Raw genomic sequence first — 68,076 nt, 5'->3', positions numbered from 1 at the left:
AATTATTTATTTTGTAATATCTATTATTGACATATAATGTAATAAAGATTATTTTCTTAGATAATATATATTTAGTATAATATATATATGTGTGTGTGTGTGTGAGATTTTTGTAATCGTTGCCATAATATAAAATGGTTAATATAATTTATGTCTTATATTGAATAAATAATATTTATTTTTAAATAAAATAGAGATAATCTTATTTCATATTTCATATGGGATTTAATGGTTTAATCTTTGAAACTTTCAACTTTTTATAATTTAAAATATTTACAAAAATAGAGAAATAATAATGATATTTCATAATAACATGAAAATATCATACATCCATGTGCTATTTAGGTGACACGCACCCATCAGTTTTTTTTTTCTTTCTTAATTTTGATAAGAGATAATAAAAGGTTAAAAAAGAATATTTGTATTTAATTCAATAAATAATAATAAAAGAAGCGAACGGTGGTGGGTTGGGAAAAACGTCAGAATTTAAGAGCGGATAGCGGACCCTACGTACGGGTAATAGAGAGAGGAGTCAGAAGAAAGAAGAGGCGAAGAGGGAATCCCGCTCTTTTGTATTTATCGTCAATCATGACCCCCACGCCACACGTTCAACCCACGCATCCATCCTTCCATCCATCACTATTACCTTTTTTTTACTCTCTTTTACAATTATGAATGCGTAAGTTCACCATAATTCTTTTTAAAAATTAAGTAAATACGAGCATATAAAAGAAATTAATTATTTAATAATAAATTTTATTTTTTTTTTAAAAAATTTGTATAATATTTATAGATTTCGTGACTCTATATGACATTACTCTATATAATTACATGTTGCTTTCTCTAAAATTAAGAAAATGATATTTTGTTCTTTGGGTTTGATAGTTAGTACATTTGTTTTAAAAAATTATTATTAATGAATTTGTGTTTTTCTTTTTCTAAAATACTTTAAAAAAATTGAGATTGCACTAGCGGGAATGCACAACGGTAAGACGGTTAGAATTGAGCCGCACAGTAGCTAAAATTATTGCTTATTATTATCAAAGAAATGATATTTACATTCTTAGAGAGTATAAATTTTCTGTACTTTATTTAAAAAAATAGATAGTTATGAGATTCATATAAAAAATTAATTTTTTAATAATAGATCATATTTTTTATTAAAAATAGTGCACAAAACTTGCACACATTACTCTTTTTTTTTTAATAATTTATCTCCTTTCAAAGTTTAATCCCTTTTTTTTTTTTTATCTATTTTCATGAACTGATAAAACTTCCACTTTTTTTTTTCTAAATAAGAAGGGAAAAATGAAGCGTCTAGAAGGAATTGAACATCCATTGAGTAAAAATAAAAACGCAAACCTTCTTAAATTATACTCAATTTACAATCACATCTCAAACTATTACTTTCATTAATCACCTTTCAAAGTATCAAAAAATTGCAATGCATCCCTTTTTTCTTTGAGTATACAAAGTTATCCCTCAAGGTTTTAAAAAGAGGAAATATCATATTAAATGAAAAAAATATATATATGTTGAGATTAATTATTTAAAATACTCTTTTGATACATATAAAAAATTTAAAAAAAGTACTATTATTTTAAATTTTAAAAAAATCTATAAAAAAATGTTTATTTTTATCTCTTCTTTTTTTAGTTTTCATAAAATAATTTAATTTAATGAAATTTCAATATTTATTATTCTTATATAATAAATAGTTTTATTTTTGAACTTTTTAGTTTTTGTATCAAGGATATTTATTTTAGGTTTTTTTTTTATTTTATTTTTAATGAAATGCGTATATTATATTCTTCTTTACAATTTGAATGAAGATTGCAAAAATTGAGAATTTGAGAGGTAAAAATAGAAAAATTCTTCTTATCAGTTATTATTCACAATCCATACATCATATCTTATAAAAAATATCCTTATACCTTACAAAAAATATCTCTACATTTTACAAAAAAATTATAAATATAAAATATGAGAATAAATAATAAATAATATATAACATTACTCGTAAAAATATTGGATGGTGATTGAGAAAAGTTTGTGTCTTATTTCTTTTTATAAAAAAAAAAAAGAAAAAAGATATTGTCCAATCCACAAAGGAAGATGAAATCCAATTGAAACGTCAAAGTAAGCTGCGAGCACGACACTGAAAATCATCAAGAACATCAAACTGGACTTTGAATAAATTGATGCTAACTTGGAATTACCGCTTACATTCTGTTTTTTTTTCATTACAGTAAGAATGTCCTAAAATTTATGTTCCTAACAGCAATCTGAAAACTACGTCGTAAACACGTGTTCATGACATAAGGCTTAGGTAGTAGATTGCTCGCAAAAGAGAGGGGTACGATCGTCATCACGGCATCTCAATTTTTAATTTTCTTTATTTAATAGAAATCTTTTTAATATTTTTAATTTATTATTTTGTCCTTAAAAAACGCGAGTCATATGAGAAGTTTGTCGATGTGGTCGGTACGATGCCCATTCATGGACAATAGAATTTTCAATGTAAAACCCGGAAAAGAGGTTACGCGGTTGGCTTGCCTGCCTCACTCTCTCCCCTGGACCCACTCACCCCTCTTGTTGTTGATGGCGGGTAAAGCAAACGACGAGCCGTGTAAGGTCCCATAATTCACGGGTTTGGAATCTGGATGGATGTACATATATATATATAAATATACTCACGCTACAAATTTCGTTATTTATTTTAAATTTTATTACTTTTAATTAAATAATAAATTGGCATTATTTAAGACAAAATAAAAATGATTGAAAATAATAAAATTTAAAATAAAAATAACTTTCGAGAAAATTTATTTATAAATCTTATTTTTTACACACCCAACACATTATTGATGTGAGTTTTGCTACAAATTAACAACCGTTTACATCATTCATAATGCAAAAATGTTTAGGTGTGAAGGCGTTTTTCATTGGGTGTTGGGCTGTTTTTCATAGGACGTGGAGTGTGGGGTGATGAATAGTGACTAATGAGAAAATTTTTTTTATTAATGTAGAAGTTTTCCACAGCCATGCTAAAAGATGATTGATGTTTTAATTTTTTTAAATTTATAATAGGTCTTGTTATAAGTGATGTATTAACATACTGATTTATCTATAGCAAAATCTTGCTCCGTATACATAATACCCACGAAAACACAAACTCATGCATCCCCTTATAATTAAAATCAAAACGAGGACTTCAACAAAAAATAATGACATATCTGATCAAAGTAAGATCCAAATAAGGAAGCACCAAAGCATGTCGGGCTGTCCAATCAATGGAGAAATATAAATGCAGAAATGGAGGGGTGAGATGAAGTTTCCCAAGTTTCTTTCCCTAGCTATCATCATTGCGTCAATTTCCGAATGAAAAGGGGGGGCATATGCTAATGCCTCTGCCTAACTCCTATGATCACTGATGAGAACCTTCCGTGAACGTGATTGGTTATTGATCACATGGTTAATAGATCAACTTGTACCCTTGTAAGTTATAAACGCCTTCCCATTGTCTTCCCCTTTGTTTGTCTTGAAGCTTCGCCACCATGGCCACAATTACATGGACTTACCTATAACTTTCTTTCTTCTTTGAAAAACGATAAGACACAGCTTTCACCATGTTAAATATGAAAACGAGAAATGATAGATACAGTCGTAAGTATATAAACAGCGTGTAATCATTTTAAAAAAATGTGAATGAATATGGAATCTACATAAAAAAATTAATTTTTTAATAATAGATTCTATTATTTTTTTAAACGATTGCACGACACTTATATACTTTACGATTATATGTAACATTACACTAAGCCGGAGGATTTGGTCAAAACCGTGCAAACCAATAATTAGTAACCATAGACAATTATGTTTACAACCCATCTCTTGGCGTGCGCTTCAAGATTTTTTCTAAGTGAAAGAGACATGTAAAATAGGTTTTACCACATTTAATACTTGGTTTTTTTAATAATATTAAAATGTTTGCCAAATGTTGTAAGATCAATTTCATGTATACGTTTCCTTTTCACTTAAAAGTCCTAAATTTGAATAAGAATCTGAAATTTTTTTTATTTTTCGAATGTTAGGTGAAACGGGTCAACGTAAAGAAAAGTATAATCGATGTTCAAATTACATGTTAGATTCATTAAGAGCCACACATTTTTTTTAAATCATTTTTGTAAGCAAATGATTTCATTATAATAATCCAAAGTGCACCATAGGTGGAAGTTGGGGACTCTACAGCACTCACACTAAAATTTTTAAACTTGGGTGCTAAACAATCAAAGAAGTGTATAAAAAATATAAGAAGGAAAATTGGGACTAACATAGTAGCTAGGTTGAATGCTATCTTAGCCAATAACTAGCCTACAATATGGTTTAAGAGAGAACTAACATGAAGTGTGTTTTTGCAGGGAGTTCTCCAATAGGTGAGAATCCAAGATTTCTACTACAACCATGAGAAGTTATGGTAGATAGGATTACATCAGCTCTAAATTAATTGTTTTTTTTTCACTAATCAACTTTCATTGATGAAAACCTCTATAAAAGAGATTGAATACACTATGGAGTTTCCTCCATATCAACAATGAAATCAAGAATGTCTAAAGCATTCTTTCCCAAAGTGTGAGCAGCTACATTTGATTCCCTACTCATATGTCTAATCGACCATTGAGCATAACTTTGAAGCTTATAATTGATATCATATATGAGCATTCTTGTGCAATTCATATTTGCCACTAATACTTGAATAGCCCTTACCACTTTAATTGCATCTCCCTCTAGTACTATTCTCTTCAATCCCAAATTAATGCCAAAGATTGTTGCTTACAGAGCTGCATAAGTCTCTGCTAACAGGGGTTTTGGAACAAATATTTCATCTTTCTCATTGTTGCCATAACATTGCCCTCCCGATCATGAACTATGATCTCAATTCCAACCCTGCAATGCATCCTATAATTCACTTAATTTTAATTTAGTAATTTAAATAATTTTTTTTTATTAATTTATTTGAAAAAATAAAAAATAATTGAGCCGGACAGAACAAAGTTACAAACCGACCGGACCAGACCGATAGCTACTGGTCCCGTTTGGTCCCTATGGATGTTCGGTCTGGTCTAAGGAAAATGATGGACCCCCCTGGGCAGACCCGACTGACCGATCGATTTACACCCATAACTAGTACCCTTACATTGAAGTCTCTAAAGTCTTGCAGCAAATAGTGTGCTCGTTGCACCAGAGAATTTGCGTGGGTGAGAACTTCCTTAAAGACTAAAGCATTTCTTCTCCTCTAGTGCTTCCAAAGCACTACTGTCATTTCTTTCATTTCCTCCTTGTTTAGCTTCTCAAACATTTCTTCCATAGTTTCCTTAAAACTGTTGTTGAAAACTCTGCTCTTTTAAATCTTCTTTGAACATTGCCCTTACACATCTCTAGCAGCAACACAATCCCATAATTCATGCTCAAAAGATTCCAGTTCCTGTAAACAGAAAGGGCAGTATGGATTTTCCACTATTTTCTTTTTGAACAAGCTTAGCTTAGTAGGCAACACATTTAGGCAAGCCCTCCATAACAAAAATCTTCTTGTATTTGGGATTGCTAGCTTCCAAATCTTAGTCAATCTTTCAGTTTTTGTGTTTCTTTGAGAAGTTTGGCCACGTGATTTGCTTTGTACTTCACCTTGAAGATGATATGCACTCTTGACTGTGAAGAGTCTAGTATCTATACACCTCCACATTATTTGGTCTAGCATGTTGCTTAAACTTAATTAAATTTGACAAATGATCTCTGCTTCAACATATGAGAAAACTTCTTTGATCAAATTGAGGTTCCAACTCTTTTTGTTTGCATCAATAAGTCCAGCCACTTTAGCCTTTACATTTAGAGCTTTCACTACACTTTGAAGTCTGAAAGAACTAAGTTGAGGAAACCATTTGTCTGACCAAATTCTTATAGATTCTCCATTACCAACTCTTCAAAGGATTCCTTCCTTGAGCAAGGATCTTGCTGATGGTATGCTCCTACAAATAAAAGATGGATTGCTGCCCATCTTTGTTTGAAGAAAATCAACATTAGGGAAATATTTATGTTTGAGAACTCAAGTAGCAAGTGAGTCTGGGGTGTGTAACAACCTCCAATCTTGCTTTGCCAGCATTGCAAAGTTAAAATCTTCAAAATCTCGAAATCTCAACCCACCTATTGACTTTATCTTTCCTATTTGGTCCTATTTAGTCCAATGAATTCTTCTTTCCTGACCTATTTGACCCTACTAGTAACCTTGCACAAGTTTGTTAAATCTCTTGCAATAGGCCTTTGGGAAGTTTAAAAACTCTTATACTATAGGTAGGGATGGCCTGTACTACTGACTTTATCAATATCTCTTTTCAAGCTTGAGAGAGAAACTCTAGCTTCTAATTGCTTAATTTACTTCTCACCCTATCCAAAATGCCTTTGAAAGATTTGGATCAAGATCTTCCTACTAGAGTTGGCAAACCAAGATACTTGTCATAAGATCCAGTGGATCGAATGCCTATAATGTTAGTGTTGCCAAATTAAGATATATGTTTTATCTTTATTCAATCTTTGGTCAGATACTTGTTTATAAATTTCCAGTAGACTGAGTAGCCTACTCCATTCTAAAGAACTTGCCTGACAAAACAATAAACTGTAATCTACAAAAACCAAGTGGTTAATATAGAACTGACCTCTTGCCATGGGAATGCCATTAATTAGACCAGTTTCTTTAGCTCTATTTAGTAGTGTGCTAAAAGCTTTTGAACATAAAATAAACAGGTAGGGATCACCCTACCTAATGCTCCTTGAAGGTTTGAAGGCTCTTTGAGGGACTCCATTTAGTAATAGTGAATAAGAAACGATGGAGACACACTGCATAATGAGCTCAATCCATTTTTTTTGGCAAAATCCATCCTTTCCATAACAGATTTAAAATTCCACTTGATCAATACATTTATTAGTAAAAAATTACACTCGATCCTATCATATGATTTACTCATGTCCAATTTCAAGACCATGTATCCAACTTTCCCTTTCATTCTACTTTGCATTGTGTACATAGATTCATAGGCAACAATCACATTATCATATATTAATCTCACAGGGACAAAGACACTTTGGGTGGGGGAAATGATCACTCGTAGTATAGTTTTCAATCTATTGGCCAGCACTTTTGCAATGATATTGTAAACTACATTATAGAGACTTATTGACTTGAACTCTGACACTTTTGTGGAATTTTTTGTCTTTGGAATCAAAAATATAAAGGTCTTATTAATGTCATCTGTTCTTTTTTTAGAGTTTAGGGCTGCTAGTACTGCATCACAAATATCTTGACCAACTATGTTATAATGTTCTTGGAAAAACCCTGCTAGAAAGCCATCTGGCCAAGAGAACTTAAAGGATTCATTTTGAAAATAACTTCTTCAACCTATGTGGTAGACAATTCTTGAAGCAATATATCATTCATCTCTTCAGTAACTAATGAAAGCGTAGGCTGTAAGCATTCTGCAATTCCTTCAGACTTGGATGTAGTGAAGAACTCTTGGTAAAAAACTTGGAAGAGTTGACTTATCTATTGTAGAGAGGTAGTTTTATTGCCATCCTTATCTTCTTGTATTTATGTCCCCCTCCTTTAGCCATATTTGTTTAGTTTTTTGTTTCTATTTCAAATCATCTTCTTCAAGCAGAAGAGCCACTTTTTTCTATAATTGTTTTATTTCCACATGTGGTAGCCAAGGTTAGATTCTTGGAGAGATTTAATCCGTGCTAATTTGGCCTCGATAGCTCCCTTATGATTTCCTTGTACCTCCTTGCTCCATTTAACCAACATAGTTTTGCACCTATGTATTCAGCCCTTCTATAGCTGTTTTCAAAGAATTGTTTGACCTTGGAGAGCATCCCAAACTGCTTTGATTAAATCACTACATTTCCCTCTCCTACCCCACCTTGCTTTATATCTGAAGATTCTTCTATTCCTTACATATTCCATCCCATTATTCATTGAGATAAGAATTAGACTATGTAATGAGCTATAGGCTGCTAGGGGTTAAAGAAGATCTTCATCTCCTATATTACTGACTTTGATTATAAAGCACGCAATTCTAAATATATGGTTTCAGTCTATGTTCATTGATCAAACCAAAGAAACTATTGTGATTGAGTTTTGATTGAGGTCTTTGGTCTAGTAGATTGAGCGTTAGTTTGGGTAGTAGAGTTTTTATTATTATTTATTATTTATTATTATTCATTACTATTTAATATTCTATCATTATTTTTTCATTACTATTTACAAAATATTTGAGATCACCTTACTACCCAAATACAACCTGAGATGTTATAATTCCTACCAATTGAGATGCATTTTAATTTACTATTTTGAAATGTTGAGACTCACTTTCTTTTTTCCTAAGAAAATTAACGGGTTTCTAAATACCAATTATATATCGTAGTATTATTTTGAGTGGATATGCACTATATATTTACTAATTATAGTAATAAATATTATTTCTTTCATGAATCTAGATGTGAACATACATAATTCATAGCTATAACTTGTAAAAATGTGCTAATCAGGCGTAACTTATCATAGTTATAATATTAAATTGGTTTAAATGGATCGAAACATGTTATGTTTGAGTCACAACATAACGAGTTTATAACAAAGTTGCATGAACGTGACAACACTGAGTTATTTAATTAACTTTGTGTTAGGTTGAAAGTAGTTTTAACTAATTTAAATAATAAATTGAGTTAAGATTGAATAATTATATAGTCATGATAGTCAAATCTAACCATACACACGGCACGAAAAATGATAGTTACACTAATGAGTGTGAAATTATCGTATAATTATTTAAAAAAATAAATAAATATAAGATTTACATGAAAAAAAATTAATTATTAAATAATAAATTCTATTCTTTTTAAAAACAACTGCACGACTTGCGCGTTCCACAATTTTACTTAACTCACGGCACTTAATAAATAATTTAACAGTTCTTCTACAGGCAACCGCGAGGGAATCAGCTGACCACGTCAGCAAAAAAAAAAAAAAAAAAGACAGACAAAATGAAAAGGAGGGAATAAAGATTTCAGAAGCTCAGATTGAAGAAAACAAACTCCAAATTACAAAGTATTGACTCTAAGGCAAAAATACTCAGATCATCATCAAGACTGAAATCATTTCCAGAACCTGCATAAAAACTTGTTCATCCACTCCTCCCGATCTCAAGACCTACACACTCTCTCTTCTTGACCAACTCTCTCCCACCATCCAAGGCATACTTTGAGTTCCATACATTTCTTGGAGTTAATGGTGATAGATCCAGAAAGAACACACACAAAGAGGTTTGATAGGACCTTGTCAAATGAGAGAATCCCACGAGATTGAAACCCAGAGAAGGGAAAGTGATTAAAACCTTTACATTGGTCATAGATCATCCATGAAAGTCCCTTTTGTGCCGCTAAAAAATACCCATTTTAATATGTTTTGCAAATCGGCTTTAGAATATGCAAAAACAACAATAGAAACTCAGAGAAGGGAAAGTAAATAAAACGGCGAGAAAACGGGAAGAAACAAGAACGAAAACAATACCGAATAATTAATCTTACAAAATTACATAGAAAATTTACGCCGACATTGTTGGGTTTCTCACGCTCTTAAAGAGCTGGACCACGGCTTGTCGTGGCTCGACCAAACCGTAATGTCGGATTTTATCGGAGCTTCAATCTTGCCACCCAGAGAGATTTCAGGCATGTTGACATCGCTGAAAATTGCCAGCGAGAAGTTCATAGCTAGGAGGTTTGTGCTCAGTGCTCCTAAGATCGCGAAGCTGAAAGAAAAAGTTATAAGCATGATTGGGCGAGAAAAACACTATCCATCACAGGTGGAGGTGGTACTAGCACTTCTTTGGAAATTTGTAGTATCCATCGTCAAATAAAAAATTGGGGCATTCAAACCCACAGTGTTGTTCCAAGCGGTGAACCTCCGATCCTTGACCAAATCATTTCCTATTCTTGAAGATCTATCTAGTATAGTTGAAGCTTTGGTTACCTTGGATAAGGAAGAGATGAGCCTGCTTGGGGAAGGGGGAATTTCAGGGAAAGCACGAAACGTTTAACATTTTTTTAAACGACACCGTTTATTCTATGCCACATGGACGACGATTCCCGGGGGTTCCCCCAGCCGGTTGTAAGAAACTCTTTCCATAATTTAAACATGAAATATTATATGTAGAAGCCACTGTTTATAGCAACCAGTTTTGCACACATGATGTGTCCAAATCTACACCACATGTTTGTTAAATTTAAAATTAGAGATGGATGGGAGAGATGATGAGAGAGAGGGGAAACGAGAAAGAGAGAGAGAGAGCAAGACGAGAGCGGAGATGAGAGAGAGAGCGAGAGCTGAGACGAGAGAGAGAGAGAGAGAGAGAGAGAGAGAGCGAGACGAGAGAGAGAGCGGAGACGAGAGCGAGAGCAGAGATGAGAGAGAGCGCGAGAGCAGAGATGAGAGAGAGAGAGCGGAGATGAGAGAGAGCGAAAGCAGAGATGAGAGAGAGAGCGAGAGTCGAGACGAGAGAGAGCCAGAGTGCAGATGAGAGAGAGAGCGAAAGCAGAGATGAGAGAGAGAGAGAGAGAGAGAGAGAGAGATGAGAGAGAGCGGAGATGATGAGAGAGAGAGACGCTGGTGAGAGAGATGAGAGAGAGAAGCCGCTGCATCTGAAGGAAGGAAGGAAAAAAAAAAGTGGATGAGAGCCATCCACATAGTGTGTGCATTGTGTACACCACTACAGTGGATGCTCTCTAGCACTTCTCTTTAAACATTCACCTTAGAAAGGCCGGGTAAACATAATGGGCCGGGCAGTCGAAAATCTAACCGCCCCGAGTCGAAGCCCCACCCGTGTTAAAAGACCTCCTCAGAAACTTCCACGGTGAGAGAAAAAAGTACACACGAAGAGAGAACAGTGACTGCGTAGCAACCCTAGGCAATCGAAGATGATCATCCCAGTTCGTTGCTTTACCTGCGGAAAGGTACGCCTATGGTCCTCAATCACTTCAATTTAATTTGTAAAACCTATGTTTATGGCTAAGAAAAATACCGGAGCTTGCAGAATCTTTAACAATAGCTCGTCAACGTAAAATTTGGTCTGTGTTTTGTAGGTGATTGGTAACAAATGGGACACATATCTTGACCTTCTCCAGTCGGATTACTCCGAAGGGTGAGAAGCATCTTTACTTTATCTGTTCATGAATTTTTAGTATCTATTTTGTACATTGGATGTATAATGTGGTCCTGTAATGGTAACCATAATCGAACTCATTCGTATGCGTCGACTATACGTTGAATGCTAAAAACATCTGTCTAGAATGTAGTGTGCTTACTGGAAATTTATTTTTCTGTACTTGCTCAATTTTTGTCAATGTATGCTTCTGGTGGTCGGGAAAACACTCTTATTTTCCGATGATGCTGCTTTTTCACAATGCATTATCTCATTCTTCTTTTCACAGAAAAGTTGTCAAATGTGTTTTGTTCTCAAAAGTATGGGTGTAAAGTTTCTGCTTGAATCATGTTTGATCCTATTTGGGCAATGTGTATCTGTGAGTTCATAGGGTGGTTATTGTAAAAGTTTTTTTATGACATTGTAAATTACAATTTTGTTTTTAAAATTTTAAGCTCGAGATAATTAGGATACGTTTTTAGGGGAGAAGGGCCTAAGAGTTTATAAGAATCACATTATAAAAGCGGATTCGAAAAGTATATTGTGCATTGCCTGATAGGTTGGTATTCTGTTTTGGTCTTGGGCATTACGATAAATCTTGGCAAAATTTGATACTTGGACCTGCACAACATTATTAGGTGGCTGGTGCTCCAAGGAATGCTTTGTTCAATCAGGCTGGTTAGGCTTGGGTTGTTTTGCCCAGAAGCATAGTGGAGTTTTTTACCTCATGGAGAGGATTAGGCAGTAGTCCACAAGTCTCAGCAGTGTGGAAAATAATTCCAATATGTCTCATTTGGTGTATCTGGAGGGAAGGAAATTAAATAAATTTTGAGGATCGGGAACAGAGGATAGAATAGCTCAAGTCTTTATTTTTCAAAAATCTTCTTCACTGGACAGCATCCATAGGCTTTAATGGGCTCCTTATCCATGACTATCTTGTATCTCGTTCTCTTTCTAGCTAGATGTCTTGCTTATACGCATCTTATTGTACGCAGGATGCATCATTTAGCATTTTTTAATGAAAACCATTAGCACGCATGGTCAAATTCAGAGTCTAATCTACAGCAACAGCTCTTGGTTTTACCAGCACTCTCCATCTTAATTGTGTGTTGACTTAAGAAAGGCCTTTATGGGCGCAACCACCTCATGCTTGGTTTTTTCTGTTAGTTTCTATCAAATTTGAGAACAGGACACTATAAAAAGGCTATAAAACATCCCCAATTATACACCAAACAGAGACTGTCCCAAACTATTGTTAAACAATGTTCTGTCTGACATGCAGCACATGGTGCTTCATGCGGCATTATGGATAATCGAATTTGTAAAGTGTTTATTAAATTACATATGGATGATCTTCATCCTAATTCATAGATTAGATCCCACCAATTCCTCCCACTGCATACAATACATTGCACTGGCCGCTGGAGTCCATTTGAAATGTGGTAAACATAATTGGCCGAGAGACATGCTTGATTAGAGTATTCAATTTTTGGAGCATGATCTTGATGGATTAGGGAGCCTTCTCTCACCTTTGTTCTGAATATAAGCATAACTCGAAGTAATTGTTATTACACGATTATATTGATTTCTGATAACGTTTTTTTTTTTTTTGGCAGAGATGCTCTCGATGCCTTGGGGTTGGTCCGTTATTGCTGTAGGCGAATGCTTATGACTCATGTTGACCTCATTGAGAAGCTTCTGAATTACAATAGTATCTCTCTTTACTTCTTAACAGTTCAGTTTAGGCAAATACTTATAGCTTTATGGTTGCTCACGTTTGCACTTTTTTGCAGCTTTGGAGAAGAACGAAAACAGTTGATGAATGGTTTATAACTTACAAAGTGAGGAGTTGGTTCTACACAATGTCCTGTAAAAATTTTATCTGACTCTGTTATGTCTGTCCACTGTTTTGTTCAGCCAGATACAGGCTGAGAATTATGGTATGTGTTCGAGTAGACTGTGTTGTTCATTTAGCTTGCATCACGAATTGTCTTAGATATGTTTAAGTTATGAACCTACCAGCTTCTCAATGAAAAATTATGTTTGCCACTTGATATGGGAAGCACTCACTCTAATCGCAAGAATAAAACCACTTTTTACCAACAGCGTAGGGTTTAATCCTGACACTTGGATTTTGGAAGATTTGATTGTTCACCCGCAGAATTTAGTCAGATGATAATTCCTTGAAGCAATCAACGTATCATGATTCATGACACTTTTTTCCTTTTTCTAAACAACGTGTATTTGAAAACAAAATGGTCTTTACACATCGGTCATGGGAGAGAAAAATGGTCTGAGTTCTTTGGCTGGATGTTGGCTGAATGCCAGAGATCCCAAGTCCACCCCCAAAATTAAAATGTAACTGATCCCCAATATGGACGCAAAACTAAAAGAACTGTATAAAAAGGAAGAGTAGTTTGGACCCGTGATTACTGATTAGAATTTATTGGTAAGCACAGATGTTTAAGTTAGGCAAATGGTGGCCATATGTTTTGGAAACGGCAAGTCAAAGAGTAGAGAAAAAGTTGTGGTCAGTAATGGTGGTTTACGTTATGTTAGACGTGTCGTAGACTGCCACTTTATATTGGGCCGGTGCCGGTGGTTGGATAATGACGGCCTCCACATATATAATAATCCATGCAAGAGTAAAAAATGGCATCATCATCTCATGCATGCTCTTTATATATATCTTCATACAACTATTTCTCTCATGTAAATATATTAAATGACTTTGCATTTGGCGCAAATTAACCTCAAATTGGAAGACACGTACGGAAAGTAGGGGCACGGGCAGCTAGCTCTGGTTTCGCATGTCAATGCCTAGCTAGGCATTCTCCTTTGATTGGTGAGATCATCCCTACCATACACTCAAACACTAAATCAATTTTTTATTCAAGGAAACAAAAAATATATAGCTCATCATGTATTCTCTAATGGGAAACTGAAAATATTACGAGATAATGTAATTAACCAAGTCAATATAGCTAGCTAGCCGTGGAAAAGTGTTAGGGTCACTTGATGACAATACTAGCTAGCGGCCAGGTATATATATTATAAATAATGTTATACACTATATTATTATCTTATTTTTATCTCCTTATATAAAATGTGGTATATTTATTATCATTAAATGATAAAAAGATGATTTTGAGTAATGCTATATACCACATTATCATCATATTTTGATCATGTTAAGTAATATGTGGCACATTCATCACCATTAGATAATACAGAAGCATACAATAAATTATCATTTAATAGTGATAAATATGACACATCTTACTTAGTGGGATGAAAGTGAGATGATAGTATGATATATAGAATTTTCCTCCAATAAATGATTGTTTAATGATGATAAATATGGCTTATCATGTATAGTGGGATGAAAGTAGAATAATGATGTGGTGTATAGAATTTTTCATATTATATATAGAGAAATTTTTTATTTTCACGAAAATAAATTTAGAAATTTGACATGTTTTTTATATTATATATATATATATATATATATAGATTGGTGAGTTAGTTTATTTTTGCACATGAGATTAAATATAATTAAAGTTAAAAAATTAAATAAAATATTGTTAAAATATATTTTTTAATATTATTTTTATTTTATAATTTAAAAAAATTTAATTATTTATTTTATTTCACGTAAAAATTTGAAAAAATTAAAATAATTAGATTAAATAAAATTAAATAAATTGAAATAACTGTAAAAACAAACGACCCCTTAGAGACTAGAATACCGATCGATCGACGATCCAAGCCTCGAATTAATTACTCTGTGCGCTTCGATCAGCTGGTGCAAAAATGCACGACGTGGCAGATATTTGAACACTAAAGGATCTGCACAATCGAATGGTTTAAGGATAGACTTTAATAATTAGGACTATAAAGGGTCTTTTCCTTGCTGGCCAGCTCCATCGTTACATCAAGATCAGGCTGACCTCTGAGTCGTCTGAGCATGCACCAATATTGTTGCCATGGGGGACCAGTACTGACATATATATATATATATGTTCATGGCACTTCCAAGAATGTAGGTCCCGGAAAAGGGCAGCAAATGGGTGCACTGGCTGGAGCCTAGCTATAAATTAGATAGATATATAGCATATCATATATATATATATAGTTGTTGTTCGAGTGGCCATGGGCTTGGCCACCTAGCTAGGTGTTATAATCTAAACCAAACTTTTCAATCTGATGCCCCCCGGCCATTTCTTGATCTCTTATCTTTTTGAAGATGAGGTGAATCTATGGTTTGGATGTCATGTGCTCTTTTGGCCCTTCACTTAGATATCTGTGGATAACAAGAATACTGTCTTTTTTCCTCTTACATATATATAAGCCATGCACGCACCAAATATCTTCTATCGATCGCTTGATCTCTACGGCGCCCTTGCACTTCATTTGTTTGCTTTCTCGATCTCTTAGCTAATTTCATCGTTTTGTCCACTTATACTCAGCAGAAATGTACCAGCTTAACCCTCACTTCTACCCTTGTTTGCATTGCCAACCGCACAGCTGCATTAGAATGGTTAGTCAATCTCTCTCTCTCTCTCTCTCTCTCTCTCTCATGGGTTAATGGGTAGTACATGAGTACTGCGCATGCAATTTGAATAAAATTATAGGTACACAAACATGAAAGGTTGATCAGTACGTAGAATCTTTGCTTTGTCTGTACAACATATATATGTTAGATATACGCGGTACGAATGGGTTTGAGTTCATTCATAAATAGCGAAATGTGGATTTCAGTACCTGATGATCATGATCTGGAGACTGTGGTTTTTGCATGGGTAAAAACAGGTTCAACATCTTATTGAAAGATGCCTTCTCCTTCACATGAGTAGAGACCAATGCATAAAGGCGCTTGCAGAGCACGCAAGCATTAGGCCACTCGTCACACTTACAGGTCCTCTCTCTCTCTCTCTCTCTCTCTCTCTGTGAAAATTGAAATTATAACTTTATGTGCAAATGCACGTGCACCTAGCTACTGCTTATCATGTCCTGCGAATTATTCATGCATGCCGGCCTGCAGTGTGGAGGGAGCTACAAAAAGAGAATAAAGACTTCTTTCGAGCATATTTTCATGTCACATCTTCGAGACCCTTACCGAGTAAGACCCTCATCATGTGCTTTTTCATATATTTTGTGTGCATGGTTGCATTCAATGAAAACTCTACAAATTTTGCGTCTGTTTTCAGGTAGATATATTCAAAGGGAACCAAAATTAGCAAGAAGGAGACAATGGCATTAGCTATATTAAAGATAAAATGTATGGGGAGATAAGATCACGATGATCATAAACTCAGAAGTTTAGCAACAATTAATTATATTATGGGGTCTTTGATAGATGAATCCCTAGCTAGCTAGCTAGCTAGGTTAATGTAATAATATATATGTTTAATTTCTTGATAACTTGCGATTATTTTGGAAGCTAGATATATATGATATCTTATGATGAAGCAAGTCATGCATTTTTTGTGAAAAATTACTAGCCGGAGGCCGATCTCCTCTATTTTGATTTTTTCAGTCCGGTCTGATCCCCTTTTTCTGGTTTACTGTTTACACGTATACATAAGTTGAGACTTGAGAACCAGTTCATCTAATCCTTGTTCTACATAATTTTATTATTTACATGTGTGGCACTACATAAAATTTCATGTTATATTAATTAAAATTAAAATTTATATGTTACTTCAAATATTATATTAAAAATTATAAGATTAATTTTTTGTTATATCAAATTTTATATTAAAATTTATAAGATTCATTTTTTGTTATATCAAATATTATATTAGTTTTATGTTATAAGATTTATAGATATGAATAATAAGATTAAAATTTTATATTATATTTTATATACAATCTAACAAATTAAAATAAATATATACCGGTGCAGTTCGATTCAAATTAATTTTTAAAATATAAAAACTAATTTACTAAACTGGTTTCGATTCTTAAGATCAATCGGCACTGGATTGTCGAACCGATCTAATTGATTCAACCGATTTTTCAAATTTTCTTACACATGCTTTTAAAAAAAGAAAAAATATTTGCTAATTAGGACATGAAAAGCTCAGACCAATCGATTAATCCTAGAAGATTTTTGTTTTTTATTTTCTCACTCAATCAATGAATGGGTTGTAACTAGTCTTGGACAGCTTGCAGTGAAAACCTCATTCCCAAGAGCATCTGCCAGACGACCTCTCTAATGGAGGCATATATTGGTAATCCCAACACCAACCCAGGAATAGAAACACATACGACTAGATTTCTTTTCACTCAAAGGGTGTCACTGCCCATGCATGTGGCCTCTCCGGCCCTGATCGGGGCCTTAATTTTATTTCACTACCAAACGCTTTCCATTTTTATGGACCTGCAAATTTTTTTTATAGCAGAAAGTCAGGCACCACTGCTGAAATCACTTCAATGGCTGGCATCCATCAATTCTACAAAGACGTACGTACGTATAGTGACTAGCTAGGCCTTGCCATGTTAGAATTCCCTAAAACTAAGGCCGACGACGTTGCCTCGTAAATATGATATATATTTATGGACGGAACCACATGCCAGAAAGTGACCACCACCTTCGTAATATTCAAAAAGTTTGGATGAGTACGTAATATATACGTACGTACGCGTACTCATATTACATATAAAATTTAAGATCATTTCGAGTGGATTTCTCTTTTCTGAAAAAATTTACACGAAACTTGCAGGTTTTGGAACAATAAAAATCATTTTCCTTACCACGTCATCCTCAGCACACAAGAAAACGCATACGTACAGCTAGACATGGATGTTGTTCATCATGATTAGATGATCATGAGAACTTGATGCATGCCAACGTCATGTGTACGTACCTCTTTCAAATATGGAGATCAAGTCTCGTTAGATCATGCATAAACATTCTTAATCCATATTATCATTATAATTTTCTCAAGTTTCATATAAAATATAATAAATAATTTAATTTTTTCAAATTTTAAAAAAATAATAATATTAAAAAATAATATTCTAATAATATTTTATTCAATTAATCTAAAATCTTCTCATCTCATCTTATTATCCAAACGAGCTATTATGAAAAAATGGAACCAAAAGCCATAACCAATTAAAGGAAATATTCCAAACAAAATTCGGGATTTCATATTGATCATGATCAGCAGATCATCTCCATGAATATATATGCATGGTGATCATACCTTCCTCCAAATCATGACAAATAGAAAGCTAAACAAATGTTCCTAGAAATTAATGATATACATACGAAACCTTAAAATTGATGGCGCCCGGTTATATTAAAAGATCGAAACATTTGTTTTTAACCTCCAACATGCGATCTGATCATGATGCATGATTGATCATGACATATCATAACATGTTATAACAAACCGGCCTATATTATAACCGATTTAATTTGCTCAGAAGAAAAAGTTGACCAATATCGGCAATCCTCGATCGTGAATAACGTGGGAAGAAACTGCTGATGATCATGATATTCGATGAGTTGAAGTGCTCTTTACCTCATGTACCTCATGATCGAGAGTCCCAATTTATAGCCATGTTTTCCTCAGTACTCTGACTATAGTGATCTTCATCTCCTTTGGACTGAAATGCAGGGCAATGAGCCCACTGATCAAAATAGTTTAACATGTCCAGCAATTAGTTTAAACCCCACTTGAAATTCAAATTTTCTTTGCATTTTTTTCTCTTCAGTTTCAATATCATGTTATACAATATATATATATATATATATATATATATATATATATATATAAACCACAGTTCTTGGTTGATCTAGAGCATACATTTTTGGCTGCTGTGCTGAAAGCTTCCTTGTGAGCCATGTTTGGATTCTCAGCCTTAAGCCTCTTGATCTCCTCTCTGTTACAAGTTAATATTCATTACTCAAAGGCACCATATATATAATGTTTGAGCTAAACTAGAGGAGTAAATTAAATTTAAAGATGAAAATCTTACTTAATGAAGCGGTTATAGGCTGATGGAGCTCGTTGTCTCTTCTCAGGGGCTGTACGTACAGAAACCAATCCAAATAGAATCTCTTTATTAGTTTTTCATGATCATTTTCAACTATACAAGAAAATAAGAAAAAATAAAATAAAGGGCCTTACGTTTGTTAACGATGTGATTCCCGGAGATTACATCCTCTTCCTCATGGTCAGAAGAGGCCACCATGGATGGGCTGCGCCGGTCCAAGATCTTCTGTGCATCATTTTCCTCTGGATTTGGCTGCAAAGCAGTTCTCACATGTAAATAAGTACTTATTTAGACCCTGAGACAACGGATATATAGTCGAAACAATCAAAGAAAGACCGTAGACAGTGATATATATTGAGGGTACTATGGTACAGACATTATATCGTTCTTAAAGTTGGATCTAATAATAAAGAAACAGTCACAAGGAATGAAGAACTCAAGCAATCACTAATATATATACCTCTTCATGGTTGAAAGAGGTTAAAAGATGGAGAGGTAAGAAAGAAGCATTGGTCATGTTGACAGAGAGGAGGCTCGTGCAGTGGCCGCATCTTACTGTTACCACCACGGACAAGCTGCTACATGGCACACTTACCTGCATTATATATAGACAGATGAATAGAAAGAAAAATGAAAGAGAAGGTGAAAAAAGGCGGAAACTAGAAGAAGTGAATATATGTATGTACCAGTAAAATGGTCGTGCAGAAACCACATTGCACGTAACATATCTGTTCCGAAAGATCAAAGAGATGATTGAGAACTGATGACATCTTCTATGCTTGGTGTGTGTGGAGTGAGAGAGAGAGAGAGAGAGAGAGAGAGAGAGAGGACCTGAAATTGTTTGGTCAGATGAAACAGGGAGATCATTTATAGATGTTAGAGGACGCTCAGCTCACAATGAAAGATTATCTTTCATTCATGATTGTTTATCCTCGTGTACAAGACTGTTAATTGTCGTTAATTATTGGTCAAAAGGCAGGTACTTGCATGGAATGACAAGGTGGGAAGATCATCAGTACATATATGTTTAATCATTTCAGAATGTTTTTGGGTCCCTAACCAAATTACACTCACACCCCTGACCTGTTGAAATTCTCGGTCATGCCATTTTTTTTTTTCCTAGAAATTATCAGTGGGAAACTTCTACTTCTGAGGTTGCAGAGGTTCAAAGTTCAATGGCAGTAGGTAATTGACTACAGTGCTTGTTTGTTTCATGTGTTGTTGTCTCTTTTAATGCTAACCCCCTTTCTCTCTCTCATTTCAGCCCTCTCTCTGCATCACATGAAGTGTAACTGCAGAGACTTTTACTATGTTGGAAGGAAGGGGAAGTTTCCAGAAGGGTGCATGCAGAAGGAAAATGGCATCTTAGGATTTGTCTTTCCTGAAAGAAAGCAAATTTAATTGACAATGACGAAGGGATCACTCCTATTTTCTGTGCTCTCTTTGTTTATGTCACTTCCCATTTCTTTATTTTTCAGTTGTAGCCAGGTTTGGTTTTTAATGCCAATATCTACTTATCATTTTCATTCACAACCACTTTACTGTGTTTTTGACTTTCACCCATGTGCTTGCACATGATGAGTTCCAGCTCAAGGATCCTCCTCCTTGAATCAAATGTCAATTCTAAGGAAACGAAGTTCAAAATTACTTTGATTCAAAGAATGATGCGTGATTGCAGAAATTCCTCACAATGAATGGACTGCTCTGAATCTATTATCATGTGGATCGATTGAAAAAAAGAGTCAGAAAAATGATATTATTTTACACATGCAACTAGAATGGGCAATCCTGGACCCTGTCCTATTATCTAATGTATGGAGGACTGATTCTGACAAATATTGAATTTATGACGGGCCCCTGGAAGAAAATTAATATCATTTCATGTGATGGTGGGTAGGAATCAATACTAAGGGTCGGTTTGTATACAGAAATCATCTCATCTTATTTAGATAGTGAGATTATATGAGATGATTTTAAATAAATTGAATAAAATATTATTTTTTAATATTATTATTGTGATGATAAAAATTTTAAAAAGTTGTAATGATAAGATAAATTAAGATGTGATGAGATTAAATACTTTTACTATCCAAACGGGAACTTAGTATTGATTCCTATCCACCATCACAAATGATATTAAAAAATAATAATCTAATAATATTTTATTCAATTTTTAATTTTTAACTTTTATCTAAAATTATCTTATTTCATCAAACTTTGTTCCTCCACTCCTAGCATTATTTTGGATTGGATTGGGTTATTTATCCTTTAAATCAAATTGATTTATGTATTTTTTTTTTTTTTAATCACAACATTCACTCCGTTTAGTTGGAATTCCATCGATAAACCGCAAGACAAGCGCGCTGAGGTGGATGCCACATGTAAAAAAAAACTAACATTGAACAGTAATAAAGATTTTATTCTAAATTTAAAGAAGAATAAATAATAATCTTTTAAAATATAAAACTTTTTATATGCTGACGTAGAATGCGAATATGAGACAGACAGGAAAAGGTAGAATCATAGATAGATAACATTCGAAATAGTGTGGGTGCTTGATAATATTAACTTCATTCCTTGAAAGCTAGTGAAAAATAAATTGCTCATTTTCCCTTCCTCGCTAGTATGATGAGCCCAAGTTATGGGAGCTACGAATGAAAGGAGAATGGGGATATTAACGAAGGGGATTTCCCAAGGATCTAAAACCTCCATCCCTTACCTCTATCTCTACTGCAGAATAGATTCTCTAAAACAAAGGGCTAAATAGGGCAAGTGATTCTAGCTAGGTTAGATTTCCAAGGCCTTGAGAAATTGATCGAGATATCCCCGCCGCCGCGTGGGTGGGGGAATATCACCTAATTAAGCAACCCACCAATGTAGTTGCGGCCTATGTGAATGATACGCTTCTTTGCGACGAATGCTTCAATAGGTGACTGCTGGTCACTACGTAATAAGAGTTAATACTCTAACAAATGGTGTAGAAACACCCCCTTATCTTGTCAATGTCCATGCAGCCATCAAGCAGAGGGGAGGGAGGTGTGGATCGAACAGGGCCACCTAAAGGTGGCTTTATGTGGGGCATCATGAGGTGACGGAGTGGCTTAATAAGTTAGTGTGGTATTTTAAAGAACGACGTCCCTACTTGCCTTCCTTTATGTTGAATGAATTGAGATTTAATCAAAGTTATATAGTTAACTTCCAACTAGAAGGATTTTGAATTTTGTTTGCACATCCAAGCAGCAGAGTCGAGTTTCTAACGATCTCAAAACCACTTATCACACTCAAAAATATGCCCAATGATTTCATATCCCATACATGAGGTTGTTTGCACCTTGGACACACTTTCATTTTCAATTCTAAGGGAAAGTTTGGATACCAAATTCATTTCAACTCATCTCATGATTACAAGTTTCCCAAATTCACAATCGAAATACAATAAACAATTCAACATTTTCAAATCTCAAAATAAAAATAATATTAAAAAATAATATTCCAACTCAACTCAACTCAATCACTATCCAAACCTAATTGTCGCTTCTTTCTAATTTTCCTTGTCGTTGATTCTCCCCTCGTGTAAAACTGATCCTTATGTAAATGTTGGCAATGACAGGCAGTGTTTTTAAAAAAGCATTATCAGCTAAGCGCAACATTAATGACTTGGTGCTGATATGGTGGAAAGTGGAAAGACTAGTTACACGAGTTCTATTTCCAGAACCACCAATCTCAATACATCATGCCAATGAACAAATACCTGTAAATACAACTCCACTCACCTCTTGTTTTTGTAATCTCATTTACTAATTTGTCACCCAACACATACCCTCCAAATCCAGGCAGACCCTAAATTAGGGTTGGCATAGCTTGGCCAGGAGCATAGAATAGCAACATTACTATCAAATTTCTAGCACTCTCCCGCAAGATAATTGAGCTGACCAAATGAGTCCTCTCAGTCAAATACTAATCATTAATATTTTACCTATTAAAGAAGATGCAAGGTTTTACATAATAGAATACATAAAACCCTCTCGTTTGTTTTGGAAAAACATCTCATCTCATCTCATCTAATCATTACAACTTTCCCAACTTCCAATACAAAATAAAATAAACAATTCAACTTTTTCAAATCTCAAAACAAAAATAATATTAAAAAATATACTCTAATAATATTTTATTCAACTTTTTAACTTTAATCTCATCTCATCTCCGAAAACAAACGAGGCCTAAAGATACTCATTTAATTGCCTTGAAGCATAAAAGATATGCCACTTCCTCAGCAAACCATGTCACATCATAATGAGAAAGGCATTTAAAGACCATAAGTAGGAAGAAGGATAACGGCAAATAATGTTCCCTCGCCCAAAATCAAAGGGGTTAAGTGCAAGGACAACCTCATTCATTTCTTTGTAATTTAAAGTATACCCTTTTTTCTAGAGAGTATAGATTCGTGTAGACAATATATCATCACTCAAAGAAGTAAAGAGCAAGCCGACGGCCAAAAGACACATATGTCAAGGTTGGGTAATATATTCCAGTTCAAGTACAGAACGGAACTTTAGTCAACAATGAAAAGGGCAAAGACTGTAAGAATTTGGTCTAGACCAATCAAGCTATAATCCAAAACACCATACTAAGTAAAACAACACATCCCGTATCTTTGCCTACTTAGTAAACTAAACTAGAACTCGTACTTGTTCAATTTGTTTAGAACAAGAGTAATAGTTAAAGTTATAACTATTCATTTGCACCAAAAAATACCTAGACCAACTTACTATGTCAAAAAAGAGACCTAGAAAAATTCTTACAATGCCTATTCCCATGTGTTAAACTAAACTAGACGAACTTGCTCATTTATTAATTCAACGCAAGATTTTCAATGCCTATTCCCATGGGTTAATTTAACTCTCTTTTAAGTTTTAATACAGACCCATGAGACACATGCGCGCTATAGAGACACCAATTTCTCCTCATAAAAGGCCTAATAGAAGAAGTAAGGTAACTCCTTATAAAGACTAGGATGAGTTTGTTCTAAGCCATGTGGGACTTCTTAACACGCCCCCTCACGTGTGGGCCGGTATTTCCGATACCATCATCTTGGGCAGGTCGCAAGAACCCATCATCGGTCGTAAGTTAACCTAACTCTGATACCATGTTAGAATTGCATTCTATTCATCATTGTGCAAGTTACAATGTGGCCTAAGGCGACCTTTATATAAGAGGCCAAACCACTACAATGTCCTCATTTCATCAATGTGGGACATACTATTCATACAATCACATATACACCAACAGCCCCCCTCAAACTCAAGGTGGATGAGAAACCAACTTGAGGTTGTCAACCAAATAACGAAAATGAGCTGTAGGTCAAAGTCAAAGGTCAACAGTTTTAATGTAGGCAATTGCTAACTTGGCAGGACGTCTTGGAAGACTGCTGACTTGGCAGGACGACGTGGAAGACTGCCGACTTTGCAGGACGACGTGGAAGACTGCTGCTGAATTGGCAGAACGACGTGGAAGACTGCTGACTTGGCAGGACATTGTGGAAGAATAAAGATTAGAGCACTGCTCTGATTTGGTAGACTGCTAATATCGCAATCTACTAACGTACCTGCTGACATGGCATGCCCACACGGCAGAATAAAGATCAGAGCACTGCTCTGCTTTGGTAGACTGCTAACATGGCAATCTACAAACATGGCTGCTAACATGGCATGCCCACGCGGAAGAATAAAAATCAGAGCACACTGCTCTGATTTGGTAGACTGCTAACATCGCAGTCTACTAATGTGGCTGCTAACATAGCATGCCCACGTGGCACAATGACGTGGCTCTGATACCATATATAGATACAAATTTCTCCTCATAAAAGGCCTAATAGAAAGAGTGGAACAACTCCTTATAAAGACTAGGATGAGTTTGTTCTAAGCCGTGTGGGGCTTCTCAACATGCACTTTTATGGATTCATACTAGCAATTTTTATGCATACAAAATTAACACTTCCATGTATTTTGCTACTATAAACGAACAGAAAAACCACATAGCCATAAGAAGCCGAGAACCAATTAAATACCCAAGATAGGAAAAATAACAATGCATTAGATAAACAAATAACAAATACAAATTGCAGAGAATCAACTAGAAACTAACCGAAAAGCATGCAAAATGTAATCCCAAAAGCATAATCAATCAAAATTAAGACGAATATAAATCGATAATCATCCCCAATTCAAGGAAATTAGGCAACAAAAAACCTAGCAGTTCAGATCCATAGCAGTATTCGCTATTTAGAATATAAATAATGCCGCAGAAATAGAGAGTATCACTAACATCTAATAGCAGAATCTAATCACCACCAGCCTTCTGGTAAACATAGGTCAAGCCACACTTTCCGCAATAGTGGCGGTCAAAGTGGTTGGCCATGAAGGTTCCTGCTCCGCACTCAGAGTTGGGGCATTCTTTGCGGAGCCTCTGTACCTTGCCGGAGTCATCGACTTTGTAGAACTGGAGCACGGCGAGCTTGACCTTCTTCTTCTTGTGCTTGATCTTCTTCGGCTTGGTGTAGGTCTTCTTCTTCCTCTTTTTGGCGCCACCCCTGAGCCTGAGGACAAGGTGGAGCGTCGACTCCTTCTGGATATTGTAGTCGGCTAGGGTCCGGCCGTCCTCGAGCTGCTTGCCGGCGAAGATGAGACGCTGCTGGTCCGGTGGGATGCCCTCCTTGTCCTGGATCTTGGCCTTAACATTGTCGATGGTGTCGGAGGACTCGACCTCGAGAGTGATAGTCTTCCCGGTTAGGGTTTTGACAAAGATCTGCATGGTTTCCGGTGGTCCTGCGCGCAGAAGGCTGCGCGGCCTGGTGGATAAGGAGGATTAGGAGGCCAAAGGAAAGGAGGGAATCTTATAGTAGGGAGGGGGACGCTAGGTTTTGTGGGAGTGATGGCCGGAGTGAGGTTTTTTTTGTTCTGATTAGGGTATTGGGAATAGTTATTATTATTTATTATTATTATTATTATTTATTATTATTTAATATTTTATTATTATGTTATCATTACTTTTTTATTATTATTCACAAAATACTTGAAAAGAGAAATGATATATACAAGCCTTAAATGCACAAACCTCGTTAGGTCTGTATAGGAACCGGCCGAATCGACCGTCTTCAACACGGACTGACCGTCAGATTTAGGAATTGGTCGAAAATGGTAAAGAACCGGTCGACGGGCGAGAGGATTTGGTGTTGGCAGTTCGGCGTCGGTTTGAACTCCTAGGAAACCGCTGAACTGACTGATCTTTTTTTTTTTTTCAATATATGTATATAAAACGGTGCCGTTTCACTTAAATGAGTGAAATGACGTCGTTTTTCCAAGTGGAAGTTAAAAAAAAAACATATAGAATGGCGTCGTCTGTTTTTAAACCAAACTGCGCCATTTTGAATTAGATTTCATTAACCCCCCTTTTCTTCTTCCTCTGCAACCCTAAGCCTTCTACTCTCACTCGACAATAGACGTGACATCCCTCCTCCGTTATAGAGATACTGACGGCAGATCGAATCAAACCACGCCGAGTCGAGATCGATAATATTGGTTTTCCCTCCTCAATTGAGCGGTTTCGATCGGTACTGAGCTCTCATGGTAGACGTCGATGAGGTCTTGGTTTGGCGCAGAAACCGACGCCAAAACCATCGGTGTACACCCCTAAGTCTCGTGCAAGTCGTTTATAAAAAAAGATGACCCCCACTATGGAAAAGTGTGAAAATTTTACTTTTTCTTGATGGGACCCACATTTTTATAAAAGGCTTATACATTTGAAGTTTGTACCTAGCATTACTCTACCTGAGAATACTTAGGCTTCGTTTGGAACCAAAATTTCTCTCAACTCATCTCAACTCATCATTACAACTTTTTTAAATCTCAACACAAAATATAATAAACAATTCAACTTTTTCAAATCTCAAAATAATAATAATAATAATAAATAATATTCTAATAATATTTTATTATCTCAACTCAACTCACTTCAACATCCAAACGTACTCTTACTTTTCATTACTATTCATGAAATAGAGTAATTTTCTACGTTTATTTTGAAAACTGATAATTATGTAATAAAAATATAAAACTACTACTATTAAATGATTTTTATACAACTTTGAGAGATGAGATGAAAATTTTATAAATAGTAGTAAGATAGTTTGTGAATAATAATGAAATAGTTTGATAAATATGAGAGAAAAAGTTGAATAAAAACTATTATAAAGTTAAAATATTGCTAGAATATAAATTTTTAATATTATTTTGTTTAAAGATTTGAAAAAGTTAAATTATTCTCTTTTTTATTATTTGAAAGTTTAGGAAAATTGTATTTAGTTTGAAAAAGTTGTAATGATTAGTTTAAAAGTATATGTATTTTAGTGATATTTGAGCTTGGTTATGCATTAGGGACTTCAATGGGATCTTGCACTAGCATGAGAAGCAATGGGCTGCTGAGAGACCATACTGGCAGATGGAAAATTTTAGAGAATCAATTAAGGTTTGTGGCCTATGTGAGGTGCAATTTCAGGGAGACAGTTTCACATGGAGTAATAGAAGGGAGGGAAGGTGCTTTATAAAAGAAAAATTGGATAGAGTTTTGGAAATCAGTCCTAGTTCAGCCTGTTTGCAGATTCTAGTGTTGGATCTCTAGAAACTCAGTGTTCTGACCACTGTCTGACACTTCTGCTAGTTGGTAATGATAAGGGGGAGAGGAAGAAGATACGACCTTTTATATATGAAGCTAGCTGGGGCAAGAGAGAAGAATGTCAAGAGTTGATTGTTAGAGCTTGGGGCAACACTCTTCATCAACTATCCAGTGTTCAAGAGGCCACAAATGGTCTGAAGAGATGTAGGGATAATATTTTAGCATGGAGCAAGACTACTTTCAAAAACCAGAAGGGCCTTATATCTACAAAACTTAACCAGCTAAAACTGCTTCAAGAGGCCAATGTTGGGGATGACAATGCTACTATCAACAACTTGAAGAGAGAGGTTGACTGTTTGCTCAAAGAGAGGGATTTGAGATGGAAGCAAAGGGCCAAACAACAGTGGCTGAAAGATGGTGATAAGAACACAAGTTTTTACCACAAGTATGCAAACCAGAGGAAAAAGACCAACTCCATAAAAAGAATTTTTGATGAGAATGGAAGATCTGCCACTATACCAAAAGAGGTAAGTCACTTATTTCAAGGTTTTTTTCAGAATCTTTTTACTTATTCAAATCCTAATAAGATTGAGGACTGTATTAAGCACATTAAGCCCTCTATTAGACTATTACTGGTGAGAACTATTACAATAGTGAGATGAATGCCTTATTAACCAAAAGAATTAATGCCTCAGAAGTAGAAAATGCTATTTTTCATATGAATGGCTTAGGCTCCCCAGGTCCATATGGTTTTCAGGCTGTATTCTATCAAAACCATTGGGCAGTGGTGGGTTCTAAGGTTTGTGTTGTAGTTCAAGAAGCTTTCCTGTCAAGCTGTTGGCCTAGTGATTTCAATGCCACCCATATTGCCTTAATTCTTAAGGTAAAAAAATCCTACTAAAGTTATTGAAATCAGTCCTATTAGCCTATGCAATATAATCTACAAGATTCTTGCAAAAGTTCTGGCAAACAGATTAAAAAAGCTCCTCCTTACTATTATTTCTCAAACTCAGAGTGCGTTTGTCCCTAGAAGATTGATTATAGAAAATATCATCGTGGCTTTTGAGGCAATGCATACCATGGAAAGTCAATTGAAAAGAAATGAAAGTTACATGGCTTTGAAACTGGACATGAGCAAGTATATGACAGGATTGAATGGACATTTTTGGAAGCAGTCATGATGAGGATGTGTTTTGCTCATAAATGGATTGAGTTTTATTATGAGGTGTGTCTCATCTGTTTCTTATGCTCTTATTATAAATGTGATTCCTCAGCAATCCTTCACTCCTTCTCATGGCATTAGACAGGATGATCCATTATCATCCTATATTTTTATTTTATGTGTTGAAGCTCTTAGAGCATTGGCATTGGACTCATCAAATGAGTCCAATCTTCAAAATTTGATGATTTTAGCTTTAAACTCCTGGCATTGGATTCATCATATGCTCAAATGTCAAGTTTTGAGCTACAGTAGATTTCTCTTCATCTTCAAATTTGAAGACTCACTATTCACACTCTATAACCATTATTTTATTTATTTAAATTAGTGTTTCCCAATTTTGAGCCACAATATATTTAAGTTGAGAAACAATAATTTAAATATCAAATTAAATTATTAATTAACATATAGTTAGTGTAATTGTAAAATATAAAAAAAATAAATTAAAATATTATTATTAACAAAATAATATTATATTATTATTTTGATGAATCCAATAGCTAATCCAATGTGGGGTTATAGATAGAGAAGTTTTAGATTTATGAAAAATATGTACTTTTCATCAAATTTTGAAGATGAAAATGATGAACCCAATGCTAATGCTCTTAGCAGCCTCCTCCAATCAATTGAATCCTCATGTGTAATTAAGGGGTTCCTTTAACTCGAAACTAGCTACACATAAGCCACCTCTTATTTGTTGATGATAGCCTTATGTTCTGTAAGTCCAACCCTCTAGATTGGAGCAGGATTAATTCACTTACTAGACATTTATGAGCTTGCTTCAGGCCAAAGATTAAACAAAGAAAAGACCTACATATTATTCAGTAAAAACACCCAGAAGTAAAGGATATCATTATTCAAGTTGCTGGTACTCAGTCTACACAACCTTATGAAAAGTATTTCGGCTTGCCAGCTCTGATTGACAGATCTAGATCAAAGGGTTTCAAGAGCATTCTTGATAGAGTGAGGGGCAGAATAAGTAATTGGAAAATGAAGTTCTTGTCCCAAGCTGGGAAATAGATCCTTATCAAACTGTGATTGAGGCTATCTCCACCTATTGCATGAGAGTTTTTAAGATTCCTAAGAACATTTTGAAGGAGCTCAATAGAATCATGCATCAGTTTTGGTGGGGTTAGAAAGCTAAAGAATTTGTTTGGATTCCAAACTCATCTCAATTCATCATTACAACTTTTTCAAATTCCAATACAAAATATAATAAACAATTCAATTTTTTCAAATTCTAAAATAATAATAATAATAAAAAATAATATTCTAACAATATTTTATCATCTCAACTCAACTCAACTCAACTCACTTCAACATCCAACACAACCTCATTGGTGTTCATGGGACAAAATGGGAATGGCCAAAGCTATTGGTGGACTTGGGTTTCGAGACTTAGAACATTTCAACATTGCAATGTTAGCAAAGCAAGGCTGGAGATTGATTCAGAATCCTCATTTCTTGGTTGTTAGAGTTCTTTCTTCTAAGTACTTTCCAGATGGTGACTTCTTAAAAGCTGGTTTGTGTAAAGTTCATTCTCTCATCTGGAGGAGTATCATGGCGGCCAAGCCCCTACTTGAAGAAGGGCTTCTGTGGTGAATTGGGAATGGTAATTCTACCAAAATCTGGCATGACAAGTGGTTGCCACTACCTACTTCCTTTAGAGTACAAAGTGGGGTTCAAAGACTTAATGCTGAGATAAGAGTGGTAGAGCTTATTGATCTAGACACAAAATCTTGAGATTTGCAATTGATCAAAGAGATTTTCTCTGAAGATGAGGTAGCAACCATACAAAAGATTCCACTGAGCATTTGCAATAGTCCAAATAACATATATGGAGATGCACAACTAATGGCATTTTTCCTATAAGAAGTGCCTATCATTTGCAACTTGAAATTCAACAGAGGGCTAAGGGGCAATCTAGCTGTTTTGAAAAGAAGGAAAATTGGGAAAAGTTGTGGAAACTAGTTGTTCCAAATGCTGAGAAGCTCTTTCTTTGAAAGGCGTGCAATGATAGTTTACCAACAAATAAGAACTTATTCAGAAAGAAGATAGTCGATGAGCCAAATTTTCCAATCTGCTTATTGCATGAAGAAAGCATTGAACATGCAATCTGGGAATGTGATTCAGTGAGAGATGTTTGAGGCCTATGTTCTATGCAGCTACAAAAGAGAAGCATCAAGAATCAAACTTTCAGAGAACTAATGCTCAGCTTACTGGAGGAATTGAATGAAGAAGTGTTGACAGAGATGGCTGTGGTGGCATGAAGATTATGGAAGAGAAGGAATAAGGTGGCCTTTCAGAAAGAGTTTACCAATCCCACGATCCTTTTGAAGCTAATTAATAAAAAATTACAGGATCTCAGGTTGCTGCACAACAAATCCATAGTAGCTTCAAAAGTTGAGTCTATTCCTATTGCTCAGTGGAAAGCCCCTCAAAATGGTTATTATAAGATCAATTAAGATGCTGCTATTGATAAAAAAAAGTGTAGAGTTGGCATTGGCAGTGTTATATGAAATTGGGAAGGGCAAGTCATGGGCACTATGAGTATGAACAAACCCCTCTTTCCTGATCCACATCTTGCAGAGGCATATGTTACTCTTCACTCTATTTTGTTGGGAATTGACATTGGTTTGAGAAAGATTATCCTTGAGGGTGATGTTTTTAATGTTGTTAAAGAGATTAATGGAGTAAGTGAGCAATGAGGTCAAGCTGGTATGATAATCTCATATGTAAAAAAAAGTCTTAACAAATTTGAAAGTTTGATAGTGAATCACACCAACAGGTCTATCAATTAGGTGTCTAATGTTTAGCAAAGAAGACTCTTGATATTTGATAATGTAAATGTTGAATTTGAGATGTCCCAAGCTGTTTTTCTACTCTATTTTAATTATTCTCATGAATAAAGACAATAATTTCTTTAAAAAAAAAAACCAGTAGACTCAGAAATATCTGCCGTGTCGTCCTCGGTAGCTATCTCCCTCCCTCCCTCCCTTATCCATAGCTGTACACTGTACAGACATATGCAGAGAAGCATCTCTCTTTCCGAGAGCTTTTATTGTCGATGGCAATTATTACAGCGTCGTCACTGCCAGGCCTCAACCTCTTCTCCTCTCTCCCTTCGACACCACCCCCAAATGACCCCTCTATCCCGACCTCCTCCAAGCCTCCTCCCTCCCCGCCTATCCCTATACCCAAATACCCTCCTCCTCCTCCTCTCAAAAACTCCACCAAACCCCCTACCAACCCCGCCCTCAAAACCTTCCACCGCCGCACCAAATACTTCAAGCCCGTCAAGGAAGGTGTCATTGCCTCCGACGGTGACCGCTTCGTCCTTGTCGGCGATTCCGGTGTCTCCTATCTCCTCCCCGGAGCCCCCTTCGAGTTCCAGTACAGTTACTCCGAGACCCCCAAGGTCAAGCCCCTGGCTATCCGAGAGCCCGCCTTCCTGCCCTTCGCCCCGCCGACTATGCCGAGGCCCTGGACTGGGAAAGCCCCATTGAAGAAGAAGAAGGATAAAAAGGTTCGGCTCTTCGACTCGTTCAACCCTCCGCCACCGGGGAAGATGGGAGCTAAGCAGATGGAAATGCCGGGCCCGCTTCCGTTGGGAAAGTATCCGAAGGATGGGAAAACGAGGGAGGAAATACTTGGAGAGCCTCTGAAGAAGTGGGAGATCAAAATGTTGATTCAACCCCACTTGAAAAATAACCGCCAGGTCAATCTTGGTAAGGTTTCCGTCGGATTATTCCTATTTGCTACGCTGTTTGATGCTCTGTTTACGTTCGTAAATTTCTGAGTAAGATTTGTTTAAACTTGGATGGATTTAGGAAGGGACGGGTTGACGCATAACATGTTGGAGCTGATACATTCACATTGGAGGGGGCAGCCCGTTTGTAAAGTTCGTTGTAAAGGAGTTCCCACTGTAGATATGAATAACGTTTGCCGTCATCTCGAGGTTATTACAATACCATTCTCTAATCTTCCTCATTTTTCATTTTACTGGCTCATTACTTCTTAGGTGCGGTTTGGATATTAAGTTGAGATTTAAGTTAAAAGTTGAATAAAATATTATTATAATATTATTATTATTTTAGGATTTAAAAAAATTGAATTGTTTATTATATTTTAAGTGAAAAAATTATAATGATGAGACGAGACGAGACATGACACTTATTTGTATCCAAAAGGGGCCTTGTTAAAACTTACTTTACAAGGAAGGCAATTGAAAGAGAATTTAGGTGGCGGAGAAAGAGAATTTCATAAAATCCCGTTACACCTTTGAGAGATGTAATGGGATGGTGGGTGCTCAAGATGCACAAGCTATAACAGGCTGCTGAATGAGGCTACATATTTTGCCGAAAGAGATACACCTAGATCGCCTTAGTTGCCTCTATTTCTGATCTAAGTTGAATTAATTTCTTTATTTTGCCAAATGAGACATTTCTCCTGCATGAATGAGTTTTTTTTTTACTATCAGAACACTGTATAAAAGGCCGATTTTTTAACGCTTCTAAAATCTTGATGTCTTAGAAGTCGCTAGCAAGTCATTAAATTTTTTTCCCTTGAAGGGATGGCCCAACTAAATGTACAATGTACTTTACTCTTAAGTTATTAAAGAATACTCTAGCCTGCTTTGTGCTCAAGTTTTCCTTATAATGCCAGGAAAAAACTGGGGGAAAAATCATTCATCGTGTTGGTGGTGTAGTTTATCTTTTTCGTGGCAGAAACTACAATTATCGCACTCGTCCACAGTACCCAGTGATGCTCTGGAAACCAGCTACTCCAGTCTACCCAAAACTTATCCAAGAAGCTCCAGAAGGACTTACAAAAGCTGAAGCTGATGAATTTCGAGAGCAGGGAGAGAAACTTTTGCCAATATGTAAATTAGGTAAATTCACCAGGACTATTACTCATTCTTTTGAGCTGTCGCCTTATCAGAAAGGTTGTTTCTTGTTGATTTGATTCATGGTTTGTTTGTTTTATCTATTTCAAGTAGCTAGAGCCGTAGGATGTGAAGGAAACTAGGAAAGCTTTTTGGATAAGCAGAACTAGGCTGAACTAAGGATTGACTAATCCATTGACGTTAAGTCATGGCAGAAAAAGATCATCAGTTTAAATATGGGTTCTGAATTTAATCGTGACCTCTCACACTTAACATACTTTGTCCATACGAAGCCATTTGCTTAATGTTCGTTGCATGTGTATGCTGCAAGGTGTTATTGTTCTTTAGGTTTGCTATCATGGTGGAGATTAAGAGTTTCAAATATGACAATGTATAAATGCGTCATCTACGCTCAAGTTCTGTTCTTTTCAATTCCGAGTCAATTAAAATTATTTCTTCCTTCTTTCACATTGCAGCAAAAAATGGAGTATATATCACCCTGGTGAAAGATGTTAGGAATGCTTTTGAAGGAAGTCCATTAGTGAAAATTGACTGCAAAGGGATGCACGCAAGTGATTACAAGAAGTTAGGTGCTAAGCTTAAGGTATGTAACATCTTCTGTTATTCTAACTCCTCAGGACTTGAACCTGCACCCTTGTGCTTTGCAGCCAAAGACTTTACCATCGCACCAGATGATGGCCCCTTTAGGCATTCAAATAGTTAGTTAGTAGGAAATGCATGTTGTGAATGTTGTATGATTTTGTTTACTTTGTTTATTGTTGCTTCAAGATTGTTTTCTAACCTTTGTCCTCTCAACACGGGACAGGAATTGGTTCCTTGTGTGTTATTATCATTTGACAATGAACAAATACTAATGTGGAGGGGACGAGATTGGAAAGCAATGTACCAAGATGCTCCTTTAGCCTCAATGCCCTCTGAATGTGGGATTGCAGATGATATCAATTCTTCAGGTATGCACAGAGAAGGGAAATGATGAGCCACATTGTGATTGCACAACTTTCCTTTGTATCTATAATTTTTTGGTTGGTAATTGAAAGTGCAGACACACAAGTCAACGGTCCTACTGCCTGCTACATTGTCATACTTCTGATAAAAGATGATATTGTGCAAACATCAAATTGTAGTAGATAACATCCAGTTAGGAGGGCAGATTTTGGATGTCATAATCATAGGAAGACAATATGTTGCTGAGATGGGTTCTAGATGATGGAAAAGTGTGATAAGTTTTGTGTTCATAGTGCTCACTGTGTCGTGGATGGTAGATCTTTTGCACAAATTAAATGTATGACTGAATCTTAAAGAACTTAAAAGAAGATATCTCCACTCCAATTTCAAGGAAGCCTTTGTTGCCCATTGGATAGGAAATGATTTTGCATAAGGCAGTTACCTTTTGGAAAAAGTTAAACAGGACCTAACCAAGTGCTGCAAGAGAAGCGGATTCCTTGATAATGCAGTACCAAGAACTGCATTATACTGGACTAAAAGTAATCCATGTGCTTCTTTTGTTTTCTTCCCCTAGTTGCAAATTTGAACATTGCATGTTCACCTGGGTTGAAAAATCTTAGACAATTAGTTGGGTAGTTTAGGAGTGGCATGATATTAGCTTGTAGGGGGCACCCCCCCTCTCCCCTTTCCCCAAAAAAAAATTAAAAACACGGGGGCCCAGTTATGAGGTTGGTTTGAAATGTGGTATATGTTCCAAAAGTAGGAAAGTAATATCCATTCCACAAAAGATTAACTTTCCCCAGCACTGTTTGATTTTGTGGTTATCTTGTCAATTGCCCACCACTGTTTGATAATATTGTGACACGATGATTGTCAATGTTAATTTTAACTTTTCATAATTTTTCGCAGGCAAAGATGATGATTGTATTGATGCTGATGCCAAAACAGTGAGCACTAGCCCTAAAATGATGGCGTTGTGGAAGAATGCAATAGAGTCCAGCAAAGCTTTATTGCTGGATGAAACTAATCTTGGTCCTGATGCTCTTTTGAAGAAGGTGGAGGAATTTGAGGGTATTTCACAGGCCACAGAGCACTCCTATCCAGCATTAATCTTTTCGAGCAAAGATGGAAGAAGCAGCTCAGTAGCAGAATCTGAAGATGATCCTCAAAGTGATGGTTATACTGAAGATGACATCTACAGTGATAGTGATGACGACGATTACGTAGATTATGATAGTGATTCATTTGAAGATGTGGACTCATCAGTCCCACTGGGTTCCTTACCTGTCGATACGATAGCAGAGAAGCTCAGATGGGAATGAAATTGCAAAGAAGGATCTCACAAACGTACAAACGTGTGGTTGCGAAGTTGCTTACTTTTACTAGAAGAAAATGAGCGATTGGCTACATTATTTGGAGGGAGTAAAGGGAAGAGTAGAAAACGAAAATATGGGAAATGTATAGATATGTTTGAGAGGACAATCTTGTTGTCTTCATCCGTAGCTGGATCACATGATGGGTGTTGCCTAATCAAATATTTTGGGCAATGAAGATGGAATTGTTGCACTTGCCCAAGTTTATCTTTGTAGATTATGAAAATCTCTATAGCAGCATTTCTTTTCCCAGCTTCTTCTAATTAACGAGATTACAATATATTTTTTATTTTTTGGGGAGATAAATGAGAACCGTTACACACAAAGAAATTATACAAAATAAACTTACAAACTGACGAGATTTTATGAAATTTATTAGATTTATTTTATAATAAAAATAATTTTACAATTATGAATGTTTGTTTGTTTATGGGTGAGAGGCTGCTTGCCATTTATTAAATGTGGCTGGGAGACCCAATGCCAAACAATGGGGACGACTCCAAATAATTTCAAGGTTGGTTTTGTTTTTATATTAAGCATGATTTATTTATTTATTTATTTATTTTTGAGCAGTTTGACTAGATTGTGGAAATGTTATTACAAACAGGCCTGGAGCCTGAGGAGAAAATAAATAAGAAAAACAAAATGATAAAAATATTTATGTTAATAATAATCATAGTGTCAGTTTGGGTAGAATCTCACTTCTAGAATATTATATATAGTTAAGAGAGAGAAAAATAACATTTGTAAATGATAAACGGAAAAGAGAGAGAGAGAGAAATATCACTTGTAAATGACATGTAGAGAAATCCTAACTTCAAAACGGAAAGAGTGACGTGAGTTGGAATTGAGCCATTAGATTAAAGCCACGTGTCCGGGAGTCTAGAAACCACGGCAACGAAAATGAAAGAAAGACGCAAGGAAAGGGAAGAAAAAGAAGTGGTTGCGTTGGTATTATTGGTATTAGTAATTTTAAAGAGAAATAAACTTATAATGTTATATAAAATTTGTTAGATTTATTTTATAATAAAAATATTTATATAATTTAATATATTATATTAAGTTATATTAATTATTAATGAGAATGTCTATTTTATCGTTGATCAAAATTATTATTATTATTATTTTTATTTAATAATTAAAAAAGTAATTTTAAATATATTAATATATATTTTTTAATTTTTTAAATATATTAAAAAAATAAAAAAAGTAAAAAAAACTGTTTTATACTGGACGGTATGCCCAGCAGTCGAGATGGGCGGCATAGTAACCGCACCCCTGAGGCTCTCTCTCGTTAGTCCTCTCACTGTCTTTGGTTTGCTTCTTCCGTCTGCAAATTGGTTACTTCTACCCAATCCTTTAAAAATAAATTTATAAATAAATTTGATATGATAGATTAAATGATAAAAATATTTTTATAAAATAGATATCAATATATATATATCAATTTATTTTTAAGAAATCAAGTAACATTTTATTGAAAAAAAAAGTGTATTGTGTCTTTATCTACTGAATCTTCTCTAATCCCAGAAGATAGTCTGCGCCATCAGACAACAAAAGCGCCTCTCTCTCTCTCTCTCGATCGATCGATTGCAGCAAAGGAAGAAGCAAAGCATCTTCCTTTGCATTGACGCCTCTGCCCTCTGCATTTCATTTGGCTAAACCGTAAGTGCCACACCTTTCCTTTTCGTAGGAATAGACCTTCTTTTCTCTCTTTTTTCTTGTTTCAATGTATTTTTTGGGTAAAACCAATCTAAAGAAAGGAATCTCTGTGGTATTTGGTAATATTGACAGTAACCCATATGATATATCAGTCCTTAGTTCTTCTGCTTGTTCCTTACGTGCGTAACACGAATTTTGAATAACTTAAAAATTATTGTTATGATAAACTACTAGCTCGTTAGTGGAATTTGATTGCCGTGTAGAATGATGGGGATTGAAGTTTCGAATATTGGGTTTCTATCCGTATAGGCATACTTTGTTTTGTAGATTTGCTGGTTCTTCAAGTTTTTAAACTCTATAGCTTTGTTGTAATCGAAGTGTTTGCGGGAAATTGTCTCACTGTAACTTCATTTTTTCCTCCGAATTTATTTTTTGAACTCGGTTTTGATCTAGAAACTTGTTCTTTTTTATTGCTTCATTGAATTTTTTGGTTCCAGCCGTATCTATTTTGGTACAAAATATTTCAATTGGGAAACTTTGATCTTATTTGTGCATTCTAGCGTCTATTTTTTTTTTTTTTTTGGGAGAGGGGGGGAGGGTCAAACAGAACTTCTCTCGAGTTCATTTCTTTTTCCATCACAAGGCACACGCACTTCTTCTTTTTTTTTCCTGTCGCCTAAACAATAAAACAATAACTGTATGCATTTCTCCCCTGAAATGTGCCATCATTCATCTGCATGCTGTAGCCTGCCATTTTATACCAGCATATGGCTCTAGGAAATAAACTCGAAAATATGATGAATAGTGGAGCAAGTGATAATGGTGTGTTTAGTTTCCTGACAGGATCCTCAACCCATACTTGGCAGCCTGTCATGACTAGTGATAATACAAACACTCTAAGTTATTGGTTGAACTGGAGGTTCTTCCTCTGTGCACTATGGATTTTGGCCTCAATGGTTCTGGCATCAATTCTAATATGGAAATATGAAGGCTTCAGCAAGCGAAGACCTGACAAGAGAGAAAACCAGCGAGAAATAGTGGGGTCTTTGTATGAAGATGAAGCCTGGAAGACGTGTCTCAAAGGACTCCATCCTGGCTGGCTGCTTGCTTACAGAACAATTTCATTCATTGTGCTTTTGGCATTGCTCATTGCTGATGTTGTTGTCGCTGGAGGTGGCATTTTTTACTTCTATACTCAGTAAGCCCTCCTTTGCCCACCTGTTCATCTTTCATCTGTGTAATTCGGCATACTTCCATGTAAGACAGGTTTCAAAGTGCCGTGCTCAAATAAGAAACCTCCTTTAAAGAAGTCTCCTCTAAATTGTATAATATTTTGGATGTCACCATTTGATTCTTGACTGCTTCAGTTTTTAAATCTACATTATTCTTCTCCTCACTAAACCCAAGCAGACAATCTAAATTTTTTTGGGGGCTTTATTCAGCTTGCTAGAAATAGAGGATGGTATACTTCTACCCACTTCAATGGAGCACAGCTTCGATCTGTGGATTTTTGAAAACTCCCAGAACATAATATATTTTCTGTCTTAGTTGTTTACTTATATAATAAAAAATATATTTTCTGTCTTAGTTAATAACGGGAGCTTATGTCAGGGAGGGAAAGGTCTTGTGATTGGTTTCTCATTAAGGGAGTATTTGTATAAGCAGCTGTCAAATATCAAGTTTGATCAGAGGAATAAAAGAAACTGCCACTTTTGCTGATTATGTTTCTTGTGATTTTTTCGTTGGCAACAGGTGGACATTTTCTTTGGTCACAATCTATTTTGGGGTACATTTTCTAACTCTTGAGTACTCATACAGATTCTTGCTTTTACTGTTTAGTAACTTTGTATCGTGATCAAATTTAAAAGGAGTCTAAAGTCTGATAGAGATGAAATTGTGACATTATTCTCTCTCTATGTTTGTTGGAATATTTCATTAATTGTCTGTTCTTTTCAATTCATCTTCTTGTCCATGTTTGTTTTTTTTTTTTTAATATATATATATATATATATAAAAAGACGACGGTACCCCATAATCCCTCACTTGTGGCTGAGGAACACTATGGTTACAATTCTTCACCTTAGGGGTTACATTATAAACACCCAAAACCAAGGTGCAAAAGCATTATCAAATTCTTATTCCTATACAAAAAAAATTCATTTACTTCAAACGTATGAAAGCCAAGCTCTATCAAGTACCAAAGCACCTCGCACATTTCGTTGTAGATTGTTCCAATAATAAAAGCGAGTTTCTCCTAGCGCTTCTAATTTGGCTAAACTGTCTACAACTTGGTTAACTTCCTGAAATATATGTTGAGGTGAGAAGTTGCATACCCTCTACATATCTCTGATCCGATCACCCAGCTCTCTGAAATACCATGGACAGCAACCTTTTTCTTGCACCCAACTAACCACCACCCGTGAATCTGATTCCAAAATCAACCTCCAAGCGGTTTTAGTCAAATGCACAGCTAAATGCCTTCCAGAAAGGTTCTCATCTCAGCCCCTGTGTTGGTACCTTCCTCATATCAAGCAGAGAAGGACACAAAGAACTGCCCCCTTTCATTTCTCACCACAAGGACCCGGATTACCAAAACAACACCCCTCTACATTAGGGGAGGTTTGGATAGTGAGTTGATATAAGATGAGATGAAAGTTGAATAAATGTTGTTAGAATATTATTTTTTAAAACCCCTAGGGGTTGGCTCAAGTGGTAAAGGCCTTGGACTTGGGGGTATGCTTGTCAAAACACTAAGGAAATCAAGAATACCAAGAGAATATTTTTGGAAAAACTGACTCAATGTGTTCAGCCCACCTTCATTCACATAAAAACAATCTATACACGGAAGTATATTCATACATGGAGTCTAACTAATACCTAATATTCAGCATCTATACAAAGTAAGATAATTTGTGCAGCTAATATTAGCAGTCCTAAATTGTATAAATTCCTAAAATTGTATACGGTAACATCCTCCCTCAAATTGATGCTGGTAAGTCAACTAGCAACAATTTGCCAACAAGAAATTGATGCTGCTGTCGAGTCATTGCTTTGGTGAAGACATCGGCCACTTGGAGATCCGAAGAAATGTAAGGAAGAGATATCACCCGACTCTCCAAGGTATTTCGGATAGAATGACAATCAACCTCAATGTGCTTGGTGCGTTCATGGAAAACGGGATTGGTGGCAATCTGAATAGCACTAGTATTATCAACATGAAGAGGAGTATAATTAGTTTGAGGAAACCCAAGCTTCTCCAAAAGACCATGTAGCCATACAATTTCAGAACAAACAGTAGATATGGCATGATACTCAGCCTCAGTAGATGATTTAGAAACACGATCTTGTTTCTTACATCTCCAAGAGATTAAGGCATCACCCAAAAACATACACCAACCCGTAGTAGATTGACGCGTATCCGGACATTTAGCCCAATCAGCATCACTGTAGGCAACAAGTTGAAGAGATGAGCTTGTAGGAAAGAATAATCCACGAGTAGGCAACTCTCGAAGATAGCGGATAATGCGGTGAACTGTAGCAAGATGAAGGTGCCGAGGAGAAGACATAAACTGGCTGACCTAATGAACGGCATAGGAGATGTCTGATCGAGTAGTAGTCAAATAGATAAGACTTCCAACCAAGTGCCGATAGAGAGTAGGATCATCCAGAAGATCCCCTTCATCTTTTCTGTATTTGACATTTACCTCCATAGGTGTATCAACAGAAGAAGTGTCCTCTAAACTAGCTAATGTAATAAGATCTTGAATGTACTTATACTGGTTCAAGAAAATACCATTGGCCCGATGATGAACTTCTAGTCCTAAGAAGTATGTGAGTTGGCTAAGATCTTTCATATGGAAAGTTGCATGTAACATCTTCTGAAGCTTAGTAATCAAACCACAATTAGTGCCAGTAATGATAATATCATTCACATAAACTAAGAGAAGAACTATACCCGCATCAGATGTGTGGAAAAAAAGAGAGGAATCATACTGACTTTGTGTAAAGCTGAAGGTAAGAAGTGTACTACGAAACTTCTCAAATCAAGCCCGGGGAGCCTGCTTGAGCCCATATAGAGAACGGCTCAGCTTACAAACATTATGAGGAGAAGAAGTAGTCATACCAGATGGAAGCTTCATGTAGATCTCTTCTTGGAGATCACCATGAAGAAAGACGCTCTTCACATTCATCTGATGCAGTTGCCACGACTGTGAAGCGGCATTAGCTAAGATGGTTCTAACCGTGGTCATTTTAGAAATAGGAGCAAATGTCTCCTCATAGTCAAACCCCATATTCCTGTTTGTTACCCATAGCTACAAGGCGAGCTTTGTATCGGTTCAAAGACCCATCAGAACGAAATTTTTATAGAGAAAATCCATTTACTCCCAATAGGTTTGACTGTAGGAGGACAAGAAACAATATGCCAAGTATGATTCTCCTCAAGTGCTTGAAGTTCCGCTTGCATTGCATTTTGCCAACACTCATGTTCCATAGCCTGTTTGTAGCAAGAGGGAACGGAAATATAGGATAAAGTAGCCATAAGAGAGACAGGGGAGGAGAAACCATACCGATCAAGGGGTCCAGAAGGGCGAGTAGACCGGCGAAGAGTGGCAGAAGCAGGAGTAGGATCAGGTGCTGAGTCAAGATCGTGAGGGGGCACAGAGGAAGTGGAACACTACGTCTTTTATACACAAAAACCAGGTTTGAATCTTTCCACAATTGTCGGAGAATTATAAAATTTAGGCAGAAAAAATAAAGATGCAGATGGAAACTCAACATGAGATGGAAAGAAATATTGATTTTCAAAGAAAACCACATTCCTAGAAACCCGTATACAATGAGCATGAGGATCATAACAAACATATCACTTTTGGTGTATAGTATAACCAAGAAAAGCACACTTAACAGATTGAGCAGTAAGTTTATGTCGCTCATGAGGAGGGAGATGCACAAAACAAACACAATCAAATGTCCGAAGATCATAATATGAAGGAAAATGGCCAAACAATTTAAAGAAATGAGAAACATGATGTAACGTAGTAGAGGGTAAACGATTGATCAAATAAACCGAAATAGAAAACGCTTCACACCAAAAATGAGGAGGAATAGATGATTCAAGTAAAAGGGTTTTTACCACATCAAGAAGGTGACATTTTTTTCTCTCAGCAATACCATTTTGTTGCAGTGTTGAAGGACAAGAATGCTGAGAGGTGATCCCTTTACTTTGAAGAAAGTCTTGAAACTTATTAGACATGTATTCTCCGCTAGAATCAGAGCGCAAGACCTTGATTCTGGTAGAGAATTGAGTCTCAAGAAATGCAAGAAAGCACTTAAATACTGAAAAAACTTCGGCCTTGGCCCGTAGGAAGTATACCCAAGTAAAGTGGCTAAAGTCATCAATAAAAGTAACAAAGTACTTATAATGTCCATGAGAAACAATGGGTGCAATCCCCCAAACATCACTATGAATAATATTGAAACATTGTGAGGCACGAGATGCATGATGAGGAAAAGGGAGAACTTTACTTTTGCCAAGTTTGCATGATGTACAATCGAAAGAAAGATCAAGAGAAGAACATGTTTTATTTCCCAATAAACCATAATTATACAAAGTAAGAAGTACATCAAAGTTTGGGTGGCCTAGACGTCTATGCCACATCTTATTTCCAAAACCAACAACATTACATGCAAAGGAAAGTAAAGAAAAACTAGGAACAATGGTGGAAGGAAAAACGTGAAGAGGAAAGAGTCGTCCCACTTCAAGCCCCTTCGCGATCATCTTCCCTGACACTTGATCCTGAACAACACAACCAGAACGAGAGAAATGAACATTACAATTATTATCAACCAATTGACCAACAGAAATAAGATTTGTGGAGAGGTTTGGAGACACAAAAACATCAGTTAAGGAAGAGGAAAGATCACCAACAAACTGATAGGCAGAGAACTGTCATCAGCAGTGTTAATACTTAGATTGTCATCAAAATTTCTGACATTGGAAAGAGGAACAATAGTATTGGTCATATGGTTAGAGGCTTCGGGGTCAAAATACCATGGCTTAGAAGAAAATTTATGATTACCTGAGAGCCCAAAAGCAGAAAAAGCAGAAATGATCATCTGTTGTACCATTTCAGGAGTGAGGGTGGTCGGGTTTGCTAAGGTTGTAGGAGCAGGAATATGAACAACCTACAAGGCAACAGGCAATGCAGCAGAACTAGAGGCACTAGTGAAGGCATGATAAGCAGTACCCTGCTTCCTTTCAGGTCAAATGGGATAAGCAGAGATGATATGACCCTATTTCTTGCAGTAGTTACAAAACTTATTGGGGCATCCCGAGCAATATGACCAAAAGCTTTACAAGAAAAGCACTGGACAGCACGCATGTCTCTACCCTTATTCCTCCCCTGTGCTGCGTAAGCCACATAAATAGGTGCACTAACATTAGCTTGATGTTCCATGGCAGCCTGAGTTACGATACCCTGCTCCTCACGAAGAAGTTCACTCAAACAAGCATCCAGAGATGGTACAGAATGACGATTCATCATATTAGAATGTGCAATTTCAAAATCGGAACAGAGCTTCATCAAGAATTGATCTCTCTTGCTTGTTTCATGCACTGCCTGAACAGCCGAAAGAGTTGCAGCGGGAACATTAGCATAAACAAAATCTGAATAATCAGCCCAAAGATTTTGAAAACCAGAAAAATATTCCTCAATTGAGAGACTTCCCTGTGTGAAATTAGCCATCTCTTACTCCAATTGAAAACGCCGAGCTGTGTTGCCTTGATTGTAAACCTTGTTTAGATAATTCCACATGTCAGTGGTAGTTTTATAAGGCCTCAGATTGAGAACCAGGTAAGGCTCAACCAAGCTAAGGATCCAGGTCATAACCTGAGCATCCTTGATTTCCCACTTAGACAAAGCCGCTACATCTGTAGGTGCGGGATCACTCCCGTCAATATGACTCCACAACTCTTCCCCTTTGACAAATAATTGAAATTGAAACTCCCAAGCGGAATAATTTTTGCCAGTAAAATGAATATGGAACAAGTCTAATTTATCGGATGATATGATGGAACTACGAATAAAATATCCAACCAGAGTGCCGAAAACCAATAGGAACAGAAAGTGCCGAGACAAAAAATAAGGCAAACCAGGAAAACTGTAGTCAACTCCGAAATATCCAACAGGAACTCAAGAAAAGCAGACAAACAAGAAGTCGCACGAAACAAAGGGAAGAACTCGCACAAATCAGAGCCAAGAAACCCCAGACAGCGCCGAGAATCCCACGAAGCCAAGAACTCGCGCAAAACAGAGCCAATACTCTCACGAAATCCATTGCCGAAGGCACTGATAATCTCCAAAAATCACTCAGGTGGCGTCGATAATCTCCAAATCCACTCAGATGGTGCCGAAAATCACAAGAAACCCCAAAGGAAAACTCAGACAGCGACGATAGCCAAGAACACGACCTCAGATAGCGCTGATAATGCAAGAAAGGTAAAAAAACTCAAAACTATGAACCTTGCTCTTGATACCATGTCAAAACACTCAAGAAATCAAGAATACCAAGAGAATATTTTTGGAAAAACTGACTCAATGTGTTCAGCCCACCTTCATTCACGTAAAAACAATCTATACACGGAAGTATATTCATACACAGAGTCTAACTAATTCCTAATATTCAGCATCTATACAAAGTAAGATAATCTGTGCAGCTAATATTAACAGTTCTAAATTGTATAAATTCCTAAAATTGTATACGGTAATAATGCTCCCCCTAAGTCCAAGGTTCAAATCTCCTTAGGTGCAAACAATCTCTAGGGACCACACCTCCCGGTGAAAAGCCAGCGATTTAACTAGTTCTGTGTAGAAAAACTTCCGAGGGTGCGGTGCACGGGGCCGGGGTTTACTCTGCAAGGGTGGGTCTGAAGGCCATACCTTGGAGAGGTTCCCCAACATAAGTTTTTAATATTATTTTTTTTTGGATTTGAAAAAGTTGAATTGTTTATTGTATTTTGTTTAGGAATTTGATAAAGTTGTAATGATTAGATGAGATGAGATAAGATAGTTTCTGAATCCAAACAAGGCCTTAGTTTAATCTTGCTACCAGCCGGCTTCCTCCAGAATTGGACTCTAACCTTCGACCTTTGATCCTCTATTGTCAGCATCCCAATCTGCTCAAGGATCTTCTTGTCAAAACCAGAAATCTGTTTCACCTTAGTTATTATGCACACAACATCAACTATCAGTCTATCATCATCCTCACTTTAATACAGACACTCTCCAGATTTTGTGGCTTCCCTTCCATTCTTGCTTGGCATATTTTATTTTATTTTCAATATTTCCATGATTGAGTGTTTATTCCTTATTCTTAATGCTTGCAATTTTCTAGCTAATTGTTGTTCGATCTATTAAATCACAATGAGACCGAGAAGTGATTCTCACCCAAAGATTCCCACTTATTATAGAGGGGAGAATCCTGTTCACATATGTTTGATATCACTACTTGGCTGTGCAGTTTTCCCATGGAAAAACACAACCACCATCTGTCTGTCAATGTTTCAAAATCTATTGGAACTCCATTTTGCTTGTACATCACCAATAAGTTACTAATCTCTCAACTATAATTTGTAGCTTGGGTCTTCACTCTCCATTTATGGTTGTTGCAAGCGCAACAAAGTTGGAGGGAATGCAGCTTATCATGCAAGTTTAGATGAAGAGCGAGGAACCTATATAGCCCCCACAGTAGGGGAAAGTGCAGATATGTCCAATATGTACAAGACTTCAGATACCAGTGAAGAATTTCACACTCACCATACTGCGGGTGTATGGGGTTATATCTTTCAAATCATTTTTCAGGTATTTGTTTTCAACATGCCACAGTTTTTTTTTAATGAATTCAAACTTGTATGATTCTTGAGTTTTTTGTCTTCTCAGTAGCTATTGTTACATATATTCTATTCATTATGATCCTTTAGATGAGATTTTAATCTTGATTATCTGATTCTTTAGCAGAGAAAAAAGTTCCAACTTTCCATAAATTTCTTCAGCATCTTCCCGCTATTAAATAGTAGTGGCAAACGGATTACCTAAATTGTGCTTATTTTTGGCTTTGGTGGACTAGAAAATCTGTTGAATTTTATTTTCTACCGGCAGATGTGTGCAGGTGCTGTGGTGCTCACCGATTGCGTATTTTGGCTCATTCTTTATCCCTTTCTAACAGCCAAAGATTATGATTTAAATTTTGTAAGTACAAACTTAATATCACACTTGCTGTGTTGCTTCCTTTGTTTAAACTATATATGTCGCTGCACATGTGATCAAAACCTTATTCAGACCCCTTTCTCCAAGGTTCTGGCTTTATTAAGGTTGACGTAGAAAGTTCAGACATGACAGATATATATGTATATATATATATATGTATATCATTTGGGAAGTGTTTAGACCAAGGTAATTGGTTCTGCTTGAACAAAAAACTTAAGTCAGAGTTGAGCCTTGACATTTTCATTGGATCTTAAAGTCAACTTGCAACTAGAATTCTCTGCCCTCTTCCCATTATCGATACTGAAAGCAACGAAAGGAGTAGTGGGTAGGAGAAAAAATTGGGGAATTTAGCAGTTGCAAGTTTTCTTTTATATCTTGTTCCCGCAATTTAGCAAGTCCGGCCTGAATACAAACTGAAAGCAAAGTGCTTGCAGTTTCATGCCAATGTCACGATCTTCAGACCTGTTTTTTTCCTCAAATATGACTTGAATTGTTCTTTATATCACAACTGGTTCCATCTGAGGAGTGTATTCACCTTTAAACTGCAGTTGATTGTTAGTATGCACTCAATCAATGCCGTTCTCCTCCTTGGTGAGACAATTTTAAATTGCTTGGTAAGGGTTTCCTCGATGATTTTAGCAGTTTTTCTTCCCTTATTTTAATATCCTTATGATCAGTTCAAAATGACAACTATATATCTCCTTGTTCCAGCGATTTCCAGTGTTTCGGATAGCATATTTTGTGCTTTGGACGGCTATATTTGTCATTTTCCAATGGATCATCCATGCTTGTGTTTCCATATGGTAAATATTTACCCTGTTCTATTAGTTAGTTATTGTTATAATCTTATTTTTACTGTTGTTATCCTTTTTTTATATATATTTAAAATATCACTGTGTGAGTAGTTGTTCTGTATTGCATTTACACCTTTTCCCTCTCATTTCTGTACAGGTGGCCATATCCATTTCTGGACTTGTCATCTGCGTATGCTCCGTTATGGTATGCTGTCATGATCTACTACTATTCTTGAACCACCATATTCTGCACGAAAGCTTTTCACTTTACTCGTCATGAATATGGCCATTGGAAAAAATAACTCCCAACATAGAAAGACATGCTATTTTCCAGAAACGGATACTAAATAAAGTTAAGAAGAAAACATTTCTATTGCTAATTGACTCATATTTGGTCCATCAAAATGTCAGCAATTTGCCTCAGTAATATGATTATTCATTTTAGTGGCAAGTATATAACTGAATGCGTGCAGTACTTATCACTAGAATCATTATTGATTCTATGATTATGTGTAAGATGTCAAAAACTTACCACCAGAATCTTAATATCAGATAATCATTGCCCATATCTTATATGAATTGGTCTCATTAAGTGTTAGGTTCAATACTTGCTAGACTTCATATTAATCATTTCAAGGGCAAATCTGTTGGCAATAATATGCCTCAACAGAGAAACAGATATTATGCTTCTTGGGGGGGGGGGGGAATGATTGAAAATGTTGCATTACCTGTTCTATGATTTTCAAGCTTCAGTTGGCAACTTTTAGGAATTGCAACCGTTGAAACTAAGCTCACCTAGATATATCTACTGCTTCTCATGATAGTATTGTTTTTGTTGCCATTGTCGTTTTACAGGTACTTTGGAGTGGGTTTGATGCATATACCATGCTATGGCATATTTGCTTTAATTGTTAGATTGAAGCACTTGTTACTGTCAAGATCATTCCCGGATGGATATCAGAGTAATAGGTGAGGAATTAGATCAGGCATTACACTGCCCTGACTCAGCCATGTCAGTATCAGTAGGGCACTATTTAACCAAATACAAGGGCGAACGCCACCCCCCGGCCGAACCATTTCATAATTCATATTTGAAGATTAGTAATTCATTCTTCTTACTCTGAGAGAGTTGCTGCAAAGCTCGTTGCTCTTTACATCAGGTGGGGAATGGGAAAGAAATTGGGTGTATATATAGTTGGTTCTTCTAGGATAAAATTCATCATACATGTATTTTTGTCTCCGCCAGAGGCGCGCAATTGTACTAAATATGATTGTGCTTGCATAAGTCACCAAGACATTGAAATTTTTTACAACAATTCAATTATACTATTCCTTTTCCAACTAGCTGGAATCAAAGTGTGAGGTTGGTAAATGAATTCGCCTAGAGTTATCCTAGGCCATAAAGACGTTGTATTGATAAGTTACTGCTGCTCTTCCATAAGAAAACTCTGACTTTGAGGTTTTTTTTTTTTTTAAATGAGATCTGTACATGATATGTATTGTGAGATTCTAGCTCAACCCTTTCTTCGTTTTCTTCATTTATTTGTTTTTATTTACTTTGATTTGATTGTCATGGTGCTTAACATGCTTTTTCACGTAATCTAGCACGCGTTCGTGCATGATTCATTGTTTGTTTATTGGCACAATGCTTTGCCTACTGCCTACATGCACCCCTCTGAGCGAGGTAAAGCTTTGCATCTTTAGACGGACAAGTAACTGCTTCAGGATACAGTATTTTATTGTTTGGGAGAAGTGATACAGCAACAACTATTTAACAATTACATAATAAAAATCTCAAAATTGAAAGGAAAAAAAAAAGGACTTTAAAAATTAATTTTTTATTGGTTAGTTGTATGAAAATGACCTAATAGCATTTTGACATTTTTGTTATGCTAAATGGATAATGCGACGGATTGTAGATGGATGCTAAGACTCATACTGAGAGGGCCATATGCACTTTGGCAAACATGCACTCAAATAGCACAGAAGGCCGTGAAACGCAGAGATGTGAGACAGAACGGATGCTGTGTTCCAGACTCCCATCTGTTATTCACTTTTACTCCATATTCTCATGTTCAAGGTCCAACATTTAAATAAATAAATTGAGCGAACATCAACAAGGAAAATATCCATGAACGATTATGGATAATGGTCAGGCAGTAGATCTATAACCCCTTGGTAGGGTTGGAGGAGGCATGGTGATGCCCTTGGTCAATAAATTACTCAAAAGATCTTTTAATTAAGAAAGATATCCTCATCCACTTCTTTCAGTCAACCTCTACAAGTTCACAGTTCACAGTTCCTCACCACCCCCCCCTTCTCTCTCTCTCAAGTTCAGTAACATGGGGCAAATATCCAGGCAGGCAAAAAACACCACGCATTCAAGAAATTGGAGAGAACATTTGGTTAGGGCTTTACGTTTTCTCTGAGAAAATGTTCCACCTGAGATATGTCGCCAGTCAAACCAGAAGCTTCTGCAACAGTAACTTTGTTAGAGCACTGAGAGAAAGAAAACACTTCTCCAGGTACCCCAAGTGTGAAGTCATTCGCAATGTCAGCTTCTGATATCGCACTTCTTGATGCCCTTAATTTGTCGCTGTAAAATGAAAGAAAGCATGGATTAGAATTTAACGAGGCCGAATCATAAGTATCATGTAGCAGTTTAAGTAAGCAAAGAAAATATGACTGCCATTTGAGTAGCTCTAGAAGAATTATGGATGTCAATTACAACCACCAGGCTGTAACCAATATTTTCTTGGAAAGCAATTGATGCCATGGTGTAGATTTCTTCCTCGTCTATAGGTTGCATAGGGCGAAATTTAATGAAAAGTAAATTGTTAGAATGAACAGAAACAAGAATCCATATATAACACATCGTGCAATATTAGAGCACCATTCAGTGAGCTAAGAACAAAAGACCATATAAAAGAAAGTAGATTACAAGGCTACCTCTACAATAACTCAGGAGACAATTGCATTGGCTATAACGAAAGGAAAATTTTGGGGAAAATGAATTTACTGGACCAATCTCTCTTCCACATCTTTAAATATTATAGAACAAATGAAAATCAAAAGGGAAAAACCAGAAGTGCAATCCCCTCCACAGCTTAAAAAATGAGTAATAAATGTAATCAACCAAAAACAACAGATAAAAGAACTTAAAAGCCATACATTTCCTTCTCCATCTGCTTCCTGATAAACTCCTTGGTATGTGCTGTCACTTTGTCAGTTTTGTTGCAGAGAATGAGTACTGGAATTTTCTTCTTTACAACACTGGCCTTGGTCAAGATATCATACAGGTACCTTTTGAAAGTGGTATCAAATGTTACACATCTTTGTAAGCAATATATACTTTTTTTCAGTTCTATTTGTCATTTGCTCACCAACTTTGTATCACTTATTAGGATGGATCTAAGACTCATTGGGGAGGGACCCTGTAGGGTCCAACCCAAGGTGCCAGGGTGATATGAAGTAAGCAGGTGGTGGTGGTTTTGGGGGGGATGATTTTCTACCAGTGTAGCTTTGGAAAAAATAATGAATATATAAATAAAATTACTCTGAAGCAGCACGGCAGTTTGGTAAGAATTCCAAAGCATCCACCACAAAAACTATTCCTGCTGCTTGAGGCAAGAACTCATCCAGTTTGAGTCGAAGACGAGAATGCCCAGGAACATCAACCAGATGGACAGGTTTTATTTTGCCCTTCTGTCAAACACAAGGTAAGAAAGGTTTCAGTTCAATGAGTGTGGTCCAATGATCAACTAATAAACAAAAATGAGATGAAAAGAAGTGAAACGCTATAATCAATCTTATGTTCACATGGCAGCTGAAAGGATTGGGATACTTCCTCTCGCATATACAAAAGACTAAGCATGATCAGATAAATCAATATGTACAGAAGAAATTTGGAATTGTTTCTCATGCATCTGGGCATAAGGAATTAAAATGTAATACCTTTGTTGTTTCAGAATGAAGCACAAAAGTGCCCTCATTTGGTTCCATTGATGTAACAGCGCCCTGATGGGAAGAGCCATCCCGAAGCTGTCACAGACATAAAATCAAAGCATAAAAGTGAAGGTATAAACGAGACCTTTGTATATGAAGTAATCAATAGTAATAGGAGGTGCATATTGGAAAGTATCTACAAATTCTAAGGAACACCAGCTAAATCTTGTTGATAAAAAGTTCAACCCCTCAAAACCTCAACCACTCTGCTATAGCAAAAAACTAAGCATGACAGCACCCTCCTAGAGACAACATTGCACTTTTTTCCCTAACTGCAACACTCCAATACACCAAAAGCTTCAGAACAGAATTGGCATAACCATAAACAAGCCAAAGTACGAATAACAGTACTGTCAGGCTGACAAACAGGGCAAAATACAGTTCCCTAAATTTTTGAAGCTTCCCAGCCGCTATTTTTAATAAAAAAAAAGCACCAACAACACCACTCATCACCACACCTTATCTCATTTCTATGTTCACATTTATGTGTGATTTGAAAAACCGTTCTGAGCCTAGTGTTTTTTTTTATAAGTTATTTCTTCTCTGAGGTTGCACACAGAGGCCAAAGAAACAGAAATATGCGTAGAATCTAGTGTTTTTTTATAAATAAGCTCAGCAAGATTTTGTAATGACATGCACTCCAAAAAACTATGTTACTAAGGCATTACATGGGTTACAGGACTAGGGTTAAATAAACTTATTACAAGACCTAAAGAACTGGCTTTGTTCATGCCCAAAATAGTTGACCTTTCTTACTCTTGGAGAGGGTTCGTAAGATGTGCACAAACTGCAGCAGTGTGGAAGATGGTTCCTACTGGCCTAGTATGGTGCATTTAGAAGTAAAGTAATGATGGGAATTTTGAGGAGTGTTAACAGACACTGAAGGAGCTTTATTTTTAACACTCTATTCCTTTGGACAGCCTGATTTTAATGGGCTAGTTTTTCATGATTTTCTTGTATCTTTTTCTACCCCTAGACAGATGTCTCTCTTGTATCACCTCGGGTACTTGGATGCGCCTTTTGCGTTGATTAACAAAGTTTTTTTACTCATTAAAAAAAAAGGACTTGATATAACCAACCATCAGGGCTTAACGAAGTGTTTAAAAAACGTGTGCAGGACTCTGCATCAGTCCCTTTATTGGTTTAGTACAGTTAGTAAAAACTTATAACGAGCAACAGGACATAATCTTGACTATCAACTCGTACCATGAGCACTGTAAGACTAATGTAGGAACATTCTTCAAAATATATCACATCTCCTACAACTGGATGCATTGAATTATTAAAATCTTGACAAGTTAACACATATCAACGACTAAATCCAACGATGCCAATGTTTACCTGATAGAATAGAACAGTTTTCCCACTCCCACTAAGCCCAGTTAGCACGATGGTATTAGATTTCGTGCGCTTGAACACCCGAACTGCCACGCAAAGCGAAACGTCAGGAAAAAAACACATCAACGTTTGATACGAAAAAAAACACACCAGATTCGCGGATGAGCATATTGAACATAAAAGTATAGCCAAGTAATTAAGAATGTGACAGCATAATACTCAAAAGGATCAAAAGGGTTGTGAATAACAAGACAGCGATAGCAGCGTAGAGCTGGGTTGGTGGAATCTGCTGAATGTATTCAATCCCTTGGTTCAACCATTGCTCCAGTTGATTCTTCCAAGGCTCCAGTTGGTTCTTCCACTGCTCCAAATGGTTCTTCCACTGCTCCGCTCCTGCCATTGCTTCTTCCACACTTAAATCTCCGCCTCCTCAGCGCTGGTGAAATTCTGAGATCTAAGGACACGAACCAATTTAAATGTTTGTGGCATTTACGGTGAGAAGAGGGAGGGGAAAAAAAAAGGAAGGCTTGGAATTCGAATTCAAAAAGCACAGGAAAATCGAGAAAAGTGTATGGTCGGAGATCTCGATTGAGTCAGACTTACCTGGTCGAAGATCTTCCCGGAGACTATGGGGGAGTACACTGTACACCTCCAGAAAAGCAATTGAAAGACACGAAAGAGTCTCCGACTGGAAGCCCTAAACACGATATACCGAGCAAATTTGTTTCAGGATTACCTTTGTACCATTTTGTTCTTGTTTTTTTTTAAATAGACTTCATTTTATTTCATAAATAAAAATTACAGTTGTGATTAATTAATATAAGAAAAATTTGCACTATAAGTCAAACTACGCATCTGCTCTAGAGCACTCCTACACACAAATTCATTTATAGCGGATATTATCTTAACTTCTATAAAAATCTATCTTAACAGAGAGAGCTCTATAAAAAAGTATTAAAACGACCAATCTTTCAAAGAAGAGAAGCACTAGCACTAGCCTCCTCCGTCCTTTTAAATAAGAGGAATATGGAACTTTGTAAAAAAGTATCAAAACGACCAATCTTTTAAAGAAGAGAAGTACTAGCCCCCTCCGTCCTTCCAAATAAAAGAAATTCGGAACTCTGCTACCACTGACACAAAGTCCAAAATAGCCTATTTTTTTTTTATTAAAAACTAAAAAACATAAAACTACAAACCAAAAACACAATAAAAAAAAAAAAAAACAAGTGGGCCAGCCCCCCTTCTACTTTCATTTTTTCATTTTTCATTTTTCCTTTTTTCTTTTCTTTTATGTTTCTTCTACTGCCTTCTACTACCTTCTTCTTCTTCTTCTGCATATTACAAAGCTCGTCGCCCCCCTCCGCCGCTCTCTCCCAAGCCCATTTCCCTCTCTATGACAGCCACCCTCCACAAGCACCAGCATGAGCCCAGTATAGTATGCCCACCGCATGCATCGGCATCCCGAGCCCGGACGGCACGAGCACCTAGCTCGCACAAACACCATCCTCCACTGCGCAAAAGACCTTCTATGCACAAGCTCCACCACACGACCAACCAGCCATAGCTTCGCCCGCCCCTCTCGACCAACTCTTGCCCCAGCTGCGGCCTTTCCAGGCAGCTCAACCACCACACACGGCTCCGAAAGAAAAAAGAAAGATGAGATTCTGAAACTATGAAATGAAGATCTTGAAGTATTCATAAATACAGATCTTAGAAAGAGGAGGAACAAAACCTATTCTAAAAAAGGGATCACTCGAAAGAGCACCCCTTAATAGAGCTAAAACTAAAAAATTAAAACACACCAAAATAAAACAAACCGAACAGAATGAACATATAGACAAGAGGAAGGGTAGAGGGAGAAGCCAAAGCACCCTCCCCCTCAAGGCTAATTCCGGATTTGGAAGAGTTTTTGTAGAGAGAAGATGGAGTTTCTCTCTCAACGTTAGCTTAACAGATTACCCTTTGTACCATTAATAGGGTATGGTATGGATAGTATTTCATTATTTTCACCTACTTTATACTTATTTTTTGAATAATACTAGTTGTTCCAAGGATCTACACAATGGGTTCCGATATACTTTTTTTATTTAATAATTAAAGAAGTATTTTTTAATATGTTGTGAATTGATTTTTGTAAAAGATGTTTAAAGATATAAAAAAATGCCTAAAAAAAAATCAAATAAAAAAAGAGGCCAAACATTGTTATCGGCAGAATTTGTCGGACTACACTCTCAATGGGTGTATCATGACTCTTGTTTTTTATCGATATATTATCATGTAGCCTAGCATTCAAGAAACACCAAAAATATTCATTAATTACTTAGATTATTAAAATATGAAATAGAACTTTACTATAATTAAGGATTAGCTACACCCATCAATCCAACCAAACACAAATTTTAAGTAATCCCCACCCACGAAAATGAAAAATATCACTAGGCGTACACATCGGAATATTTCAAATACTACATATGTATCTTATTTTTATCTCACTGTAATAAGGTGTCATTGCTTATCAAGTATTGAATTTCTTTTTTATAAAAATAGAAGATTATCGAATGACTTCTTCTTCCTTTCCAACTTGTTCCTACAAAATAGGTCTTAACAGTTGGCACCATCAGTAGGATGCATTATTCTTTACATCGAAAGTAGGAGAATGATGATTTTTCAGCGTACGAAATCATACCCGAATGAGCAAAAAACATTTCCCACAAATAAGTGTTCTTGTGATAACTTGAAACTTAGCTAGATTTCATTTGTAATTATTTTCGTTGCCTTAGTATTATTTTAAGGTCATGAGAATAGGTCTAGTTGGATAGAGGCCTTGGATTTGTAGTTAGCAACTCAAACCCAAAAGAAGGCCAACCAAGCCCATGTATATTTGGCTACCATAAGAAAATCCAAGCTTAAAAACCCTAGAAACCCATAGCCCATGACCAAAGCCTTTGCCACTAGTGCCATGTGTCATGCATACCACTATGTATCTGGACGTGATAGTGGGCTATGGGAGAGATAAAAGTGTTTGGGAAACCAAAGGAAGGCATGCACGCCAACCCTAATTTGATTGCCACTTGTCTTGCATGCAAGAAGTTTTCTAGAAGAAAGGAATAATGAGATGACTTAGAGGAGGCCAAAAGCCACTCGGCCAACTCACCCAACACTCCTACACCATGCTATTTGGCAAATGTCTGTGTTCCAAGATTGATTTCCATGGGAAGTGATGCCTAAGTAAGACAAAGGGGATTCTTTTCAAGGGATTTGCATAGGGAAACCCAAGGGACAAACAAGAGTTTTGATTTTCCTACACCTACACGCCCACTCAAGTGCTTTCTTAAGATTTTGCCACTTGTCAACCATGCAAGGAGTTTCTAGAAGGAAGAGATTGGACATTTGCACAAAATGACTAACCTAGCCTTATATTTTCGGCCACTACACCCAAAGGCACACTCACACACGCCACTTGTCACATTAGGGTTACAAAGGAACCATTGGTAAATGAAAGGTCATCTAGGAAAAGGGCACTAGAAGATAAAGAATCATAATGGGATTTGGAGAAGGAACTAGATGGCTAGGGCAAGGCACACGCCTATGCCATGTGTCACACATGCAAAGTTTCACTTTTTGGAAGATGAAAGGACTTGGTGATTGTTTTACCTTTTTGCCCTGAGGTACATTGCATCTAGACAAAAATGGAAGAGACTTACCTTTCTACATTCCCAAAGCAATCTAATGATCTAGAAGAGGAAGAGGATTCGGCTAGAGGGAAAAATGAGAGTACACTTGTCATTCAAGCAATAGATCACAAGCAACCAATGAGAGATTGAGGAGAGTCCTATAAAAGGGGAAGAGAGACACACGCCTAAGGGTTTTTCTTTCTTTGCCATTTTTGAAATTGCTCATGCTCTCATCTTCTCCATACTATTTCACATGAACACTTGAAGATTTCTCACTTTCTATCACTTTCCTTCCAACCAAACAAGAGAACCATTCTTCTCTACGCTCAAGAGAGGACCACATCACTAGCATGGAGGAAACCACAGTGAGGATCTTGTATTTTCCTATTTTCTCTTCACATTACTCACACCTAACTCAAAAAGATGATGAAATCTCCAAAGAGTTCTAGATTCTTGTAAAGCACACACGATTTTAAGGTTATTTCATCTTGAAGTAACCTAGGGTTTTCCAAGAAAGGAAAGGGAGCCGAAACTTTGAGGGCTTAGATCCTCCACACAATCGGCCACCCACATGAACTACACACATGTTCAAGATTTAGCCAAGAGTCACACGAAACTTGAAGGGTTTTCATGTTTAAAAACCCTAGAACTGAATGGTTTTGAAGTCTCCAAGAACAAGTGACTACCCTAGAAAAATCTCACACACACATGTACACGGATAAGGGTTTGAAATCCTTGTTCTAACGAGTTGTGCATCTAATTTACAGCTTGCTATTGTTTTCTCAAAAAACTTTTGTAAGTAAACACTCAACTTAGTTTGGTTAACATGTGTATATATTTATATAAATCTTTCTTTGTTCTTGATTATCTTTGATTGTTAATCTATGTCTTGCTTGGTTGAATACATTGTTTTGACTTTGTATAAGATCATGAAAGAGGTTATATGATTCAGATCTACGTTGAAAATGCCATGATTCATATGCATATGCTTCGGTTTTCCTTGAGGTTATGTTGATGCTTCACATATCATGAAGATTCGGTTATAGCAATGTTATGTGTTTCAGATTTTTGTAATGTTGCCATGATTTCATGTTTGCTTCACCCTCGCCATGATTTTTATCTATTATGCTTCAAGTTTGGGACATGTTAAAGTGAAATTTCTCTATGTTACATGCCTTTGATATTTTAGCCAAGTCATGTTCTTCTATGTTCATGAAGTTGTTTTGATATTTCATATGTCCTATGTTATCATGCCATGATTTGAATATGTTACGCTTGATGATTTCATGTACGGCATCTCATGTATCACATGTCTAGTGTAAGAAAGAACGCGTCTTAAGTCTCAAGTCACATGCATGTGGGTAAATGGTCTTTTTAAAAGAAAAATAAAAGTGTCTAAAAATGTTTTATCACTACCCCAAATGCTAAGATGGGGGAATGTCCTGGTGGAACTCCTATGTCCACTTTGGAGTGCTTAAAAGTAGTGGTAACCCCTGAGTCGACAAAGAATCGTTTGCGTGCCTCAAATGGATTTTTTTTAAAGGATGTTGGAGCGAGGTAGCACCTAATGCTAGTGGGTGCCATGACTAAGGCTAATAACTTGACGAAGTACTGTCGTGTAATAATGAATATGAATAAGACGTATTCACCATGGTGTACAGACCGTTGGTGGTGCAGTAACTAGTAGGAATACGCGGTGCTTAGGGGAGCTGTGATGTTTCCACCATACGTTATAAGAACAAAGCAATGATGTCAAAGAATTTGTTTTTGAAAAGTCCAAAGAATATGTTACATGTCTTTTGAAAAAGGTCAAGTGCATAAGTCAAGTTTTGGGTCACGTCATATGTCAAGTACATGTTCATGCATGCATTCCACGGTTTGCCACTTGTATACTTATGTTAATCATTTTATGTTGTATGTTTACTTGCTGAGATTTTTCAAAATCTCATTATGATAGTTTTTACTACTATTCCCCACCCAAAATGGTAGAAGTTGTGACAGGTTTATAAGATCACCCTATGGTGAAACGCAAGAGGACTACGGTACCCCCGACCAGTGAGGAGGTATAGAAGAACAATGAGAGCTTATCGGAGCCCTCCTTATTGGATAGGATACAAAACGTGGACTGACTCATTTCTGAGGCACTGCAGCTCATCGACGAGTTGAAGAGATTAAGGAATTAGGACAAGGATTGATTCTTGGAGAAAAGGAAGATGCTCGATTAGAAAAGAAGAAAAAAAAAAAGGGACCATTTTCCTATACCAAGAAATATATTTTGGATGCTCTAGTGATTTAAGTTCTTTCGTGATCGGTCCCTTTGTTCTAGGGAAAAAAGTTTTGTTAATTACCCTTGTTTTGGGAGACAATGAACAAAAAACCCATTGGTACTTTTGATATGAATTTTTATGTTAAAGGCAATGTTTGGGTTATGCATAGTCTTACGGTACCATGTGCTATGATAATTCAGGCTACGTTTGGGTAGCCAACATACCTCAACACTTTCAAAATATTTTCGTACTATTGAAAATATTCCACATGCCAAACACAATGAACCATCTTCGTATCAAAGTCTTTCCAAAAATTACTATAATATTTATCACTATTATATATAAATTAAAATTAAAATCACTATAATATATAAATAAAAAATAAAATCACTATAATATTTATCATTATTATATATAAATAAAAAATAAAATCACTATAATATTTATCACTATTATATATAAATAAAAAATAAAATCACTATAATATACATCACTATTATATATAAATAAAAAATAAAATCACTATAATATTTATCACTATTATATATAAATAAAAAATAAAATTACTATAATATTTATCACTATTATATATAAATAAAAAATAAAATCACTATAATATATAAATAAAAAATAACATTACTATAATATTTATCACTATTATATATAAAAAAATAAAATCATTATAATATTTATCACTATTATATATAAATTAAAAATAAAATCATTATAATATTTATCATTATTATATATAAAAATAAAATAAAATCACTACAATATTTATTAATATTAAAAAATCAATATAATAAAATCACTATAATATTTATTACTAAAAATAAAATCACTATAATATTTATGGAACCCACACCTTTTTCACTACCTATCCAAAAGTCAACAACTCAAAATACTCTCAATGGGACCCACAAACTCACTTCAATCTCTACTCATAACTATTCATAAACATTCTCAACACTTCTCAGGTATTCTCACTACCCAAACATAGCCTGACATTGCCTAGTTTCATACGAACCTTATATTTTCTGCTGCATTAATTATTGCATATTGCTAGTATACCTAGGAGCATTGCATTTTATCTGTCATGTGCAAGGGCTATGTCTCCCGTTGTAGCAGTGCGGTTGAGCTCTGTCTCACATCATAGCAATGTAGTTGAGCTTCGTCTCTTGCCGCACCAGATCGTTTAAGCTTTGTCTCCTATCCTAGTAGCGCGATCGAGCTTCGTCTCCCGCCCCACCAGATCGGTAGAGCTTTGTCTTCAGTAGTAAAGTGTGGTCAAGCTCTGTCTCGTCATAGCAGCGTAGTCGAGCTCTGGCTCCCATCCCACCAGATCGGTCTAGCTCTGTCTCCCGATGCAGTAACATGGTTGAGCTCTGTCTCCCATAATAGCAGCACAGTCAAGCTTTATCTCCCATCGTAGCAATGCGATCAAGCTTTGTCTCCCTTCGTAGCTAGGCGATCAAGGTTCGTCTCCTGCCCCACCAGCAGTAACCTCAATATGGTCGAGTCATCTCCCGCCAAAGTAGATGCTTTTTGTTTTCACCCGGCAATCAACGGGGGAACACTTCTCTCAAGTGTCTTAGTCCCTCCTTGCCTCAACGCGATCAAGTCCATCTCCCGCCAAAATCGATGCTTCACGCTCGCAACCCGGCATTCATAGGAGGGAACACCTCTCCCAAGTGTCCTAGTCCCTCCTCACCACCCAGCGCGATCGAGTCAGCCTCTTGTCTAGTTTAAAGTCAATGCTCCGTGCTCGCACCCTAGCTATCTTAGGAGGAAACACCTCTGCCAAGTGTCTTAGTCCCTCCTCGCCACCTAGCTCGATTGAGTCAGCCTCCCAGCGCGATTGAGTCAATCTCAAGCTTTACTCTCACATATGGATAGCAATGCCAGCACAACATCTTCTCCAGCAAACGCCGAATGCTCACACTTGAGCTACAACCATTGCGAGCAGGTTATCTCCAGGATTGAGCCTCCAGGCTCCACAACTGCCTTGCACAGATTTCCTTTGGGAACAAGTTGACGGACTCGAAAATTGTTTAAGATTGACCCAGGGGGTCAACGGGCTTCCTAAGCACTTACGTGCAGGTTACTACAAACAAATTCTAACATCAATGCTAAAATGGAAACATCAAACAAAAACTCACGCCAAGGGGCGAAAATCCACTGAACGCTCGCAAGAATACACACTCTTTACTTTCAGCCAAATGTACGTACCTAAGCCTAGCTCCTCGTTCACACCTAGCGCGATTGAGTCATCTCCCGCCTAGCTCTACAGGTCCAGCTCTGTGCTCACACCTAACGCAGTTGAGTCATCTCCCGCCTAGTTCTACAAGTCGAGCCTCGTACTCGACCTGAGCTTGCTCGGCCCCTGCCGGCTGTGCCTGGCCCACGGTGAGTTAGCAAGCCAATTCCTGTGCTCGGGGATCATCATCATTTCAGCAAGTAGAAGACTAAGGACCAATTTTTGAGATTTTTTTTTTTTTGCAAGTAGCTTGATTTGAGGACTCTTAAGGTCTTTTGTTGAGCAAGAAGACCTTAAGAGTCATGCTGTAACTAAAATGGGTAAAATTAACCTAGGCCCAATATGACATCCCAGGCCCGGTCCACCACAAGAGGCATTAGAAAGCAAGTGGTAAAAAGAAGATGAGTACACAAAGTCTGAAAAGAGAAAAGAACGGTGTCAGAGGAAAGTGACGAAAAGGAGGAGAAAAGAGACAAGTAGGATTAGGTATACAAGCTGGGTAGCGAAGTGACATAAAGCAACTATTGACAGGGGCATAAAAAGAGATAAAATATTAGGGGACTTCGAGGTGACGAAAGGCAAGAGTTTCTTCAACCTCCAAATGAAAGTTTTAGCTTTATTTATTTCCAAATAGCATGGTCATCGACCCTGTATGTACAATGAGCTATCAAAGACTATGAAATATTGTAAAATACACCATTTATAATGAGTTTTCCTACAAATGACTTGTGAACGTAGGCCCTGTGCCAAATCACATAAATATGTGTATCTCATTCTCTATTTATGTATGATGTATTTATTTTTTATTTACTGAAATAACATATGTATGAACATCGTACTGCCGCTTCGGATCAGAGTTGGGGATTTCAAATGACACTAACCAAGGCCCAAATCATCACTGTGGGTCAGAAATGACTTCTTCTCCCTTTCCAACTTGTTCCTACAAAACAGGTCTTAACACATGATCTAGTCTAAAATGAAAATATTAATGAATAGAAGTAGGTACGACGAGAATGAATATAAATTTAAATGTAAAAAATATTATATAATAAATCTCTATTTATTTATATCCTATTGTGATGACGCGGTATTATTCCACAAATCCAAACCCATCTCTGTATTTGAATGCATTGGAGCCATATTCATTATTCATCTGGTTTAATTTAAACTGTAAAAACAATGAAATTCACCATGAATATATGGAAAATACTCAATCAAGCGAGGCCACCTACGCAGTTGCTTGTGAAAACTTGGTCGAGAAGAAATGGTTCAGAGCTTTCTAAAAAAACTTTGGCATCTAAAATCAATGGTAGAGTTGTTCCTTAATTAATCCAAGTAGACATCCAACAACATGCATGAAAAGCTAAGGTTTTAGTTACTTTATTTATTTATTTATTTACGGAGTCATTTCTTCGATCTGTTTTGGACCATACTGGGAGGGACCAATTTTTGGACCTATGAGGAAGCCCTCCATTTTCACCCTAGGTGAATAGAATTGTTCCCATAAAACCTTATACTCTATAACGTAATTTTAGGGGCAGAGAGTTGAAAATATACATCTTTTGTAGCCACTAACACAAGAAAGCTCAAGGAACAAAAACGTTAACATGCAGAGGGATCATGGTACAACAACTGGGGTGTATTTTCAAGTAAATATCATTGGTAATATGCTGTGGTGAGGTACAAAATGAAATGGTACTGAATCGATCCGGCACGACGGTGTGTAAGGAGGTGGGAAAGAGTGTTTTTTCTGCATGCATGCTAGCTTTTTGAACTTGACCAGACTAATAACTATAATAGCAAACAAAGAGAAAATAGATGGGCATGCAAGAAAGTTGGAAGAAACCAAATTGATGAAAGGGAAGCTAAAATTTGATGGTGCATGGAATAATTAAGGAAAGCAAAATTGGTGGAGTGGGTGTTGTGTTCCCAACGAAGATGGTAGATTCTAAGCTGACATTGTTGTTAATGCCAAAAATTTGCACAACAGACTAGAAGGGAGAAAAGAATTATTCCTAGACCATGAGACGATTCAGGCTTCGATACGATGTTTTTCGCTTTTATCCATAACGTAAATAATAAATAAACAAATAAAAGTAAATAAAAAGAGATACAAGGATTTACGTGGTTCGGCATACTGCCTACGTCCATGGGTTGTTTGGGGGCAAAATCCATTATAATGGGTGATTTTACAATCTCTCGTGGCGTCACACACCTCACAATACAATAGGGGAAATTAGGGAAGATCCTTTGGAGTCATAGTGGAGTTTCTGAGTAGAGAGCTTGTGGAGAGTCTATAGAGAGTTTGTCTGATTTGTGGGAATCTCCTCATATATATAGAGATCTATTTTCTTGGTTGGGTCCAACTGGCGTTGTGGCTTTTTCCTTTTAGAAGTCTGAGTCCCTTTCCTTTTAGAAGTTTGAGCCCTCATTTCTCTGTTAGAAGTATGTGTGTCTTTCCTCTTAAGAGTCTGAATCTCTTTCCTTTTAGAAGTCTGAGTCAACTTGTCTTATCTCTTCATGGCTTTATCTCTTAGCTTGATTTTTAGCCTTATCTCAAGACAAAATTGTAAGCTGCTGATTTGACCCCTACAATTGCAAAGGTAGTTTCAAAATATAGTAAATGCCAAATTCACTGAGATTTAACAAGGATAGGACATCCCACTAAAACTAACAAACAAACGAAAACAAAGAGAGAAAGAAATAAAACAAATCAGGAAGGACACGTTTTGGAACCTCAACTGAGAGCACTGCCATCCGGCTCCCTATACACACTTATTCTTCAAATTTTGGCAATTTATGTGGGGGAAACTCTCATTTCCTCCTCCCATAAGAGTCTCTTTTCTTTTAGGAGTCTGAGCCCTCCTTCTCTATTAGAAGTCTTTGTGTCTTTCCTCTTAAGAATCTGAGTCAGTTTGTTCTATCTCTGCATGACTTTATCTCTTAGCTTGGTTTTTGGCCTTATCTCGAGGCTAAATTGTAGGCTGCTGATTTGACCCTTACAGATGCTCACGATTCTTAAGGGCGATTTGCTAGATAAGAAGGCTTTGAGAATTTTCAAATCAATAATCTGCAAAATGAATTTTAAAAATTGGTGATTGGTTTGCTGTTTGGACTCTGGTTTTCTGTTTGTTTTGTGCTAAGCGATGAGAAGCTCAGCTTAGAGAGATAGGCGGTAGATGTACTCGACCGCATTAGGTGTGAACGTGGAGCTCTACTTTGGTGAGATGTGTACTCGACCGCAGTAGTAGCGAGCACAAGGCTCAGCTTTGAGTTTGTTTATTTGTGTAGATGTTTGCCTGAAAGATTGTTTATTGTCGGTGAAGAGTGCATATTTTCATGATTTATTTTTGTGTGTATTTTTATGATTGTTTTTGCTTTTGTTGGTAGTGGTGGAGTTTTTGTCTCCTTAGTGTAAGTTGTTGTTGGTGTTCTTGTTTTGTTGTTTGTTGGTAGTGGTAGATTTTTTGCTCCTCGATGTAAATTTCTGTTGGTGTTCTCGTTTTGTTGCTGGTACTTGTTGGTAGTAATGCGCGCTTAAGTGGTCAGGGAGCCGGTCGTCCCCTGGATCCATCTTAGACGGTTGCTGAGCTCGTTAACTCGTTCCCGAAGGACACCTGCGCGAGGCGGTTGTAGAGCCTAGTGCTCGTTCCCGAAGGACACTCGCGCGAGGCGGTTGTAGAGCCTAGTGGCTCATTCCCGAAGATAACCCACTCGAGGTAGTTGTAGCGAGAGTATAAACACTCGGTGTTTACTGGAGTAGATGTTGTACTTGTACTACTGTCCATGAGAGAGGTCGGGCAATCTAGAGAGTTGCCCACTTGTTAGGCGCCTGGGAGGTCGGGTGGTCCCTGACCTTTCCTGCCTGTTGATTTGCACTGCGAGTGTGTACTCGACCTTTAGTGGCTAACTGTAGAGGTTGGGCGGTCCCTGACCTTTCCCGCCTGTTGATTTGCACTGCGAGTGTGTACTCGACCTTTGGTGGCTAACAGTTAAGTGGGTTGTGCGGTCTTCTGACCTCCATGCCCTTGTTGGTTGCCTTGCAAGTGTATACTCGTCCTTTGGTGGCTAATTGTTGGGTGCACTGCGAGTGTGTACTCAACCTTTAGCGGCTAACCGTTGAGTGGGTCATGGGGTCTTCTGACCTCCATGCCTTTGTTGGTTGCCCCACGAGTGTATACTCGTCCTTTGGTGGCTAACTGTTGAGAGGGTGCTCAATCGCATTATTGTGGCGGGAAGCTGAATTCGATCTTCTTGAGAGGTTTTCACTTGAAACCAAATAGGTTAGCCTCATACCAATTACAAGTTTGAGATTTGTAAACCTGAGTCATTTCGCTTCCAATAGAAGTCACGTTTAGCCCTTTGATAAGTATTTAAGTACCCTGAGTAGCCAGCTTGTGGATTATTGTGAATGTATTGAAGTACCTTCTTTTTAAAATCTGAATCAGGAGCCAATACTAATCTTCCTTTTTTTTTTTTTTTTTATTAATAATCAAGCCTTGTTGTAAGGGGAATCCCTTAGGAATTCCCTGATTGGTACGCAGCTGTTTACACAATTCTCCGAAGAGTCTTGGTAGCTCTTTTTTAATTATTCTATCCAAATGGCCTTTGGAAATGAAATCATAACCAAGCATACAGTCTCTTGTAATTCCTCCTCCTTTCTAGATAGGGCGTCAGTCACCTTGTTCTTCTTACCTTTTTTTATTTCAATAAAGAAATCGTATCCCATCAACTTGGAGATCCACTTTTGTTGAGCATCGGTACCCACCCTCTGTTCCAGCAAGAACTTGAGAGTTTGCTTGTCAGTTTTCACAATAAAGGATTGCCTCAGTAGATATGGTCTCCATTTTTGCACTACCGTGACTAGAGCTAACAGCTCTTTCTCATAGGTCGATAGTAAAAGTGCATTTCCCTTAAGTGCCTAACTTAGGAAGCAAATTGGCTGCCCAAACTGCATTAACACAACCCCAATTCCCTTTCCGCTTGCATCGCATTTGATCATAAACGGCTTGCTAAAATCAGGCAATTTCAGGACTAGTGGGTGAGAAACAACAAGTTTTAATGTAGTAAAAACCTGGCTGGCTTCTGAGTTCCAAGAGAATGAATTTTTCTAAAGTAACGAGGTAAGAAGGGTAGCAATAAGCTCATAATTCAGGATGAATTTCCGATAGTACCCCATGAGCCCTAGGAATCATCGTAAGGCCTTCACATTCTTAGGCTCCGGGCACTCCAACATTGTGGTGATTTTAGATGCATCAACCATCACTCCCTTAGCATTAATTACATGTACCAAATTATCCACTCCATGCACTGCAAACCTGCACTTAGATTTCTTTGCATACAAACAGTGTTGTTTTAGTATGTTTAAGACTTCCCTTAAGTGCCCCACGTGCTCCTCCCGAGATTTTCTATACACTAATATATCATAAAAAATACAAGCACAAATTTCCTCAAATATGATTTGAAAATATCATTCATCAACCATTGGAAGGTGGCTGGAGTGTTGGTAAGGCCAAAATGCATCACCAAAAACTCGTAATGGACCTCATGGGTATGAAAAGCATTCTTTGGAATGTCACTAGGCACTACCCGTACTTGGTGATAGCCCAACCTTAAATCGAGCATAGAGAAAATTACCGAGCTAAAGTGCTTGTCCAACAGCTCATCTATGATTGGAATAGGGAACTTAGCCTTCACCGTTTCCTTATTAATGGACCTATAATCCACACAAATTCTTCAACTCCCATCAGCCTTGCAAACCAGCAAAACATGTGATAAAAATGGACTAGAGCTGGGTCTAACCACTCCTGACTTCAACAACTCAGGCACAATCTTCTCAATTTCTATTTTTTGGTAGTAGGGATATGGGTAAAGTCAATTGGTTATTGGTTGAGTGCTCTCCTTGAGGATTATTTGGTGGTCATGGTCGCAGGCTCACTAAATACATCTTTAAACCCCTCCAACAATTCAGAAATTTGTGTATCCAATTTTTCACCACTCAGTTCCCTTACCCCAATCTGTAAGAGAATTCCCTTCCCCTTAGCCACGTTTGTCTTAAGCATTTTGTCACTATCCTCCACAACTGGTGAATTTAATTTCACCCCTCTTAATTCTATTGGTTTTTCTAAGTTATAGAACCCAAGGTCTCTAACCATTGGACTCCTAGTACAATATCACACCCAACTAGATCTAATAAATGAAGAGGAGGTTGGAGCACATTATCTTGTACCTTCAAGTGTACAGATCTGCACATTCCTTCACTACTTAGGCTTTGACCATTAGCTACTCTCACCTTCAGATTGGATGAATAGTCCATAACCACCTTCAACCTTGAGATCAAAGTGGAGTCAATAAAGTTGTGTGAACTACCCGAGTCCACTAATATCACCTTGTGTTCCCCATTGATACTCCCCAGTAGACGCATGGTTCTCACTGCAGGTGTTCTCG

General features: G+C 36.7%; 7 protein-coding genes across 9 annotated transcripts; 4 read left to right on the top strand and 3 right to left on the bottom strand.

Annotated features, from left to right (window-relative positions):
* Window positions 1-10,922: 10,922 nt before the first annotated feature.
* Window positions 10,923-13,297, top strand: LOC108979072 (DNA-directed RNA polymerases I, II, and III subunit RPABC5). The gene is made up of 4 exons (XM_018949654.2): window positions 10,923-11,055; window positions 11,185-11,243; window positions 12,860-12,954; window positions 13,037-13,297. Exons 1-4 carry the CDS (start codon window positions 11,020-11,022, stop codon window positions 13,060-13,062), a joined length of 216 nt encoding a protein of 71 aa, XP_018805199.1. The 5' UTR covers window positions 10,923-11,019; the 3' UTR covers window positions 13,063-13,297.
* Window positions 13,298-15,593: 2,296 nt separating this feature from the next.
* LOC108979074 lies at window positions 15,594-16,714 on the top strand. The gene is made up of 4 exons (XM_018949656.2): window positions 15,594-15,783; window positions 16,056-16,161; window positions 16,288-16,365; window positions 16,454-16,714. The coding sequence occupies exons 1-4, from the start codon at window positions 15,718-15,720 to the stop codon at window positions 16,504-16,506; spliced, it is 303 nt and encodes a 100-aa protein (XP_018805201.1). The 5' UTR covers window positions 15,594-15,717; the 3' UTR covers window positions 16,507-16,714.
* A 1,713-nt stretch (window positions 16,715-18,427) lies between these two features.
* LOC108979083 (axial regulator YABBY 4) lies at window positions 18,428-20,109 on the bottom strand. 2 transcript variants are annotated; one of them, XM_018949665.2, is made up of 6 exons: window positions 19,940-20,109; window positions 19,714-19,848; window positions 19,388-19,505; window positions 19,236-19,284; window positions 19,064-19,139; window positions 18,428-18,887 (listed from the first exon to the last, which is right to left on the bottom strand). In XM_018949665.2, the coding sequence occupies exons 1-6, from the start codon at window positions 20,021-20,023 to the stop codon at window positions 18,789-18,791; spliced, it is 561 nt and encodes a 186-aa protein (XP_018805210.1). In that variant the 5' UTR covers window positions 20,024-20,109; the 3' UTR covers window positions 18,428-18,788. The 2 variants fall into 2 exon arrangements, with proteins under 2 accessions (XP_018805210.1, XP_035540725.1); XM_035684832.1 differs by having other exon boundaries at window positions 18,428-18,863.
* A 5,304-nt stretch (window positions 20,110-25,413) lies between these two features.
* LOC108979100 (ubiquitin-40S ribosomal protein S27a-like) lies at window positions 25,414-26,220 on the bottom strand. Its single transcript, XM_018949694.2, has one exon. It carries the CDS (start codon window positions 26,061-26,063, stop codon window positions 25,593-25,595), a length of 471 nt encoding a protein of 156 aa, XP_018805239.1. The 5' UTR covers window positions 26,064-26,220; the 3' UTR covers window positions 25,414-25,592.
* A 5,838-nt stretch (window positions 26,221-32,058) lies between these two features.
* Window positions 32,059-36,629, top strand: LOC108979095 (CRS2-associated factor 2, chloroplastic). The gene is made up of 6 exons (XM_018949685.2): window positions 32,059-32,870; window positions 32,973-33,100; window positions 33,808-34,033; window positions 34,504-34,631; window positions 34,854-34,998; window positions 35,903-36,629. The coding sequence occupies exons 1-6, from the start codon at window positions 32,210-32,212 to the stop codon at window positions 36,313-36,315; spliced, it is 1,701 nt and encodes a 566-aa protein (XP_018805230.1). The 5' UTR covers window positions 32,059-32,209; the 3' UTR covers window positions 36,316-36,629.
* Window positions 36,630-37,833: 1,204 nt separating this feature from the next.
* LOC108979087 lies at window positions 37,834-49,512 on the top strand. Of its 2 annotated transcripts, none has more exons than XM_018949674.2 (9): window positions 37,834-38,031; window positions 38,872-39,226; window positions 39,781-39,814; window positions 46,665-46,889; window positions 47,187-47,276; window positions 47,843-47,908; window positions 48,006-48,097; window positions 48,246-48,293; window positions 48,944-49,512. In XM_018949674.2, the coding sequence occupies exons 2-9, from the start codon at window positions 38,901-38,903 to the stop codon at window positions 49,059-49,061; spliced, it is 999 nt and encodes a 332-aa protein (XP_018805219.1). In that variant the 5' UTR covers window positions 37,834-38,031; window positions 38,872-38,900; the 3' UTR covers window positions 49,062-49,512. The 2 variants fall into 2 exon arrangements, with proteins under 2 accessions (XP_018805219.1, XP_018805218.1); XM_018949673.2 differs by having other exon boundaries at window positions 37,835-38,031; window positions 38,861-39,226.
* A 715-nt stretch (window positions 49,513-50,227) lies between these two features.
* Window positions 50,228-54,172, bottom strand: LOC108979088 (signal recognition particle receptor subunit beta-like). The gene is made up of 7 exons (XM_018949675.2): window positions 54,035-54,172; window positions 53,651-53,885; window positions 53,435-53,517; window positions 52,043-52,129; window positions 51,645-51,793; window positions 51,260-51,391; window positions 50,228-50,684 (listed from the first exon to the last, which is right to left on the bottom strand). Exons 2-7 carry the CDS (start codon window positions 53,829-53,831, stop codon window positions 50,495-50,497), a joined length of 822 nt encoding a protein of 273 aa, XP_018805220.1. The 5' UTR covers window positions 53,832-53,885; window positions 54,035-54,172; the 3' UTR covers window positions 50,228-50,494.
* Between the last annotated feature and the right edge of the window lie 13,904 nt (window positions 54,173-68,076).

The sequence above is a fragment of the Juglans regia genome, chromosome 13 (assembly GCF_001411555.2).
Source record: "Juglans regia cultivar Chandler chromosome 13, Walnut 2.0, whole genome shotgun sequence".
NCBI lineage: Eukaryota > Viridiplantae > Streptophyta > Magnoliopsida > Fagales > Juglandaceae > Juglans > Juglans regia.
Note: the sequence above shows the minus strand (reverse complement) of the source record. Positions and strands in the feature narration are given on the sequence as shown.

What these genes read in the sequence shown, in the direction of transcription:
- LOC108979088 (XM_018949675.2), bottom strand. Translation starts at nt 53,831, where the DNA reads ATGGCAGGAGCGGAGCAGTGGAAGAACCATTTGGAGCAGTGGAAGAAC. An exon ending in AAACTGTTCTATTCTATCAG is followed by an intron (nt 52,130 to 53,434) that starts GTAAACATTGGC and finishes TGTCTGTGACAG; the next exon opens with CTTCGGGATGGCTCTTCCCA. An exon ending in AAGCAGATGGAGAAGGAAAT is followed by an intron (nt 50,685 to 51,259) that starts GTATGGCTTTTA and finishes TTCATTTTACAG; the next exon opens with CGACAAATTAAGGGCATCAA.
- LOC108979074 (XM_018949656.2), top strand. Translation starts at nt 15,718, where the DNA reads ATGTACCAGCTTAACCCTCACTTCTACCCTTGTTTGCATTGCCAACCG. An exon ending in CGCACAGCTGCATTAGAATG is followed by an intron (nt 15,784 to 16,055) that starts GTTAGTCAATCT and finishes GGGTAAAAACAG; the next exon opens with GTTCAACATCTTATTGAAAG. An exon ending in GCCACTCGTCACACTTACAG is followed by an intron (nt 16,162 to 16,287) that starts GTCCTCTCTCTC and finishes GCCGGCCTGCAG; the next exon opens with TGTGGAGGGAGCTACAAAAA.
- LOC108979087 (XM_018949674.2), top strand. Translation starts at nt 38,901, where the DNA reads ATGACTAGTGATAATACAAACACTCTAAGTTATTGGTTGAACTGGAGG. An exon ending in TGGTCACAATCTATTTTGGG is followed by an intron (nt 39,815 to 46,664) that starts GTACATTTTCTA and finishes TATAATTTGTAG; the next exon opens with CTTGGGTCTTCACTCTCCAT. An exon ending in TCTTTCAAATCATTTTTCAG is followed by an intron (nt 46,890 to 47,186) that starts GTATTTGTTTTC and finishes TTCTACCGGCAG; the next exon opens with ATGTGTGCAGGTGCTGTGGT.
- LOC108979100 (XM_018949694.2), bottom strand. Translation starts at nt 26,063, where the DNA reads ATGCAGATCTTTGTCAAAACCCTAACCGGGAAGACTATCACTCTCGAG.
- LOC108979072 (XM_018949654.2), top strand. Translation starts at nt 11,020, where the DNA reads ATGATCATCCCAGTTCGTTGCTTTACCTGCGGAAAG. An exon ending in CAGTCGGATTACTCCGAAGG is followed by an intron (nt 11,244 to 12,859) that starts GTGAGAAGCATC and finishes TTTTTTTGGCAG; the next exon opens with AGATGCTCTCGATGCCTTGG. An exon ending in GAAGCTTCTGAATTACAATA is followed by an intron (nt 12,955 to 13,036) that starts GTATCTCTCTTT and finishes ACTTTTTTGCAG; the next exon opens with CTTTGGAGAAGAACGAAAAC.
- LOC108979083 (XM_018949665.2), bottom strand. Translation starts at nt 20,023, where the DNA reads ATGTCATCAGTTCTCAATCATCTCTTTGATCTTTCGGAACAGATATGT. An exon ending in TCTGCACGACCATTTTACTG is followed by an intron (nt 19,849 to 19,939) that starts GTACATACATAT and finishes TATATAATGCAG; the next exon opens with GTAAGTGTGCCATGTAGCAG. An exon ending in CCTCTTTCAACCATGAAGAG is followed by an intron (nt 19,506 to 19,713) that starts GTATATATATTA and finishes ACTGCTTTGCAG; the next exon opens with CCAAATCCAGAGGAAAATGA.
- LOC108979095 (XM_018949685.2), top strand. Translation starts at nt 32,210, where the DNA reads ATGGCAATTATTACAGCGTCGTCACTGCCAGGCCTCAACCTCTTCTCC. An exon ending in TAACCGCCAGGTCAATCTTG is followed by an intron (nt 32,871 to 32,972) that starts GTAAGGTTTCCG and finishes GGATGGATTTAG; the next exon opens with GAAGGGACGGGTTGACGCAT. An exon ending in ACGTTTGCCGTCATCTCGAG is followed by an intron (nt 33,101 to 33,807) that starts GTTATTACAATA and finishes TTATAATGCCAG; the next exon opens with GAAAAAACTGGGGGAAAAAT.